Source organism: Lissotriton vulgaris, chromosome 11 (assembly GCF_964263255.1).
Source record: "Lissotriton vulgaris chromosome 11, aLisVul1.2, whole genome shotgun sequence".
NCBI classification, from domain to species: Eukaryota; Metazoa; Chordata; class Amphibia; order Caudata; family Salamandridae; genus Lissotriton; species Lissotriton vulgaris.
The window spans coordinates 639776273-639848361 of record NC_141699.1 but is presented as its reverse complement, the minus strand read 5'-3'; positions in this window follow the sequence as shown (position 1 = coordinate 639848361).

Below are 72089 nucleotides of genomic sequence, written 5' to 3'. Positions count from 1 at the left end.
ATCTGAGGATGCACCTGATTTAGAGGCTAATATAAGGGTTGTTATCTTCTCTTCCATCAATGAAGTGAAGGTGGACATAAAGGTCGGGCATTGACCAGGTTTAGCAGAAATGGTTTCCACCACCTTCTCAATCAGTAGAGGCCAATCGGAACTATCCACTGTTTGAGTGAACTCAGATTTTTTTTAATTTACTTTGGTACAGAAAAAATAGGAATTTTGTGTCACTTAAGGCCATATGTAGGTAAAATTAAATTTGCAAGACCTTAATAGTGAATTTTACCGATTCGCTATTAAGGACTCTCAAAATTGAATGTATGTAGGAATTGCTAAAATATTAGTGATTCCTTAATATTCCTTAATACCAAATCACAAATTGAGATTCGTTAATAAGGAATACCTACCAACTAATTCCTATGGGCTAGGAGGCCCAAAGGAATGAATGGGAAGATATTCAGTATTTGCGATTCGCTACTAAAGAATCGCAAATAGCGGGAGCTATTTCAAGGGTGCCAGGGTGTCAAAAGAACACCCTGTTGCAGCCCTGAAATGTGAACGTGTGCACATGTGGCGCACATGGGCTGAATGTGTCACATGGCACTTTAAAAAAAGCAAAAAAGTTATTTTTTTAAGGAAATCGCTAAATACCACCAACTTGAAGTTGGGGGTAATTAGCAATTCCTTAAGGCTAAAGTTCACTTTCTTTTGTGCTACATACATTGCATTTAAGGAATCACAATTTGTGATTCCTTAAATGCAAGAGCAAAACAAGGAATCGCTATTTTGCGATTCCTTATTTTGCTAGTAGGTTTAAACTCACCTACATTAGGAATTTCAGCGTTAGCGCTTGCTATTTTGCCACCTACATCTGGCCCATAGTTGTTTATCTGGGGTGACCACATATTTGTTAGGTAAAGTGGAAATTACCTTACAGTATTATAAAAGCTCTTTAGTGGAATTGCTGGCCACTTTGATTAAATCAGTAAAAAATTAGCTTTTTGTCACGCATATTTGTGCTTTGTATTCTTTTATAAGGGTTTTATATTTTGTGTTTTCCTCTGGGCAGTTGTTCAACTTCCAGAGTTTTTCTCGGTGCCTACATTTATTCTTGATATCTCTAAGCTCCTGTGAATACCAGGGGGCTGACGTAGTGGCCCTGTAGTTAGGCTTGCTTTTCAGAAGTGTTAGCTGAGAAACAGCTCCCTCAATCCATCCAGTAAACTTGGCAAAAGCCTGCTCAGTGTCATCAATTGTAAGGTGCTGAGACGAGGAGATTAATTAATTCCATGTAATCTATTTTATTGCATTTAACCACTGCCGATATATTAGACATAGGTGAACTACTCGTAAGGAAGGTTAAATTGAACATAATAGCCCTGTGGTCAGTCCAGGCAAGCAGCTTTATTTTTCCAACTACTAGGTGAGTGTGTAGTAATTAAAAGTCCTTGAGCCAGGTATATATAACACGCTGGAGATAATGAAGCTTAGTTCCAAGTCAAGTTTCAAGTAGATAAGTAAAAAGATAACAAAGCCCCCCTCCAGGAGCAGCCTCCCTGCCGCTCAGCCTACCTGCCACCAACTGCCACTCCACACACAAGCCAGGCACCAAAGATTCCATGATGTCATCAGGCATTCCAAGACCCACACCAGCTGAGCAGCAGGGTAGACACACAAGCCAACTATAACATATCCCCCTTCCTTAGAGAAACAAAAATTCACAAGTGAAAGAAGGAAATGTAAACATCCATCAAAATATACAATCAAAATATACAATGCATTATGAAAAGAAATCATTTACATTGCATTCTAAAGACATTGAAATTAACGGCCCCAATATATACATTGCATTCTCAAACTAAACATTAACATTGCCCCATCCCACCCTCGTCATCAAAAATGTAGTAATTAAAAGTCCTTGAGACAGGTATATATAACACGCTTGATTTAATGAAGCTTAGTTCCAAGTCAAGTTTCAAGTAGATAAGTAAAAGATAACAAAGCCCCACCAGGAGCCGCTCAGCCTGCCTGCCACCAACTTCCACTCCACACACAAGCCAGGCACAAAAGATTCCATAATGTCATCAGGCATTCCAAGACCCACACCAGCTGAGCAGCAGGGTAGACACACAAGCCAACTATAACAGAGTGTTGCTTGAAAAAATGCCATCAAGTGGGTGATTACCTTCATGGGTTTGAAGTCTTAAATGTTGTGAGAGGTCAATGTTTTGTAGATTATCAAGTAGATGTTCAGTATCCTTGTCTGTCAGGAAATTAAAATGTCCTAGGATTGTGAAATTGGAGTAAACAGCGCAGGATTCCATGAATCCTAGTAGTGATTGGATGATGTTCTCTCTGGGGTCTAGGGGTGGTAAATCAGCAGGCCATTGAATGAGTATGCCTTGTGAATTTTGAGACTGAACATAATGGCCTCACAGTTTAGATGCGATATAGGTGTGATGGTGTCTTTGAAATGGTCATGATAAATAATCGCAATTCCACCTCCCCGCTTATGTTGCCTATCAACTGGAATTGGGTCGCAGCCTTCAGGGATAGCATAAAGTCTGGGGCAGACACCATGTCTGCTGATATCTCCATTAAGAAGGATATGTTGTGATTTTCTGACTCCATGAAGTCTGCAAATTCATATTTATGCTTTATGAGTGATCTTGTATTATAAAGCAGACAAGATAGCTTAAAGTTAGGGTACTTAGATTTGACTGCAGAAGGGGCCGAGAGCTGATCAGTATTCTTGTTATGCAATGGACATGAGGGGCGGTGGAACAGAAGAATTTTTCTTGTGGAGAAGTGTGGCTCACTGGTTAGAGGAGGCAGACCTGGAAGCAGAGGTCAGCCCGGGACCAGGGTTCAATTCCCGGCTCGGCGGGGTCTTGAGTCCTAAAATGCCCATGGACTCGACAATTCTCGCTCCGGTGCCTACTCCATTCACGGGTTCACACTCTGCGACTCTGGGCAATAGCTTGCTTAATCTCCACAACGGCCCCTCGCGGCGGGATGCCTGGCTTTCACCTTGCGGATACCCTGCCGGGGTTATCTCACAGGGGAATACCAGGACGGGTTCCCTAAGCAAGTGCTTAGAAACCGCTTGGTGATTTGCGCTATATAAATTCCTGTACATTTACATTTACATTTTGGCATATGAACTGGGCTGTTGGCATGTTAAAGTTATGCTGGTAACATGCTTGAGACTTACCTTTCTTGCCTAGCTTTAGGAGTTCTGATCTGGAATGACTATGGGAAGTGAAAGGACCAGGAGTCCTGGCACTAGGAGCTGTCCGGCTGTGGACAGGTGCAGATGGACTTGCCTTTGGTGCTCCCGCTGTGCGTACGAGCTTCTTGTTCACTTAAGAGGGGAATGGTTGAGGGTGAGTGTTTGGAGGCAGGGCCAAGCAGAAGAGATGCACTAGAGCACTGAGATAAAAAAACAATTAGGTAAATGAGCAATAGTAACTGGGGTGCAGCAACTCCCTTCAAGTGGCACAGGCTCCCCTATGGCGCACAAATACTTGTAACCAAGACATAGCTAAAATAACAGTGAGTACACAAAATCATAAACAGAATAAAAACGCAGAGGCACTTTCTGGTTTCATTAGAGGGCCGTGGTTGAGGGGGCGCGTTTGGAGATGGCTCAAGTTGGAGCAACGTGCTAGATCTCGCAAGTAAAAAAACAATTGAGCAATTGAGCAATAAGTACCAATGCCTACAGATCGGAGAAGTTAAAACAATTTGGAGCCAGGCATCTCCCGAAATGGCCACCAGTGACCTACAAGGAACAAAAAGGTGGTTACACTCATATCACACTTTTTGTAATTTTCTTGGATGATAATTATTTTTTGAGGTGACATAGTGCTTGACAAGGTTATACACACCCTTTTGCAGGTATGGAATCATAAATGTAGTTTTTTTTCTTTTCATCGCATTTTAGTGAGATGGCATATTTTCTTATTATGCACCTCAAAATCATCCAGTATGAGGTGGTCACGGGGTACATTCCCTGGGCAGAGCCTTCCATTGTATTATTTAACTTGGCTTCAGGGATTTTATTAAATTGTATGCCTTAAACTGACTCATTTGGCTCGTGTTGGCTGTGTGGATCAAGTTCAAAGTCCCCTGCACTGTGCACAAAGAATCAGGTACAAGTCATAAAACGAAATCTGCAAGTACATGTCAAGAAATGATAATTTCTGATCTGATCAAAGAATATCTCTACAGAGCACCCGGGGCATGAGTGCATTGTGACCAGAGACTTTAATATGAGAGATCTGTGCTGCCATGAGCAAAACCAAGGGGAGAGCAGGCAGGACACCATGGAAGCTTATATCAATGAATTCGAACTGGGGTCTGTAAAAGAAACCGTGCTGATGAATTGTAAACCACAGCCCACTTCTAAAAGCATCTCCACCCTGGATTATATCTTCCTGAACATGGAACTATTAAAGAGGTGCATAAAATATAAAGTACAACACACCTCTGCAACTGACCATCACCCATTATCTATCTTGGTGAATGTAAGTGCTGCAATGCACGAGGAATATCTCCCAGATGATCAAGTGATTCCTACAAATGGTGAGTCGGCAATCAAAAGAATTAAATGGGGGCTTGCTTGCCGGGTTAGATACCAACTGTGGAAGCAGGACATACAAACATCTGTCCTTAAGAAAAGCTGGTCAGAGGAAATATATTTGCTATTTAACCCCTTGCATGCTGCCGCGATTCTGCGCCTGTGCGGCAAAATCGCGAGTGGGCGAATTTATGGTGACCCCCAGCCGTCATCAGCACACGAGCGCCGTAGTGCATGACGGATGGGGACCGTCATCAGCATGCAAGGGGTTAAAACCCTGTGTGAACAAAAGCAATACACCCACAAAGGCAAACCCACAGGAAAAAGGCCCATCTACCTCCTTGATAAAAGGGAATTCATCGAGAGGAAAAAGAGGTGCTGACAGGAAGAATTACAGTACAGGAGAGAGAGGTGCACGCAGACAAAAAACAACCCGAATAAATCTCACAAAAAAATCACTTGGCAGCTGAAACAAACACACATAGAGGACAAATGGAAACCTATATACTCCCTATCAGCGCCCAACAAGACAAGTGAATTCTGGGGCTAAGTCAACGGCCTCAGTGGTGGAACCCATACAGAGAAAGCCGTACTTGCCTGTGAATGGGCAGCCTACGTAACAAAGCTCTATGTTGATTTAGATAAAACCTCAGTTGCTAACATGGGACTGTGGGCAACTACCCTGACAATCAGGAGGTAGAACCACCATCACAACTGAAAGGGAAACCCTAATCATCCTGAAGAGTATTCGGAAGGATGGGGCACCTGGACCCAATGGTCTGTAGGATAGCATCTTCAATGCAGAAAGGGAATTATAGGGTCCTCACATGCACAGTTTGTTCAACCAATGTTACATTACATCTGCAGTACCATAACTCATGGAAAGGATCCATCTTGCACCCTATTTATTGAAAGGGAGACGCCTCCAGCCCAGAGACCTACAGGCTGGTTGCCCTGCTGGACGCTGATGGCAAGGCATTCACGAAAGTGCTCTTGAAAGAGCTAGAGTCTTGGATTAATGAAAGTCACATCATACCACAATATCGGACGGGATTCCGGCCCAATTCATGCACCATGGATAGCACTATCGCCTTGTCATATTTGGCAAACCAGGGCCACAGAGGGCGCTTCACCACCACGTTACGCTTGTTTTGTTGAGTATAGCACTTCCTTTCACAGCATTGATCATAACCTACTTTGGGCAAAAGTCGCAAAGGGTGGCATCCCGAGAAACTCCTGGTGGCCATTATGACGCTTCATACTGGTACATGGGTCTGTACCAAGCTCACGCAGACACACGCAATGGTTAAGATCTATACGAACAAAGGGTTAAAACAGGACTGCATGATTGCTCTCACTCTGTTTAATTTGTACACAGCAGACTTAGGAGAGACACTACTTAAAGCTATAATCTTTCCGCCCAGCTAGGACACCTCTCAGACTCACCATCATACAGTACGCGAATGATCTGATATTATTGGTCCAAACCAGAATTGTCATGAAAATGGCACAGGAAATATTGCATCTATATAAGTCAGAGAACAACCTTCAATCTAACACCCCAAAAACGAAGGTTCTGGTATTTGACCATAAACCAAAAAAGCAACAACTAGAATGGCAACTTGGCCCGTTAAGGATAACCACGGCCAACAAATATAACTATTTGGGTATACAATTCTCTAATACCGACAGACCAAACCTACAGACCAAGGAACTGGAAGTCAAAGTGGCTACAGTCACACATGCACTATGCAAACGACACCACAAGTTACAAAGCCATTCTGCAGTGGACATTCAATGAGTCTTGTGGGTAAAATTAATACCAACAATAAGCTTTGGGTATCTTGTCTTTCCGGTACTGTTAACTGAAAAATTGGAGTGCATATAGAGGCTTTTTGACACTTATTTAGTCTCCTAAATACAACACAGCGCACGCTGAATGTAAAAACAGTCAAATTCCACCACTGTGTGGCCAATACGGGTCTTGGCACAATCAGGGAAGCATTAAAAGCAATATTCCAGGACAGTAACATTCATTGGGCCTGGTACCTGACTAGGGTCAATGAGACACCCTGCCTGTCCTTAGAAATGATAACTGACACACCTTTAATGACAGCCACCCTAAAAAGACCGCTAAATACACAGGGCAAGTGCATTTCAAGAGAGAAGGACCTCAAACGGATCAGAAACATCCCCAGTACATAGGGCCTTGCCCATTCACACAAAGTTACAGCGTGCCAACCATATTTGAAGGCAGGTCTGGGAAGGCAAGCCTTACAGAACATTCTGAGAACCAGGCTCCTAACCCTGCCAATATGGGATTATAGGGACCACTGGAAAAATATATATTCAGTAAAAAACGATTGTTGTTTGTGCCAATAGCACACAGAATCAGCCGAGCACATGGTCTGCTGATGCCCAGCCTTGTCACAACAGAGGCGATTACACGTCAGAACAATGTATTTGCAAAATGGCACGAGAGGCCCTAACGTTTATCTACACAACTGCTGTGCCAACAGACCTCACATGAATTTGCAAGTTTTATGCTGAAGCAGGAAGGATTCTACGAACATCTCATGAATTGAAGACAAAAGACAGCAAAGCACACAGTGCTGATCATCCATTGCTGTAGAAAAACTTTCCTGGGGACACTTCATATGAATTGGCACTGAATGGCTCCACACATGTACCTCGCACTCCAGGACCTGGAATCGCACAGTCGTAAGCATGAAGCTTGCACACCAAGGGACCTGTGCATGGGTCATTCTGTGCCTCGTTCACCTGTTGCATAATTCTTCTGGTGGGGTCTTTTGCACGAATGGGTGTCACACAGATTTATGAATTTCTCCTGCACCTTAGGATTCAGCACCTGATTGTAAATCGTTTTGGGAGGGGCTGTGCATTTGACTTGGCACCATATTCATTTTTGCACTAATCCGACACCTTAGTATCGTGGAAGCCTATGGTTGCATGTATACACTCCACACCTTACCGCGTCTTGGATGTTCCAGCACACTCGGTTCTTCGTCTACGCATGTTAGAGTGCCTTAGAGCCACACGTATGCCTGGACCTGATGCAAAACATTGAGTGCCACACTGCTATACTGGAGTGATCTACCGCAATTAGTTGATGCACGCCCACACACTTTGCAGCACTATGCATGCCTTTCGATGGCTTAAATTGCACTCCCATGCACCTCCACAGCTCTATGCATGCTTGCTTATGCCTTAAAATGCCTGCCCATATAACACAAGTTTTTTAACTATCTGTCGCTCCCATAATACTTAGCCCTTGCACAACCTAAAGCTGCTAACTCGTTTGGGCTTCTATTGTTGTGCTTTTTATATTTTTCGACCTTGATTTTTATAATCTTGATCTTTGCTTTATGTTGCATACACATAGGCTGCCAGTTTCGTTTGGGCCCTAAAATTCATGGGTTTAACATAGTCTTAATAAGATTGTATAAATTATTTTTACGTAGGTTTTAGCTACCTAGTTTTATATTTGATTCCTGCTTTTATGTCTCAATATAGATCGTTCTTTGTAAATTATTTTAGGTTTTCATACAATAAAGATTTACTTACTTACTTACTAGTGGGCATGTGCCATATGTTGAAGGTTCTGCAGGTTCTCCCTGCTTTCAACCCTCATCCTGTGTGTCCTGCCAGGTGGCAGGTTGACCCCATTTCTGTGACGGAATGCATCCCCACAAATTGAACACAGCCAGGCGTTTTATGCTTCAGGTCCATGCTTCCTGAGGCTTTGTGTCACTCAATGAGGGTACACCTTTCTCAGTTCGTCAAAAAATGAGGTGGGATGAGCAAGTATCACTGACCCCACGGCACCCTGTGATAAGTTGCAAAAGCACAAGGTTGGCAGGAGGCTCCCACAATGACAAGAATATAAGGCATAGGACGACAGACAAATCAACTGTGCACACGTGACGATGTATAATAAGTGAGTGATCACATCTGGGAACACTTTTTAGCACGTTTTTGTTTTCGTCGCCATTTGGAATCCCTCCCCTTCTCACTCTGGCACAGCAGCATCATTTGCTAGGAGAGAGTCCGTGGAGGTAGAATGAAGCGTGCAAGAGGCATAGGGTGAAAACCGTGAGGGAAAGTCTGTGTTGATATTACAAAGTCACTTCTCCTGGCCCTCGAAGCTGTGCCTTGGATACAAAGTGAAGGTCAAAGGGTACTATGGTCTGGGACTACCGACCACCCCCTCCCTGTTTTGTGCACCACCATCATAAATCTTTCAAAACATTTAGACAAGAGAGGAGTTTTTCTTTGGAAGGCAAGGCTCTCGCGATCCCCCGGCCGTATTTATTAAAATATGAAATAAAAAACAATATTTAAACTTTAATTATTATGCAAAATTCTGACATTAGATTTACAATTTGTAGACAGGTATCAAAGGGCTAACCTTAACAAATGTCTAATACAGCGTGTTTCCTAACCGAATCTAACATCCTACGTATGAATTTTGCATACCTAACATTATTGGGCCTACGGCAAGGTCGCTAACTGGTGTCAGATCCTTATTACCTAGCTACCCCCTCACGTATGAGTGCGCATGCGCGGAGGTCCGGTTTACTGGGAGGGTACTTCCCTCCCCTCCCGGTTACCCCGTACGCTCCATGAACTCCATTAATCAAATGGGGGGCCCTTTCACTCTGCGCCGTTTAGGGACATCATAGTGAACGTGCGGGGTGGCTAACCAGCCCAAAGAAAGCGTGACTCCCTCCCCCGCACCCATCCAACCAAGCGGATATCCGGCCCCTGGAGTTCTAGGAGAGACCATTGGCCCCTCCCCCTGGCGACCCCATTCAAGAATGGTGACGCCCCTTAAGGACCTTAAATTGACTGCTCACCAATCATGACCTTACCTCCACCGGCCAGCATAGTTGACCAAAAAATCTGCCCCCCCACCAAACCTCCTACTCTAAAAGGTCATGCCTACCTAGAGAAACCTCCCAGCCATGCCAAAATATTCTTTGCCAACAATGTATTGCCCTCCCTAGTCAATTCAATTCAAAAGTGCTTTATTCGGTATGTATGAATACAACCGTATAGCAACAATTCAAAATAAAATGCATGTGCATCATAGAATTACATCAGTCTCTGGTTTAACAAGTACCAACAATACTGTATAAAGTAATCATTTTCCGACACATGTGCAAATTAGCAATATAAAAGTGCATATTGGTGCTTTCATCTAATAATACATGTGCAAACTAGCAGTAATAAAGTGCATATTGTATATACTATTATATAATACTATATAAAATACTCATTTTCAGCACATATACAAATTAGCAATATTGAGGTAAAAATTGGTACATCGTCTGATAATACATGTGCAAGCTAGCAATATTAAAATGCATATGGTGTATACTATTATATAATGCTGTGAAAGTACTCATTTTTCAGCACATGTGCAAATTAGCAATATTTCAGGTATATATCGGTACATCGTCTAATAATGCATGTGCAAACTAGCAATAATAATGTGCATATTGGATTGTTCTTAGGATTTGGTCTATCTGGTTTATAAATAAAGAAAATAAAAGTGGGGCAAGAACACATCCTTGTCGGATGCCTCTATTAATTCTAAATAAGGGTGTACATTCTCCAGCAGATCCAAATCTAACTTTGCTAGACAGGTTTTCGTACAATCTGGCCAGGAAATGAATAATTTCGGTCGGAGCACCCATTTCTAGCAGGACTGGCCATAGGAGCGAGTGTTCCACCAGATCAAATGCTGAACTTAGGTCGGCAAAACACAAAAACAAATTTCCCTCTTTAGCCTTTGTGTATTTGCCGATTATAAGTTCCAGGTTCACGCACTGCTCCATTGTTCCCATCCCCTTTCTAAACCCGTACTGCACTGGGGATAAGATGTTATTTTCCTCTACCAAGGCTTCCAATCTCTCTAGAAGGACTCGACTGAGGATTTTAATTGACAAGTCCAGAAGCGAGATGGGACGGTAGTTACGTGCCTCCGATCTAAGGCCTTTCTTATAAAGAAGTACGATAATAGACTGACCCCATGTTGGTGGGAGCCTATCTTCTATAGCTGTATTAAAATATTGTGTTAATATTGGTGCCCATAAGTTAATTTCATATTTATAAAAATCCATTGGCACCCCATCTGGGCCAGGGGCTTTACCACCTTTACTATTTCTTATTGCCTCGGTAACCTCAGTTAGGGTCACGGATAACTGCATTTTTTGCCATTTTGAACTAAGCACTATATCTGTAACTAAAATTGGCCCATCTAGGTTAAAATCTGAATTGAAAATCCCAGTAAAAGGGGCAATCCAGGCACGACAGCTTACGTGAGAGGTAATATCAGGAATGTTATCGTTCTTTAGGAGTGGGCTGTTTACTGTTTCCCAGAATAATTTGTGATTTTTTGTTTCTGCAGCCATATCCAAGTTAGACCAAGCCTCATTTTGAAGCTCTTTTTTCCTGGTAGCCAGGGAGGTCTTATAATTGTGACACCCCTCTCTGATTTTAACTAAGTCTCTGGGCTTGGTATCAAGGGCTAATTTAAGTTTATTTAATGACTGGGCACAATGCTTATCAAACCACACCACTTGGTTTTTCCTCATCTTTCTACTCCTAGCTGTGAGTGAATCATCAATCGCTTTAGTTATTTTTAAGAAGTTAGCGAGTAATTTACCTGGAGTTACTTTAGAAGCCAGACAGTAGCCTATTTCTACATTTTAAGAGAACATCCTTCATAAATTGGGCGGGGTTAATTCTAATCCAATTTATTCTCATGCCGTTCGGTCTTTCGGCTGTGATCCCTTGGACAGGTCTCCCATAAGCATGAGTTTTTGGCCCCCAGCTAGATAGTACCAGTGATATGCTGTTATGATCGCTCACCGGTTGCTCAACTATCCATACGCTAGAATAGACTGCTCCATTGGACACCAAAATATGATCGATGTTAGTGTGGGCATCCCTCCCTCTAAATGACGGGCACTCTTCATTATCTTTGTTCTTTGTACAATCTAGCAACTCGAGGTCTAATTTGGCAACTAGATTATTTAGGGCACTTCCATAGTTAGTGTGCGGGAAATGGTTGTAAACAGTGCTACCTCCACTATGGTACTCCCCTCGATGGCCGCAGATCCCCTTCTGTGCATGACTACACGCTTGAATATTAAAATCATCCGCCCATATTATTACTGGAGAGTCATTTGAAAGCTCTAATACTCTCTCTACGGCCCGCTCTATATCTAGTACAATAATGCCCCGTTTGGCTCCAATGATATTGTTATAAAAGTTTACTATAATTAGGTCCCTACCTTTGCCATGTACTAGACGCAGAATTAATGCATAAAGGGGCCACCTCCACACAACTACCAAAACTAAACTCAATTAGGGTAGTTGCTACCAAAGTCAATAGTCCACCTTTTGCTCTTCCTGCTAAAGGAGCTGTTGCATCCACACTATATGATGTGTACCCCTCAACTTGTATTTGGGCTCTATGCCACGTCTCCTGGAGACAAATTATATTGTATCCATGTGTAGTAAAACTGTTCCAGAAGGGCATAGTTAGTTTAGCAGCAATTCCCGCTATATTCCAGGTGGTAACCGTGAGGCCATCAAAAATATTATTGTGTATGGTTTCATAAAATGTGGCCATTTCAGGTCTCTGTGAACTCCCACCCAGTGTTATATCTGTAACAGAAGTTACATCGGGCTGGGCTATTTCATCAATTTTGTGCTGGTCATTGCATACGGACCTTACTACGGTGTCCCCTGCTACCCTATTTGTACCCAGCAACCCTTGATTGGTTTCAACCATTCCCCTCAATGCATTTGCTTCAAAATGAGGTGATGTAGATTGTTCCCTCAGTCAGTCAATCTCATCTAGTGAGCCAAACACCTAAAATCTATTGTAAGTCGGGATTGCAAAATTGTCCCATGGATTATAAAGTGGGGCAGGATCATAAGCTGTGTTATATTGATTAAAAAGAGTAGCTCTATGTTGATTAGCAATCCGGACTATTGCGTGTTTCCCTGACTGACCCCTATAAAAATAATCTAAAGGGAGCAGGGTTGTATTGTATTCCCATTTTGAGGGTACGGGTGCATTTAAAATCGAGTCTCTAGCCCAATCGGGGGTTCTAAAATGTATGACTATAAATCTCCATATGTCTCCTTTCTGCTGGGTCCCAACCATCCTATCTCTGTGTTGAGATAATCTGATTTGCCCCACGCATTGGAAACCCACAGTTTTGGGGAAGCCAATGCAGTGTTTTGTTCTTAAGGGTTTGATGATTTTCAAAATGGGTGGGCTTAAGCCTTGGTACATTAGAAAGAATAGCTACGTATGCGCTACTTTCCGGTGGTAGGTTTATCATTGTGGGAATTATATTATTGATGCTCCAGACAGGTGCTGCTCTGTCCATACTATTAGGTACAGTACGTCCTTTCTCCCTTTGCCCCACATCAGGTTTCTGCCCTGTTATTATAGTAGGGGTATTAATAGGTAATTTTACCGGGGCGGTGATTGCTTTTGCCGTAGCCGGAAGACTGGCTACTCTCGATTCACCGCCAGTCAAGATGTTATTAGAATTAACCTTTGGGGCATTGGCTGTGGGTTGCTTGTTCTGCATACTAAGATGTTCTAGCAGATCTAAATTGGCTATTCCCAGCTTTTCTAGGTTCTCTACCTTATCCGTTAGGACCCTCAGTCTTTCCGCCATTGGTGTAATATGGGATTTTACCAGGAGCTCTAGCTGTGTTACAAGGCCCTCCATGTTATTGGGGAATGAATTTTGTTGGAGGGTGCCATGGTTTTTATTTAATTGTAAATTCCTGCTCTGCTGCATTGTGTTTCCCCTCCCCCTTCTTTCACTGTAGTTTGGTTTGGTCTCTTAGTTTTTCTTCTATATATCCTCCCGTGTCTATTTACAGTTACCAGTTTCCTACTGGGTGTTAATTTATATTTGGTCTGACTGGGTCCATGATCACTCACACTATGTGATAGACTTGTGTTGACTGTCTCATCTATTAAGTTGGCATCATTATTATCGCGGTCATCTAACTCGACTCTAACATTAGACACATCAATCACTGTGGGGTAGGAGGGATCTCATTAGGCTGTAAGTTGGGAGTTAATGACAGCCTATTTTCCCGAGCAGCAAATACAGTGGATGGTGACAGTTGTAATACATCATCATGGTTCTGGCTATTTCCTGGTAAGTCCGCATAAGTGTGCAATAAGATTGAGTCCTGTGACATAGCTGTTATTGTAGATGTATTAACAGGTATATTCAGTGGCGTCACTAGGGGGGTGCGGGGGGTGCGGACCGCACCGGGTGTCACCCCATCTGGGGGGTGACACCAATCTAGCTGCCTCCTCCCTCCTGGCCGCGCTACTACTGCTAGTGCATGCAGTGCTCAGACTCAGCGCACCGCCAGCGGCAGCCGCACGACGCACCGCGGCGCGCCACCAGAGATACTGTGATGATGATCCCATTCGGGATCGATCATCATTGCCTGGGCTGGTGGTGCGATGCGGATGCGTGCGGCACGGCGCGGCGTTCACTGGTTCGCCGCGTACTTAGCAGTTAAGTTTACTTTGGGTCCCAGGGCCGTCAATCTAATTTGTGCACCAATGACGGCCCTGGGACAGCCCCCGCGCGCTGTGCACACCTGCTGCTCCCTCTCTGACGCGTCACGGCGGCATTCACGCGCCCGGCATGCGCAGTGGTGCCTGGTCATCGTCGTGAGAATGAACAATTAATACCGACCGACGACGACATCAGAGAGACCACCAAAATCTTTTTGTTGTTGATGATATCGCCGCGATTGCCGTCGTCGTGGTCTCGTAGTCGTCTCTCCAGTCTCCCCTTCAAAATTTGGGACGGTGAGAGAGAGAAATAATATTTATTTATTACAGTAGTACTACTCCGACAGTGCATGAACTTATTACTAAGTAAAAAATGTGGCAGTGCAGTGGCACACAAATGTTTATTTATTACATAGTACTACTCCGGCTGTTACCAGTCTACAGCACCCTTGGCTATGGTGGCATAAACTGGTACCATCATTAACTGCCTATGTGTTACTAAACTCTTAAACTGTTTTGCGACCAAATTCTAGAAAATCCACACAAGTTACAGAGCAAAATAATTGTACAATGTGAGCTGGAACTTCCCTTGGACTCGCCAGAGTGCTGGTCGTTAAGCAATTGGGATCCATTAGGCATACGTAGGTCAGGCTCTAGGTTGGACCCGGGTCACTTTGCATGTCTATTGCGGTATTTCAGGGTGTTACAAATTCAGGTGCTTCATGCTCCGCTAACAGCTCCCCAAGGAAGAACAGGTGGTGCTTGGAGATTCTGCCGGCCTCTCTGATGGTAGTGATTGAACTGGAAACCCAAGGCATATTCTTCCTTAGTCCAAGACTGGCATTTCTTCACCGAAGATGGTACTGCCAAAGACCTTTGAGACCATCTACTTTGATGGACCCTCTACTTTCTTTGCCAGTGAGCCCAAAGCTCTTGCTTTATGTAAATTTGAGTCTTGTTTTCAGTTTGTTATTTTTTTTATGTGTCTTCTTCTTCATATCGCCAGGCTGTGCAACACTCACTCGACAGACAGTGCATGAACTTACTAAGTTAAAAATGTGGCAGTGCAGTGGCACACAAATATCATGCTTTTTTTTTTTTTACTGTAAATTACTGGCACAATGACAAATGAACGTGCGGCCCGTGCACCAGACTAAAGCTTTCAATTCTAACCTTCCTTAGTTGGGCTGCGGGCGGGCAGACAGTCACGAAAGAAAGGCCCTGGCCCCCCACCACACCTCATAATCAATCATTGATGTGCCCCCTAAGTGCGACTTGTGAATGCTGGTGATAATTGAAAACACGGTCAAGTCACAAAACAAGGTCTCATCACCTAGTAATCAGGGCAGGGCTCTGAAAGAGATTATCCTTTTTAATCAACACCCTCGATGTGGTGGACATGAAAAAATCTTAGGCGCCAAGATGCAGCCAGGCTGGCAGTGGCATGGGGAAGAAGTCCGACCTTGTTGAATTAAAATTTTCTCCTATGGCCTTTGTAAATATAGGAACTAAATTTACAAACGTAAGGATTCTATATGGTCCCGTTATTTGCCATCTGTGTCCACTGGCGCAGCGGACTCGGAACGGAGGAGGTCCATGCGGTAAGTCGTGAGGGGGTGACACCATGAGTTACCCGCACCGGGTGACACCAACCCTAGTGACGCCACTGGGTATATTGGCTCCTTGCGTGGAATGGGTTATCAGGCACATGCTCGGTGGTAATGAGAGGTGTCTTTCGGTGTTTTCGATAGCAGTGGCAACAACCCCAACTGTTTGTTGTAACATTCTGTCTATAGCAGTTAAGCTTGGGAGTGGGGTTGGTGCCTGAGCTAATTTCCTTGTCGTGGATTGGGTGGGCATTGGTGTCTTTTTGACCATGATTCCACTTGATGACTTAGTAAGTTCTATAATGTGGCGCAATGTAATCACACAGTTCAGCAGGAATGATTTAATAAGTTACCTTGGACGATGTCTTGATGGTAAAGCAAAGGGACGTGGCCCAGACCAGACTCCTCGGACCTCTGAGGGCCTAGGAGGGCCCGCCCTTTGCCCGGGCTTAGCCCGGCGCAGATCCGCGCGCGGTCCCGCGCTGTGGGAGGTGGAGGCCTTCAAATTGTGGCAGGTGGATGAGTGGGCGGTCCTCCGCTCAGGTGGGCAGGGCACGGACTCCTGGTCAATGGAGTCCCGTGCCGTTAGCAGCGAGCGTGTTCCCTTGGCTGTAAGCCCCTCCTGGGGCGGCTGAGAGCTCAGGTGGCAAGGAGCTCGGGGAAGGGAAGTGGGACCCGCGCCAGCGGGTTCCGCGAGGTCTTGAAGGCTGCCAGTGGCTGAATGGGCGGTCCTCCGCTCAGGTGTGCAGCGCACGGACGCCTGGGCAATGGAGTCCCGTGCCGTTAGCAGCGAGCGTGTTCCCTTAGCTGACAGATTCCCCCCTCCATTGCAACATAGAAATCAACTGGGACGACACTATGGTGCAGCCTGGGCGTACTTTTGCTAGCCAACCCGCTACTGAAATTCTCTCTTCCATCAACACCCTCCTACCCAATTTAACCAAACCATTGCCACCCACATGCACAATAATCACTGAGGGTGGTGGGGTGTGTCTGTCCAGTAATTCTGTAAATAAGTCCCTAAACTGGCCCCCCTACCATGAAAGGAAACCTTAAAACCTCCCTGTTCTGCCTTCTGTCTAAAGTCACCTGAAAAGAAAACTGGTTTAGAGTGCTTAACGTATGAGTGCCCAATGACCCATACTACTTTTGCCTCATTCCTGTGTTCTTGAGTCTGTTGTGATGAGGATGCTTGCTGATGCTGTTCCATTGATAGTTTCCGCCCTGCGTGACAGGCCCGAGAAACTGAAATATAAACAAACAACACGGCAGGTGTCAGCGTAACTTATTCGCTACCTTACAACATGTGCAGCCGCACATAACACTTATAACAGTCAGAAGACCATCTCCCAATCCTCTTTACACTGTTAGCATGCAACCCTCTCACTGTAGCCTCAGTGGCCGCCCGATTCTGAAAGAATGGGTCCCGAAATCCTTCGTATTTAAACCAGCATTGCTGATTGCCATTGCCAAAACTCTCTGGAACTGGAACCTTGTCAATGGGGTACCATCTGCATGCAATAACATGCCCCTACTGCTACGCTTACCCATTGCTCGAGAAAGGACTTCACATGGAACACAGGGCAGCAAGGATTGGTCCACGCCCGGTGAAGCACCAAACTATCTTGCGGGACTCTTGTTCTGTTTTTGATTTATGTATGGTAATCAACAGCATGTCCTCCAATATCTTTGTGTGTTCGTGCCGTAGACCCCCTAGTATGTCCAGCTTGCTGCTAGCCACCAGTTCGCTTACCCATAAAGCCCTATAGAAGGCCAACACAAAGGCGGCTCTGAATAAAAGTACCTCCCATGAGGAGCTACAAGTGTGAGGCAAGATATTAAATAGTGTTGCTAGCCGCTCTAAACCTATTGGTTGTCTGGAGTCAGTGGTAGTTGTTTGCAGGCACCGCCACCCCCTCAGAGCCTTCCGTACTATGAAACTGTCTGTGGGACCCTTTGCCCCTTTTAGCTGCGCAAAGAAGGACACGGCCGCCTTGTGTCTACTAGCTGTGGCTGCTGAGCGTAATTCCTTAAGTAAGGTGTCCATGTACTGGGTAAAGTGCCCCTCCTGATCCCATTTCTCTGCCCAGTCCTGACCCAAAAAGGAGCAATAAGACATAAACGCCCCTCCATAAGCCGTCCTGGTCCTGGGGGCTAGGCTAGCTCCATGAGGTTCTGTAGCTAGGGGCACCAATTTCTCAGAGCGTGGTTGGGAAGTGTGCCGGAGCTGCCTCTGCCGCTGGTAGATGCTCCCTGAATACCTGCATCTTAAAGCGAGAGAGTGCGTCAGCTGCGTTATTCAAAAATCCTGGAACGTGTTTGGCCCTAAATTGTACATTCAATTTCATGCACTTGAGCACAATCTCTTTCAGAAGGCGGAGTATAAACTTACACCGTGCCGCCTCATGACTGATACATTCAACTATGGTCATGTTATCAGACCAGAAGATGACAGATTGAGTACACAAAAATTCCGGGCAGACTGTTAAGGCAACCCATATTGGGAATAGCTAAAAAAAAACGATGTTCGCTGTCAAGCCGCTTTCTTCCCACCAAGCTGGCCGATGTTGTGCCACCCACTTGTTCCCAAGTATTGCGCCAAACCCTACACTCCCCGCAGCGTCGGTCCATAGACCTAACTCGGCTGACGGAGTGGGGGGGCCACACCACACTACCCTGCCATTGAAATCCTCCAGGAATGCCATCCAAATACGCATGTCCTGGCAAACCTCAGACGACAGTCTAGTGTGATGATGCTTCTCTCGCAGGCCCGTCATGGCCTGCGAGATTGAGCGGGAGAAGGGGCATGCCATAGGTATTACTCTTAGTGCAAAGTTCAGCTGACCCACAGTCTGTTGTAGCTGCTGTAGCGTCACCTTCTCTTTTTCTAAACATTGTTGTAGAGCTGCTCTGAATTTGCTGATTTTTTCCTTGGGTAACCTGAAAAAACCTTCCTCTGAGTCCAGCTCTATGCCAATAAATTCTAAGAATGTTCCTGGCCCGACCGTTTTTCCAGGCACTAGCAGGACCCCAAAAGCCCGCATGAGCACGCAAAATTCCTGCAATGCCCACGCACACTCCTGCGAGCCCGCCATGCCCAGAAAAAGAAAGTCATCCAAGTAATGCATGACATGATGATGTCCTGTTGATTGCCTAAAAACCCATTCCAAAAAGGAACTGAATGTTTCAAAGTAGGCACTCGAAACCGAGCAACCCATGAGCATACAAATATCTATATAGAATTTGCCTTGAAAAGAAAAACCTAACAGGTGCTGATCTAGGGGATGCAGTGGCAGCAGCCGAAAAGCAGATTCAATATCTGATTTAGCCATCAGGGCCCCTGACCCCAGAGTCCTCAACATCTCTACTGCCTGGTCAAAGGACGCATACTTAACGCTACAAATCTCCTCGTCAATGGCATCATTTAAAGATGCACCCCTAGGCGCTGAGAGGATATTGATGAATCTGTACTCGCCCTTTTCTTTCTTTGGGACCACCCGAGGGGTGAGCAAACAAAATTAGGTAATGGAATCTTAGTAAAGGGACCCGCTACTCTACCCAGGCGCAGTTCTTTCTCAATTTTATTTGCCACTACTACCGGGTTGTGCTAACTGAGAATTGATTCCTACATTCAGGTGTCCCAGTATATCCTAACGCTGAAATCCTGAAGCCTTGTGAGAAACCTTCCTTTAGCAACCTTGCAGAGGCATGGTCTGGGTACCTGTTTAGCCAAGGAATCATTGCCATAACATCAATGGGTGAGTGAGTGACCCGCCGGTCTCCCCCCCCCTAGTTGTGTTTCCTTCTTCCCCGGTTTCCAGAAGTGTTCCCTTTTGAGCGACATGTTGTTTCTGGGTGGGAAGGGTGGCCACAAATGTAACATGCTTGTCTAAACTTACAAGTACCCGCTGCCCTGGTGCATGTACCTTTGTTGAAGACCCAACACACCCCTTTTCGATCCCCACCACTGCCTCTGGTCTTTCCCGCTGCGTCACCTCCCTGCACTGGCCGAAAGGGCTGCAGGGGTTTAGAGTGGTAGCCCTTGTTTCCGCTTGGGCCCGCACTCACTGTTTGCCCCCCTGTAAATTGGCCATACCATGAAATAGAATCAACCCTGTCCCAGGATAATGATTTGTCAAACTCCTTTGCTTTCCTGAAGCCATGTCATATTCTTTCCACTTATCCCCTCCATACTGATCACTGAAAGTTGTAATTCTAGTCTGGTAACATGCCATTTCAATAAGTACATTTGGGGAACGCTCAGCCGTGATCGCCATAAGCACAGAAAAGGCTCTTATCCAATTAATCAATGTCTCATCTACCCTGAATTTTGCCAATTGGGCCCGCCACTCGCTAGGGAACATCCAATCTTTCTGTGTCCTAGCATACTCAATTTCTCTGTTATCAAATAGCAAAGAAAATATATTAACATATTTGCCAGCCCAAATCAACTCCTTCAATCCTTGTGTAACATGCTGGGCTAAGTATTCTCTCCTGGAGGGTATTGTACCTGCCCCTAATGGCGGCAATGCCACCTCTTTACCACTTTCGGCGACTCGCGTTGGCTCAATACTCTTGTCTGTTCCTGCGTCGCTGCCTGAACCTGTTGTTTGAGGAGAAATAGGGGCGGTCGGCTCCCCGCCACCACCCCTCGCCAACAAGATATTTGCTACCATTTTTTGCGCCTCTGCGGAAGGATCCTCTGCGGAGGGCAACATCCCCCCAATGCCCAGCCATGGGAGTACTGCTGCTATCTGTGCTGCCAGCTCAGGGGGCACCTGCCCAACCCCCGGGGGAGACCTAACTGGAGTGGGTGACCCGTTGTCAGGCACCGGTGTAGGTGCCGGGTTCCCCACTGGTACCATTGGAATTCCTGTTGGGACCACCAAGGGTGCTACGATTGGGGCTGGCAGTGGTGAGGCGGGAGCCGGTGACACAGGTAAACTTATCAGGGTTGATGGAGTAGGTACAGGTGCCACAGGTGGTGTGGGCACTCCGTCTGGGACCATCCTAGGTGACCCCCTACTACGCGTGGCTTTGGGACCCGCCCATTACCCATCTTGGCCCTGCTTAGTCTAGGCAAAGCTTCCAGTTCCCCCCTGGGTTGTGGGGGCACTATAACTCGCTTGGGTCTCCCCAAAGGGCCTGCCTGGTCTTCTAACCTCTGACTAAGCTCTGCCACATTCTTGCCTAACTAGTCCACTTTCCCAGTCTCCTGTCCATGGCTGACATCCTGCGCATCATGCCCTGCAGCATAAGTTCCATGCGAGAATGCTTTGCGCCATGCCCACTAGACATTCCCCTTTCCTTAGCAACAGGGAACGATCTAACTCAATGCCCCACCAATGAGCACAATGTGCCCTTTGTACCTGTAGATTGTTGGAGGCTCTTAGGCTGGCCGTGAGCACTACGCAACTGTGACCGCGACACACCAGCTAGCCTGGGTGTATGGGCGAGCGCACTCTAGCCCGGCGGCCTGACAGTAGCAGTGGAATGCAGGCCTGCCCATGTCCTCGGAATAGCGTCATCCACCGTGCCGCTCTCGGTCAGTTCGGTCCGCACCACCCACGAATGAAGGCCTACGAAGAAAGTAAAGTTAGAAAGCAGTACTGGCTCCTAAAGAAGATTGGACCTCGTTGACAAAAGCCTCACGCCTTTATCTTGCACAATGCATGGGTGGACCAGCACCCACACTACCTATAAGGCCGGTGCACTATTTAGTGTCCTCGGAATAGCGTCGTCCACCGTGCCGCTCTCGGTCAGTTCCGTCCGCACCAACCATGAATGAAGGCCTACCATGAAAGTAAAGTTAGAAAGCAGTACTGGCTCCTAAAGAAGATTGGACCTCGTTGACAAAAGCCCCACGCCTTTATCTTGCACAATGCATGGGTCAGACCAGTACCCCACTACCTATAAGGCCGACGCACTATTAAACTTAGCTTGTCTGCCTAGCTGACCACTGAAGCACTCAGACTATCTTCTCCCAGCGCTTTGTAAAAGGACACAGCAAAGCGGACGCGTTTTAATCTGGTCTCCAATCCACGTACTAACCATGTCCTCCCCTGCTTAGCTTGTCCCAAAAAACCACTCCTGACACTATTACCTGTGGCCGAGTGCCAGAAGTAGGGGCTGCTTGTGATAGCTAGCCCCCAGAAAAAGGCCCCCCTTCAATAATAAATTGTCTAACCCGGGAAAAACACGAGCGTTTACCCTAAATTCTAAATGCCCCTCAGATTATTCACCCGCGTCATCAATTTACAGAGGAAGGCAGTATGAAAACCCTTGCCCCCCGGCTCCACAAATGAAAGAATGGCCCCGATTCTAACGTCAGAGCTGCCGACTTTGGAGCCAATGAGCGCCCGCTACACCAAAGTATTCCTGCCCGCTGCAGTGCCGTGCTCAGCCTCGGCCGTTAACTCTCTCCCCCCTCCCCTGCTGGCTTACCACGATGATCGCGTGTGTGGACGAGGGCACGAACCCGACCAATTTAGACCACACAGAACGGGCCTGGGTAACTCGGTCGCTGGCTAGAGGATTCCGGCGTATTCCGGCCGCTGCGTCTTCTTCGCCACCACTGACTGCTGACCCTGTAGAATTCAAAAAGAAAATTATTCAGCCACTTGTTGGTGGGGCACGGAGCGGGCCTGGAGAATGTGGGGGCAGGAGGGCACCTCCCACTCTCTCCCCGCCTTTTAACCTGTTGTCCAGGCATGGGGACGGACCAGTTTGCACTGGTCGGACACCTGGGCTCCCCTCCTTTGACCCGAAAGCAATCGGGTTGCTTCCGGGTCAAAGCCGGAGCCGGCACCAATCGGTGGTGGGATGCGCCTGCCCCGTCATCAAGACGCAGCGCAGGGGCACGCCCCAACACCGAGGATGCAGGGGAAGGTGCCCCGCCATACGTGCGAGGGGGCCGAGCGGGCCCCCCTTTCCAATCTGGAACCGATTGTCACAGTAGAGTTAGCTGACCGGACTCGACTGGTAGATGAAACTGCTTATTATTAGTCTTCCACTACGGTCATGTTTCTGTTCCTTTATCAAGCACCACTCATACCCCCGCATCCTTGCTGAACCCCCACCCCTCTCTGTTTGGGTACAAGCTCTCCACATAGGTTTGTTCTGACATTGAGATCAGATGCTCCTGGGAAGCTGTATTTTGTGCACACCGTGGTTTCTTGGTGCTCTTTGGGTAAGCTAATGTCAATTTATTTCTATTGCCGCATAGACGCTTCTGGGCGTTTTCGTGTGCTTTATTGTGTGCATTGTTGTATACATTTGGGGGTATGGAGAAATGTCAGGTGTGATTTGTTATATAATCCACATACAATAAGTATGCACCGGGTTGTCATGATAACACTACTTTGAACGCATTGGCAATGTCAATAGCTCGGACTTTGAAGAAATGTTGTGTGGTAATGTTAGGCATTACAAGTAAATATCATGGGATTGTGTATGTATATGTGTGCAAGCACAGCACTGTGCTTGCATAAAATTGATGTAAATTAAAAGGTCAGGTGACAGTTGGACTGTCGAGCCAGACCTAAAAATCCATGTAGGTGTAATGACTGCCGTCCTCTCATCTACGCTGCTGCCAGAGAAAATCTACATAAATGTTCTCTAACGTTAATAGCATTACAATGTCATGTGAGTGCTCTTGAAAGTTTAAGCTCAGGCGACCAGAAATGTACACAAAACAATCACACCTGTGTGGCGGGCAAGCACTTTTTTGGAAGCACAGAAGTTCTGTCCAATCAAAACATGTACTCCTAACATGTAAGTAGAGCCATAGACCATCGCCTTATGATTCTCACACAATTATCTGCTGTTTGTCAAGCCAGACCATAATCAGCATGTGTCAGAAGCCACCAAACCACCAGTACTAAGGCGGTCGTGGAAGGTCACCACCTTTACAGTACCACTGGGCTGATCTCTTTCAAAATTGTCAGCAGATTTTGTGGATGCTAATACCATTTCATTGTGATTCTATTACGCTTCAGAATGTATACCATGCACAATAATTATGTAATGATGGAAAGTATACAAAAACGTCTCACTAAAATACACATTTATTGAAAACAGTTTCCTTGCCTTCAGGACATGATGGAAATTGTGCATTTGTCTTGGAAAATAATAAACCTGCTTGGAACATTAACATATTTACAAAGAAGAGCTGCTACCATTAGTAATTTATGGACTTTGTGTATGAAAAGTCATGTCACAGGTGTCCCTACTATGCATTCCTAACGCCTATGCATGAAAAACACACCCCATAAAATTACAGAAATGCACAATGAGCGATGCTGAACAGCATATGAAAAGGATGAGAGAGGGAGACGCAAGACACTTTAAGGAAGAGAACCCTTTCTCCGGATTTGGTCATATGTCACACCACTTTTAAAATTCAACCAGCTGCCACTGCAATACACCAGTGTACGATTTAGGGGCATATATATTAGGATTTGGTGCAGGGCAGCGCACCAAGTCACCTTGCTGTGCTGCATGCGTCAAAGTGAAAGGGCGGGATTGTGCCATATCTATGACATACGGCGCATTACTGTCCCTTCTCCCAGTGCTGGCACAGTTTCGGCAGCCAAGCGCCAGTGCAGGCACCCTTGTACTGTGGTGCAAGGGTGCCTGTGGTGCTTTTCCTGCACAAAACAATCCTGGGAAGCTTTTTCCCATTTCTATGTGTGTTGTATAATGCAGCACACATATTGAAAGAGGAACAAATGAAGGGACATAATGTTATTTTTCATAGTTGCACCTCCCCTGGTTTTGCAGGGATTCTGCTCAGAAACAGAACTATGCCTTGGATCACAGAATGTCAGCATATAGAGACTCAGTCACGTTATCACATCAGTACCTATGGGCCCAAATCCAGACAAACGCATGGTGCTTTACCTGCCCTCCTAACCTTCCAGAGAGACATGTGACTTAGCACCCAAGAACAAGACAGTCTGAACTCTATCAGGTAACAGGTCATCACCTTCCGTTCTCTCACTCACACATGTTCACAATAAAAGGATGAGACAGAATGAAAGCTTACAATGTTTATTGAACATAATAATGTGCTCCAGCATGCAAAAACGGTACTGCAATTAGGAGACAAATACAAGTCAATAATGTGATTAGCACAATGTTCACAATAAAAAGCCCTGTCATGGCGAATGACAATTCAGCTTAAGCCTACCCTTACTATATAAACAATTATACTAAAGATCTCTAGGATTAGTGCCAGACCTCATATTTGAGAGCCAAAATCAGACTGTCTACATCTCAGGCACATAACTCGTTTGTCTCTGGATCCTTTCTCTGCTAGCCTCGTTTCGCTCTGTTTTTAGAACGGCAAGTGTTGGCTATATGATAAGACTTACTCTGTTTGAAAAACCGCAGTTGGAACTATTTATTATGGCAAGGTGTAAGTTTCCGGCCACAGAGAAAAACAGGGCACAATGGGGCATATTAACAAGATGTGCGTTAAAAAACGCACATCGCACATTTCACTATCGCCGGATTTTTTCGCCGTGTTAGCGCGATATTATCAACGCGCAACACGTAGGCGATAGTAAATCCTGCGATAGCCGGTGATAGTGAACATTAGCGCGTGAAAACAAGCGTTGTGCAAAGCAAACGCCACCTATTATCTGTGTAATTAGGTCCACATAGGAAAAACTACAGTGGGCCCTTTAGGGGACTTGTGACACTGGAAGGTGTAAAGCTTTGACACATGCCCAGGTTTACATGACCTTGCAAACCTAGGGATGCATCAAAATTCATGTGTGTTGCATGAAGACACCCACCGCAGTGCACATGGAACGCCTCCCTAGCGCAGAGTAAGGCAATGCATCAAATTGCGCTGCCTTGTCTTACTCCATATTTCTGAGGCCATTCAAAGACACAAAACGTGGCTTTGAGTGGCGTCATAATATGATTTGGTGGTTTGCGCCACTGTTGCATCACAAAACATTATGCAACAGTAGCCCAAGAGGCGCGTAGATATGCCCCTTATGGTCCTACATTTACCAGCTATGTATGGTGTCCTAACTATGTGAGGGTATTCATGTTCACTGGCATGAAAGTGAGCCTTGAACCATTCAATTGCAGCTGCACTGCTGCAGAAAGATGTGGTGTCGCGAAGAATCAGAGTATTGACTTCTGTAGCAGTATACATGCGGGGGCAATTAAATTAGATAATGCTAGGTAGGACAAGTTTTCCTCACAGAGCAGATGTGCTGGTAAGAAATGTTTTCTTTCAATGTGCTCTGCCACCCACAGCTTCAGTTCTCCTGCTTTACATGAGGATAATTGCAGTTACCGTCTGTGCAAACATCAGAAAGCCGCATGCTCGAAAGAGGGAGTCAGAGACTTTGAAACTGAAAGTCATCACTAGTTTGCTGTGAGGAAAAATAGCACAAGTCCATGTATGGCTGGTGGAATCCACATTTTTATGACAATATGTTATTGATAAGTGGTTAGTGAGCCCATGAGAGTTACCTGGAAATGGAGCGAGGTTCTGGTTTCAAAGTGTAAGAAGGGCTATGAATTGTTGAAAAATGCTAAACCCGAGGCATATGAAGCATAATACTGCAAGCCAAGCACCTGTCTTGCTTTGAGGCTAAGATAGCTTTTGGAATAGAGGCTTTTTCAAATATCATCCACTTTTATGTAACATCACAAGCACTTCACTGTCAAATGGATGATAGTAATCCCCCCTGCCAAAACATTGTTACTTTGTTGCAGGTCTGCAACCTTAACTCGAGTGCAAACACCAAAGGCAGTTTTAAGTAAGTAAAACATAGCTGCAAAGTACAAAATAGTGAAACTGTAAATACTATAAAAGAAACGCAAAGTATCTCAGGGCCCAGACAGTGAAATAAAGTGTCCAGGAAGATTATCTGATTTCCTGGTCGAGGTTAGAGGTGAGCAGTCCCTACAAATGTGAATACCTTGTTAACAGGGGACCTGGTGACTTTTGGTGAAGGCTGGTGACAATTCTGGGTACAGGTTAAATTTGCCTACTTTTTTGATTGCAGAGTAGAATTAGGTTACTCCAAAGGTGATAAAACATCCAAGCCCAAAGTCTAACACAATTGCTTTTAGGAGCATTTCCAGAGGCCTGGAAATTTAGTTGACCTAATTATAAATGTATTAAGATATTCAGATTACCTGTCCACTGACCATGCTCTTGAATGCAACTTCCCGTCCCCAGCAGGAAAACTTTTGTGGAGTGTCTGCCCCTAAGGGACTCCTGGCACTTCAATAGGAAGGAGGCATCTTAACTCTCCCTGCTGTGGTATTTGCTGTCAAGAATCATACTAAGCGGGGAAATGTAACTAATATAATCCAAATACTATTAAGGTAATGGAGCATCAAACTATCTGTAGCACAGACAAACTTCACACATCCCCAACCCGCCTATGAAATCTTGCTGGAGTTAGCTGCGGGCCAAGATCTGGGTATAACTAAATCTTAGTGCCTGTAGTCCAGAATGTACAAACAAATCCAAAAGTGGACCAATTCCCTGCCCAACCGAGTGTATGACCAGTCAGCTGTACCACCAACCTGGGTTATTTTTACATAAATGACATGCACCTTTTAACGTCTTCGGAAACATAGAAGTTGATTGTAAGGCTTCTTTTATTACCTCCTACTTTGAACTACTGAGCAGCCGGGCACACTTTCTCATGCCCATGATCCCCTGGGGTCATTCTTGTCGCTCATTAGCTGCCGGGGCCATGCCCACAATAAAACTTTGTCTAAGGCTTCCAAATTACTCATTTGGAACTTCTTATCCTTGCAAAGCATGGTGGCTCACCCCAAGATGGCGCTCCTCACTACCTTGCATGGAAACTAAGGTAGGACTGGGTCACAAGATGCTTTTCCTTTAAAAGCAAAGAAGGACAACACTGAAGCTCTTTCTTTGAAAGTAAAGAAGGACTCAACTCTTATAATTGATCCCCCACGCAGATAATGATGATGCCATTTTGGAATGGTCGAAACATGATCCCCTTCATAACCTTAACATTTTCCTTTGACCTCTTCTAGGCACGGTCTTCCCAATCACAATTATTGCAAGCTGAAATTACACCATCCGCATCACCTTTGCACCTGACATTTCAGCTTCTGACCATATGAACTTGGTCTTAATCCCAAGTAAAGCATCCGCGGCACATATAGACATTTATATGTCTGCTTGAACTGACCCCCCCCCCAAACACAGTCAGTATTTAATCTGATCGCATAGACATGGTGACTGATCCCCAGAGAGCACCTGACAAAGTATTGGAGCAGATAGGCTAGAGTTATTTTACACACATACAATCCTCCTAATCTATCTAAAAATGCGTCCAAGAGCCTAAAACACATATTTCTCAAATCCAACCCAGAAACATACATTTCTGACCAGTATTTGTGCTAAAAAAAAGCACAAGTGACCTTATTATCCCCACCAGAAGAAGAGCATAATGGAGGTATGCATTGGTTGATCTGCGGATCACTGCATTTAGGAAAATTCCACATGGGCTCAAACTCTCAGTAGCCTCCTCACTTATTGAAGAGCTGAGGTAACCATATCCCTATACAATAACTGGATCATCCTCATCGAACCTTCAGACCTAAACCTAGAAATCTTTGACAGAACCTTCTCTATCATCAAAAATTCTTTAACAAGTAAGCATATGCCCCTCACAAGGCTTTCTTGACTCTGCAGACTTCTCAAGGTACCCTCAGTAATGTCCCCTCATATCGTAGCTGCATTAAACTCTCCCCCCTTCCTGCCCCATTGTGTGCAACACACACAACACCAACTCTACACCTCCTTCTGAAGACCACAGAACCCTGTCCATGAAGCCCTTAAACTTGACTACTATCTTCTCTGGACATTTGGACACAAACCTCCACCTCTTGTCCTCACACCTCCCTAGAATCCAAACTTGATGTAATTACACAGGACTTACAACTAGGTCGGGCCCAGGGGCCAGGACCCCTTGCCCCCTCTTGGTATACTCTAGGCAGACCCTGATGTGTTGTGAATCGGCGGCCTGCCCACTACCCGACAGAGTAATATTGAAACTCAAGCGCGGAAGGACTTCTGAAATCTGATGGTAGCTTCAAGTTGGTAATCAGAACCCCTTCACCAGCTATTCCACCGAAGCAGGTGAGCAGGCAGGGGTGCAGGTTCTCACTGCTTAACACCCGATACCTACAGAGGCATTGTCTAGAGGTTTTTTCCCTTCTGCATGAGGATACCCTGAAAATCCTCTGCGTCACCGAATCCTGGCTTAACAAATCTTTTCTGCTATCTATGTCAATCGCCCAGATAATATGAGGGGGGGTGGTGTCACCTTCCTCTTCAAAGACACTCTGAAAACGGAAACTCTTTGCTCGGAGTGCATTGAAGGTATAGACGTCTTGGGTGTAAAATTCTGTTCCCCCACAGATTGTGTGGTTTTTCTCTTAGTCTACCGCCCACCTAGCACAACAGTCAGGTTCATGGAACCTTTTTTGAAGGTGGTACAGGACCTCCGCACTCGCTATGAAGGACTGGTGGTGCTGGACGACTTCAATTTCCATTGGGAAACTACCCCGAAGGACGGCCAGGCAAAACAACTTGAAGAGGTTTTAGCCTCTTTGGGACTTACACAGCTGGTAGAGGAGACAACAAATGAGAAGGGACATACTTTGGATCTGATTTGGTCATCCCTCCCACTCTTAGCCCCTCCTGTGACCTCCCCATGCCCCTGGTCTGACCACTACTTGATTGAAGGCCACTTTCCACTCCTGTTAGGACAGCGGGTAGTTAAACCAGAGTGGAAACTACTGCATAGTTGGAAGCAGGTCAAAGCTGCTGACTTAACAGCTATTTTATCACAATCTGTCCACCCCTCTTCGTCGGTGGACGATGTGGAAACTGAAAGTGCTGCCTTGGTGTCTGTACTTAAGGAAGCCATCAAGGTAGTTGCTCCGGCTCATAAAATTAGATTGAGAGACAAGGGCAAAGGTGCAGGATGGTTTAAAAAAGATCTTAGGGAACTAAAACAAGTCCTCCTCCAACGCGAAAGAGCCTGGCGTAAGTCCCGTTTGCCTAATGCACAGGAGGCCTATACTTTGCAGCTTGCGTCTTATAAGAAAGCTATTCGTTTGAGGAAGGCCGAATATTATGAAACAGCAATTCAAGAAGCGGCCAACCCCCAGAAAGAAGTTTTTAAAGTCTTAAACGACCTACGGACAGTCAAAGGGCCAAAGCCTACTTTTAATTTAAAGGACTGTCAAGTCTTCCAAGACTTCTTTATGAATAAAATAAAGGATTTGATGACAGAAATCAGTCAGACCCCAAACCTTTCCTGCTCTATCGAACCCCCCCACCCCCCACTAGGCCGATTACGAACGACCTAACGGAGTTGCCATCCCTCACCAAGGAATCTCTATCGATCATATTGAACCGGGTGAAATCTGATTCGCCAGCAGACCCCTGCCCGCCTCAGATTTTGAAGCTGGGATGGCGGACAAAGTGCTCGCCCTGATGAATTGTTCCTTGGAGACGGGACATGTGTCCTCCAATTTCAAAGAGGCAAGGGTGGTTCCCCTGCTTAAGAAACCCGGTGCCAATCCAAAAAACTTAAAGAATTTCAGGCCAATTTCTCAGCTCCCTTTTCTCGCCAAAATTCTCGAGCAGCATGTGTTGCACTCTCTCACTCACTTCCTCAAAGGTAATCATCTCCTCGAGCCCAATCAGGCGGGTTTCAGAGCTCATCACAGCACGGAATTGGTAATGCTTTCTGTGCCGGATGACCGGAGACTCAAGGCTGACAAAAAAAAACTCTGTGCCCTGGTCCTCTTGGACTTGTCCGCTGCATTTAACACCGTCAACCACTGCCAACTTCTATCACGGATTAAGGACCAGGGCACAGTCCTAGCCTGGTTGACGTCTTTCCTTGAAGACCGCTCGCAGCGAGTTCAACTCACGGACCTTGTGTCAAAACCAGCTAAGTTGACATGCGGTGTGCCCCAGGGCTCGGCTCTGTCACCCCTGCTCTTTAATATATACCTGCAGCCTTTGATTGCAGCATTGAACAGGATGGACTGTAGAGTTTATAATTATGCCGACGATGCACAAATCCTGATCCAGATTGACCACTCAGCTAAGGCCCACCTGAGAATGCAAGACATCCTCAAGTTTACGATCAACTGGATGTCGGACAACTCTCTAGAAATAAACCCGGATAAAACGGAAGTCCTGGAAATTACGACAGCTGCCAATCCGTGGAGCGATCAATTCTGACCGGCCGAACTAGGGCCACTTCCAGAACCAGCAGTGGCAGTAAAAAGCCTAGGCATTAGAATTGATGCCCTTCTATCCTTGACACAGCAGGTATCAGCAGTGGTGGGCACTTGTGTTAGTTTGTTGCGCCAGCTGCGGAAACTCTCTCCACTGCTGTCCTTTTCCACGCTTAGGCTGGCGGTCTCTGCCCTGATTCTGGCACGGCTAGATTATTGCAATTCTTTATACTATGGTCTCCCAAAAAACCTTCTGGCCAGACTTCAGGTTGGAATGAATGATGCGGCCAGGTTCATTTTTAACAAACCTAGGCAAACTCGAGCCATGCCTTTACTATGTAGCCTACGCTGGCTGCCAATCACTCAAAGAGCAAAATTTAAGAGCCTCTGCATCGCACATAAGGCCGTCTACTGCTCAGCCCCCAAATACATCAAGGAATGGCTCACTAACTACACGCCAAGTAGGACCCTTTGGTCTGCGGATGCGTGTAACCTGATATGCCCTCGGTTTAACTTCTCATCCAAGGGGGGCAGAGCCTTCTCTAGTACTGTCCCCTTGGCATGGAACCGCCTCCCAGCAGAACTCAGGAAGGAAACCAATCTGCTAGTGTTTAGGAAGAATCTGAAGACTGTGCTATTTTTGGATGCATGGGGGCCCCTGTGATTCGGTGGTCTGGTGCCTTACTGATGTTGCGTGTCCGCTGATAGCGCTTAGATACCTCTGGGTGATATAGCGCTCCAAAAACTCATAATAACATAACATAACTACAAAACACCTGAGAGGGATATCCACATTCAGGTTCCAATCACTAAATATCACTCTAGACCACCTTCATGCCCCACAACAAACAGGACCAGACTTTCTCAGCCTCTCCCCACCTGAGATGGAGAACAAGACGCTACCCCAATGCCTACACTCAGCCCATCAGACTCAAAGATCCTCTCTATGAAGTTGAAATTCACACGCTCCTCTAATATAGTTCTACAGTATCCAGTAACAGAGCAGATTTGGACCAAATGCAAACAATTCTTATAAACTCATATAGAGAACTGAAGCTCCATCACAGAACCACAAACAAGTCACATCTCAAGCAAGTGCCCATCTTCCATATAACTGTCCAGGACACCTTGAAATGCATGTTTCTTAATTACAGATTGGCAGTGAAACAGGCAGCAGACATTGCAGACTTCATCCTGGCACACAATTCGCACATACTACTCCTTACAGAATCATGGCTAAATGACTCCTCCACACCTACCTTTGACTTACTAGTTTTTCCTAACCATGACATTATAAGAATAGATAGGCCCAGCAGGCCAGGCGGGGGTATTGCTTGTATACACCGTAACAACCTCTCATTGAAACAGTGACACAACATTGCCCTATCCTCATGTGAATACTTATGCATTAATATTCTGAATAATAACAGTGTGCAAACTGCACATGATCTACAATCAGGGAATCCCTGGCCTGCTTTTGGGCGATTCACCATTTCAAGTTCTACCTGTGGGGGATAAAAATCACTGTTCACACCGATCACTAGCCTCTCATCTACATGTTCAGTTCTAAAAGTTCAGCTAATAGTACACCCAGAGTAGCTAGATGGGTATTAGGCCTGGAGAGCTTCGTTTTTAATCTTGAATATGTCGCGGGTGACCTCAACACTGCAGCTGACTTCCTTTTGGGGGCACCATTAGACCTATCAGAAAACTTTGAAACGTCTGAATTTCCGATATTGCAGGTCCACTCCTCCACAATAAAGCAAGACGAATGGATCGAGAACATGACCCAAGATGCTTTCCTGTCTTAAAGAGTATACCCTTCAAGGATGGCCAGCTTTGCAGAAAAATGTCAGCCAAGACCTAGGCAAATTCTGGGAAATAAGACATGAGATCAACTTGAACAATGGTTACTTATGGAGGAACAATAAATTCATCCACCCAGAAGGTTTGAAAGACAAAATTATAGGCTTGGTTCAGGAGTGCCACCTAGGGAGAAGCCTTACAAAAAATAGACTCAGAGAGCACTATTGGTTCCCCAACATGGACTCTATGGTTGAGAACAAAGTCAAGAACTGCACCATATGCGCCAATAGTGATACAACTGCCTGAAACTTAATGGCAGTAAGACTGAGGTGCTCGTGGTGGGGGGATGCCCATCTGTATGGTCCTCTGCTTGGTGGCCATCCTGCCTAGGAGAGACACCTGTTCCCTGCCAGGAAGTGAGGAATCTTGGGGTGTGGTTGGACCTTGACCTTGCCCTTGGCCCCCAGATTGGCCGAGTGGTGGGGGCATGCTTCGGAGTTTTAAGAACTCAGAGGAAGGTCTTGGATCTTCTGGCCATTACTGCTCGTCGGACGCTGGTGCATGCCTTAGTCACCTCATGCCGGGACTACGGCAATTTGCTGTATCTGGGGGCCACGGGAAAGGCTCTCAATCGCCTCCAGGTGCTGCAAAATGCTGCCGCTCGCCTTATTCTGAGGCTTCCTAGAAGATCATCCTCAAAGGCAGCACTCCAGGCCTTGCACTGGCTTCCTGTTAGGAGCAGGGTGGAATTCAAAGCTCTTGCCACGTGTCACCGCATTCTGGGTGGCAAAGCCCCTGCCCCGTTACAGAGTCTGGTCACCAGGTATGAGCCCACAAGGACTCTGCGCTCCTCCTGCACAGGTCTCCTGAAGATTCCAAAAATCAAGAAGGTGCATATGGGGGGAAGGTCTTTCAGATATCTGGCAGCGAAGCAGTGGAATGACCAACCGTCAGAGTTATGCTTGGAGTCCTCAGAATCCGTGTTCAAAAGGAAACTTAAGACTCACTTATTTACACGGTAGACGGTTGTGATGGCTGCTCAGACTGCTCACCCCACTTATCATAGCGCGGGGACACACCTGTGGGCGTAAACCAGGCGCTTTATAAATCTCCCTAATAATAATAATAAATAAATACAAACTAAACACACCCAGATAGCACCTCTTTCCCCAGTTTCCATCCCAGACAAACCATGGGAAAGACTAGCTCTAGACATCATCTGTCCAATCAATAAGAGAGGTGTTACTAAAAGATTTGTGTTTGCCCTGATGGATATTCACTCTCACTGGGTGGTGCACCAAATTACCACTGAATCCCTGATCAACTTTCTACGGGATACTTTTGCTACCGAAAGCATTCCGGCCACCCTGGTCACGGACAATGGAACCTTGTCAGCCATGTCCAACTTCCTTACCAGTTTAGCCATAACTCACCTAAAAACGGCTTAGTTGAAAGGGTTAACGGAATGGCAAAAGAGAACATACAGCTAGCTTGCATCAACAACCTATCTGTTGAACGCTCTATTCAAGATATGCTCTGGGCATATCACACCACCCCCTACCTGGTCACTAGCATATCCCCATTCTCATCGCTCAGCAGAAAAAAACCCAGTACAAGTTCTACCCCAACTGGATTGGGGGTGGAGAGGTAACAGCTCACTCTTATGACAAGGCCAAACCCAAAATAGCTTCCCATCAAGCGAACTACAAAGGCTGATATGATCAAAAGCATGGAACAAAAAACAGAGAATGGTCTGTAGGCGATTGGGTTGCTGAGAAAAAAGCCACACTCACAGGGGCTCCTGACTCTAAGTTCTATGAACCCAGAAGAATAGTGGACATCAAATACAACACTGTGGTCCTTGAGAATGGGGAAAAATTGGAGCATGGTCCGGTTGGCTAAATGCCTGAACCCAGAGGACACCACTCATGAAAGCTCCCTGTCACCTGGGGGCCCTGAAGACCCTGTCACGCTTCCCAGGAGCTGTCCCAGAAAACGTATTGTTTCACTCAAATGGCATAAAGACTTTATTATGCAATAGCGTTTTACCTCTCCCTTACATTGTTTTATGGGGGAAGATGTGTTATAATTCCCTTTATTTACTGGGTTTACTTAATAGCATTTCACGTACCTCCTGTGGTCTCTCTTTCTCTCTCGCTCCCTTCCCCCCTTCCTTTTGCACCTATTGGAATGTTCCTACAGCTGAGCCAGAGACTGCCGTAGAATGTTGACAAGGCAGCCTGACTGGCAGGGTTGTTAATCGCTGGGCTTGTAGCGCAACGTGTCAGAGGTTCCTGAGTGGAGGCCATAATAAGAGTTACTTGAACTTCACCTACCTGTTCTAGGTGTCTTTATAACAATTACATTCATAGAACAAATAATGGAAACCATCTTTACCAATGTAGGATAACCCTGTACCCAGATCTTCCCCAGATATTTCAACCTCCACTGGCTTGAGCCTAATGACTCAGCAGTTAACAGTCCTAAATCCTTCCTAACTGACCTTAACTTGGCACAATTCTGTGACAGACCGACCCACAATTATGGGGCAACTTTGGACCTACAAATTGTCAAGAGTAATAGCATTCAACTAGAATCCATCATCCATTGTGACTGGACAGATCACCAGTGAATCACTTTTCTCATCACAGAATCCGTGAGGACAAAAAAGGCCCAACTGAAAAAAAAAACACTGGAATAGAAGTCTCCTAAGTACCAGCCTGAATAATCTGACCTCCCTCAGCAACGTCTTTCCACTTTCCAAAGATGTGATAGATGTCCATGACCTCACAGCCCACTACAATAATTCAATGCTGTACATTCTAGACACAATAGGCCATTACATTTAAAAAAATGTCCACCAAAGAATCCAAACCATGGTTCAATGACACCCTAAATACAAAAACACATAAACTAAGACTAGCTGAATGATCATGGAGATTTGCACCCTCCCTCGAACATCATTATTACCTGAGATCATTGAGGAGCACTTACAACAAATGGATCGGAATGTCAAAAGCAAATTTCTTTTGAAACCAATTATAATGCTAGAAATCATCCAAGAAAATGGTTAGAATGTATCAAGTTACAATCCAATGGATAACCCAACCCTGCCCCTACATGCTCTAATCCACAGCTAAAATGTGAGGACTTTGCCTCCTTCTTTAGGGGATAAAGCGACCTGGAAACAGTTAGGGAGCACCTACCTCTCATACCTCACATTATCACATCCCTGCTTGAGATCAGTGAACCACCATTTCTCTCAGCTCACACTCCCAAAAACAATGCCTCTTGGAGCACATTCAAAACCTTTGATGACAGGACCATTCTCAAAATAGTAACAGCACTTAAACCTGCAAACCACTTTTGCAACCCAACACCAGCAAATGTCTTCAAGGAGTTCAAAATGTCCCTACTCCCTCTCGGGATCAAGATAGTCAATGCCTCACTGCTTCAAGGATCGATCCCTGATTGCCTTAAAGTTGGGCAGGTTACCCCTATTTTGAAAAAAAACACAGCGGATCACGCAGATCCCAAAACTTTCTGGCTAATCTCTAACATGACGACACTGGCAAAGCTCCATGAGAAATGTGTCCCTGTACAACGATGCAACCACATTGAACAATTCCGCCTCCTAGATCAATCACAATCCAGCTTCCACTGTGAAGCAGTGAATCAGCACTCCCTCATATAGTTGATGATGCCCTAACAATGTTGGATCAGAACAAATCCTGCGTTCTCATCCTCGTTGACCTCTCATCAGCCTTTGATACGGTCAAACACAACAGACTCTTAGACCTACTTGAACGTAAAATGAGATCATCAGGGTCCCTTCTTAAGTGGTTCACTTCTTTCTCCACAACAGAACCCAAAGAGTAAAGGTAAATGTATCCTTTTCCAACCCCACACAGGTCACACTAGGGGTCCTACAGGTGTCCTCGCTCAAGCCCACTCTCTTTAACGTATTCATGAAACCTTGAACTGAACTGCTGAATTCATCCACGATCCACTATCACATACATGCTGGCAACATCTAACTGTACCTTAAAAATCTCTTCACACGATGATACAAGGTCTCTCAACACAACCCTATAAAAACCTCAAAACTGGCTGACCTGTAACCACCTCAAACTGAATGCTCTCATAACTTAATTTCTTCTGATTGCCCCACCCAAACACCCACCAGACAATGACATCACAGTTTGGATGAAACAACTTACAGCTTTTAACTGGTTATCACACATTATAGACTGAATGAGCTGTCTGGGAATAATGTTCGACAAGAACCTGAGCATGTAGGAGCACATCAGCTCTATTACCAAAGGAGCTAACTTTCAAATGAACATCTTAAGAAAAATAAAACATTTCCTTCCCCATGATAACCAAGTCAGCTGTTAAAGCCCTAGTGATTCCCTGGTTGGCTTGCGCCACTATGGGCTACTCTTAGAAAGTCTGCTGCTAGACTCATCATAGGCTACAAAACAAAAACTCACATCACCCCTGATCTGAGAATCTTTAAACTCGCTCCCATATGAGGCAAGGATTCACTTAAAAATCCCCTGCAAGACTCACAAAGCCTTACACTTCAACACTATCGAGTTACCTTGCAAAAAGATTTTAAGCTATTGGGTGACTGTAGAGCTTCTCGATATAATAGCACACTACTGCAAGCACCAGAATTTACAAAAAGAAAACATATAATCGAACATTGTCAGGTATTGCACCAAGAATCTGGAATGCCCAACTCCCTGAAATCAACTGCTTCATTCACAAAAAGAGTTAAAGTGATACTGATTATACATTTCTGCCAAAAGATCCCCACTCCTGAACACTATATATTCCCTTAGCTTTGCATGCATGCTTATCAGTCGTATGTTTTGGTGGTGGTCGCTCTTTAGGCTTCTATCATAACGTGTTCTGCCTTTCATAATAAAGTTGTTCTGTATATTCTCTATCTCATTTACCACTGTAAAGCACTCTGATACCCACAAGGGTCATGTTGATGCTATCTAAAACTTTATAAATAAAATTAAAAAAAATACAAATATTTATGGAGCCATTCGCCAGTCTCTGGTGAAGGTAAGATAGGGCTTCTTAGTGTTGTGTTTGCTTCTCTGGTGTCTATGGGGAAGCAGGGAACTTTCTTGCAGGCACATCATCAGCAGGGCAAGCCAGTAGAAGTTCTCAGAGGCGTCTGGCTTCTTCCTAGAGTTAACGGAATGCACAGCTCTCAGTTCTATTTTCTGAAGCTGCAAAGCAGGATCCACGGATGTCTCTTTTCAGGATTGTGTTCGTGGCACTAGATTGGAATTATAGTTTCAATCTTCTCAGTCCAGGCAGTTGAGCAACAGCCCACTGCAAACAAGGTTAGACTGTGCATTTTGCCACAGTGTCATTTCCCCAGTGGACTGCACGTTAGAGGTTTGTGCTTAACGGAGTATGAGCTGCCATGACCCATTCCTGGCCCATATATTTGCAGTCTCGTTCAATGGGACTGTTTTGTGCAAGGGCTGATTTTGATTTCTGGTCTGGCCCTAACAGCTATTCTGAGCAAATGCATTTTTTAAGTCGCAAATTCAACAAGCTAGGCTTCTCGCAAGGGAACATCTTGCTCTCTTCCCATAATGCAGCTTTGTGCAACTTGCCATGCACCCTCCAATAACCAGCTCTGTAAGGAGACCTGTGCATTCCAACCAGGCAGCAGTTAATTGAGGCAAAAGGAGCAGGAAAGGAATTAGTAACGGATGCAAACTCCATTTGTAGACATATAACGATGTCCGCTTGGTTTACAAAAATTCCCATAGGTGCATTCGCCAGGTGAGGTATCCACCTTTTGTGTGGTATAGAATTTTCCCAATGAGAATTATACACATAATTTATATGGAGTTACACGCTTTTTCTGCAAGGGAAAAACATGTTTCCCATTGGATAAACCCTTTTTCTACAGCTCCAAGAAGTTTGTGGGTGTTCTGTTTCCTTCGATCCAGGAAATGGCTATACTTCAGCACTTAGCTCGGGTCTGCATTTGTCACTGTCCAGGATGGGAAACAGTCGGAGATCAGGTTGTGAATGCTCAAAAACAGAATTGTTTAAGGGACACAAACTCCCAAGGATGGATACGCCATGAACACCCATGATTGCACGATATTACGCAAAAATACTTTACTTTACCATAGCTAAGAATTGTATTAATGACTACTAGAAGATGTACATGCAACCATTTTTTTTAACGTAAACATACATTGATGAACACCGAGGGCCACGTGTATAGGGCCTGTCATATTCTCATATGTTTATCACACGGTAATCTGGTGTGTATTTGGGGTAATTCTGACTGCTAACTTAGTATATTTATAATCGTTTCCATAGAGTATTAGGACAGTCCCTAAATTGTTTATGTAATGAAGTCAGAGGAAAAACTTATCACATTCCCTCTTGTGTGGTTCCGGTTTAAAGTGCTCCTTTCATCAACTGAAGATCAATGCTGACTTTCAAAATCGCGTTTTTCTATTTTTATTTGACTTTTATAGGACCTAACAGGCCAATGTACATGGCACCTTAAATAGCATATAATTTTTCCGTTTTATTCCCAGTATTTCACGCTAGAAACATTATTTGAACTATATCTACTGACAGTGTGTTAGTAGCACATTCCTAGCTCCCTTGACGAGTCCCTTACCTGCTTTTCTCTTTCCAGGAAGCTCAATTATGGAGACAGACCATTAATGAATGTGTTGTCTTCTCTGACAGTATGAATGCCTCGTGATTCAGAAGAAAAACATGTCTCTAAGAAAAGGAAACGCGGCAGCTGAAGAAAATCTGACTGCAGAGTGGAGTAATTGTTTTGGTTATAATGAAAACAGTTTCTTTAATCTGTTAAATTGCATAAGCATAATTCTAAATTCTTGCGTTGAATTTGTGTTGTCTGACCTGAAAGTAAACAAAGATATCGGAGTATAAATCAGAATGTGATGCCGAATTGCACTCTTTTTAGATTTAAAATTTCAAATCAGAATGTGATGCCGAATTGCAATCTTTTGAGATTTTAACTCTATGGAAACTGTACAAATTTTCTGGTGAGAAAGACAAGGCCTCATAGGAGTCGGGTGCACAATTTAATTAACAGACATAATTCTCGCCGCTTTAGCGGCCGTTCTCAGCCGCTATGCGGCGATAATTGTATCGCCCTATTAGCAAGCTGTCGCTAACAGCAGTTAGCGACAGCTTGTAGGCGATAGCGAGCGGTTTGGGGCCCGCTTTGCATGTCAGCGATATTTATCGCTAATGACATGCAAAGTGGGCGTACCCAACCTGTTAGCGACTGAAAGCAGTCGCTAACATTGCTATCGCCTATTACCAACACAGGCGGATCAATGGAAATATTCGCGCTAAGCGCGAATATCTCCAAAAACTAACGCCTGCTCAGACCAGTTCTTAGCCATTATATCCAATGGGAGGTGGATATAATGGCTAAGACCCTGTTAGCGATAATGAGTGAATATCGCAGTATTCTCAGCAATATTCACAGATTTTACCGCGATCGCCAGGAATTTTATCGCTTTTGAGATAAAGGTTGCTAATAGCACGTTATCTCAGCAATAAAAATTGCCGCTAAGCCTACTTAGCGATAAATATCGCTATTTGTTGATAATATGCCCCTTTCTTCTTTAAATGTACTCTTGGAGCAAGGGCTCAATGATTATAGTTTTGGAATATGTATTATTTCTACTGCAGGCTGATGGCAGAAATATGGTCAACTGTGCTTATTTAGAAAGCGAGAAAAACAAACCTTGTTACAGATTCATATTTCGTTTACACCTATTCACTTAGGAATGTGGCATTTATGGCACTGTACGCTTTAAGTAGAAATTACAGTCCTCTATATGCATTGGTATTCTCTGCACATTCGTGAACTGAATACTTCTCTCTCAGAGGATCTTAGTCATTAATCCCTGCTCCTTCACTGATTGTGTTTTAACTGAAAGGGGTTGCAGAGGACCCCAGGACTTCATATATATATATTTTTTTTGAAGGGGGGGTGGGGGGGTCTACTTAGAATGTGTGTAATTATTAGATTTTTGCTTATAATTCATAAAACGTGAGGTTATATATCTCTCCGATCAGCACTTACCACTACTCTGCTCTTCAATACTTTTTCATGAACGGCATACTTAACAAACCTGGGAAAAGCTGACAGGTCTGTGTTATTGGTAGGTAAAGTTCCTGGTAGTTGTTCAGCAACTTTGTGTGTAACAAGTGCAAATTAGATGTTTTAGAAAACGAGGATTTACACTTATAAAGAGTAATACCATTGCAGTCTGGTGCAATATAATGCAGGACTACACCATATCCTGGGGGAGCAGGCATTCTAGAGAGGGGATATCCTGGAAAGTTTCTAAACAGCCAAAAATGCATGTTCTCGTGGGTATTCAAGCATTTTTACAGCCCTATTCCAAGCTCTGGAAGTAGTCGAAGAATAATCTTTATGGGCAAAAAATATTTCCAGAGGGAGAAAAAACTGCAACTGTACTAAAACAAAGGAACTGTACTAAAACAAAGGCATTTTCACTTTCACAATTGTATAATAAGTAAATTTATACACGTGGAACTGTCTTTGATTTGACATAATTTGAAACCTTTGAAAATTCTAAATAAAAAATCATAAATCTATACTCAAACAAGGGAATTAGGTTCTTCCTAATGTAGATTCACAACTTATTTATGAAAATTGTGTGGGATGTCAACAAAATCGTCAGCAGGAGTATCAAAGATAAGAATATTGGAAAGGGGCGACCACTCGGTCCCCCCAAACGTATGGTGGAGTACCCCGATCCTCCCGGGAGGCCATCTTGGGCGGGAGGCGAGTCTCGGCTGGTATGCCCAAAGCGGCGTAGCCGGGGCGCGCCTTTTCCCGCCCTGGAGTGGGTCGTCCTAGACGCTGACGCCGCCGGCCACGCCCCCGGGGGCAGGCGGAGGCGGGTTTACGCCCGCCCGAAGACGGATAAAAGGAGCAACAAGCCAAGAAAGCATCCTCTTGTTCCTGTGCTCTGAAGCTGCACCTCCCCGCTGCACGTGAGCTCGAGACGGAACGAAGAGCCAATTTTGAGCGTTGTAATTTTGTTCTTCTATTTTTCAGATATCTTCGTTGGAGAATGCCGGGCAAGAAGGTCGGAAAGCGGGTCGGTACCGATCAGATGCTCCGCATGCTCGTAAAGGAGGTAGCCGAGTTGAAGAAACAGATGGCGGTAAAGAACGGGGAGGGAGGCCCGAAGAAAATCGTCGGACCAGCATTGCCGGGAGTAGTCCCTAGCGGGAGAGGCAGGAGGTCCAAGAGGGTGGCACCTGGGGGGGAGGCCCCGGTTCCCGATACACCGATAGAGGAGCCAATCCCGGTTCCGAAGGAGGGGCATCCGATCCCCGTGGTAGTTACCCCCGTGAACGGAGAAGATATGCCTCCCGAGTTGGCTGCACAACTGGCAGCGTGGTTGGGAAGGGATAGTGAGGGCACCACGGCGGACGACGCCAGGGCAATGATGAGGCAATTGCGGGAAGCTAGACAAGCTGCGAGGGCGCCATCTTCTGTTCCCCCGCAGGTTCCGGTGGCGGAGATCGCAGCAGGCGCAAGTTCAGCAGCAAGTACAGCACCTTGTTCAAGTAAGCGGCTACTGCCGATTGCGGGGGAGGGGTCTGTACCCTCGCGAAGGGAGAAAGTGGCCCAGCATGTTCCACTCGAAATTAAGGAAAAGATTTGGGCGAATAAGTATGTGAACATGTTTTCTTTGCTTACTGACCATTACGAGATCGAGCATGTGAAGGCCCAAAAAGAGCTTATGCATCCGAGTGTTTGGCGCGCAAAAATGGCCGCCTTTAAGGTCGACGAGACCATAGGTACTTGGGGCAGAGCGTTTGGCATTTTCACCTCCATTATGGGTGAGCGAAGGCCTGAGTTGTTGACGGAATTGCCCATTTATCAGACACGTATTATGGAATATTCTCTAGCGTACGAGGGCAATCAGTGGTTTTGTTATGACAATATTTTCAGGAAGGCTAAGGAGCACGACCCAGCTCTAACTTGGGATTGTTATGACTCCATTTCTTGGCAGAAAATGGAGAATTCAGGCATGTTGAAGGTACCATTGTTGGGGGGTGGCGGGGGTGAGTCTTCCCGCCAAACCTCTGGGACACCCTTTCGGACGGGTACAGGTAACGAGCATCACTCGAAGTCGAGTGGCAACGCAGGTAAAAAGGGGATTTGTTGGAATTTTAACAGGGGAAAATGTACAAGGCCTCAGGGGTCATGCAAGTTTAGACACGAATGTGGGGGGTGTGGACAGTCCTCTCATCCCGAGACCATGTGCAGAGCCAAGACGGGTGATAACGGTGGTAGGGGAAGCGCCAAACAGGTCTGAAATAGTCCGAGGGGCGCCTTTACCTACCCCGGTTGATACCATGGCAATGATTCCTTGGCTCAATGTATACCCAGATCATGTCTCTGCTGGGATGTTGCGGGACGGGTTTTCTTATGGTTTCCGCATTCCAGTGGGAAATTTTCAGGGTCAAACAAGTTGTAAGAACCAACTGTCGGTCCGGCAGCATACGGCGGTGGTACAGGTAAAGATTGGGAAAGAGGTGACTCGAGGGCAGGTTGCCAGTCCATTCGATTTACCACCGGTTGCTAACTTTGTTTGTTCCCCTTTAGGGGTGGTCCCCAAGAAGGACCCGGGTGAGTTTAGGCTAATACATAATTTGTCATCCTCACGAGGTCTTTCCGTGAATGATGCGATAGACCCGGAAGTGTGTTCGGTGCGGTACGCATCTTTCGATGAGGCCGTCGCCATGTTGAATCGCCTGGGGCCCGGAGCGCTGATGGCCAAATTGGACATCGAGTCAGCGTTCCGGTTGCTCCCGGTACACCCAGACGATCAGCGTCTCCTTGGTTTCACGTTTCAGGGTCGCTATTACATGGATAAATGTATGCCAATGGGATGCTCTATATCTTGTGCTTATTTCGAAAAGTTCAGTTGTTTTTTGCAATGGGTATTCACAAGAAAGACGGGTTTTCAGCATGTTATGCATTATCTCGATTACTTTCTGTTTCTGGGGGCAGCCGGGGATCCAGAATGTGGACAGGCTTTAAAAGAATTTTGTGGCTTAATGAATCATTTTGGTGTGCCATTGGCATCAGGTAAGACTGTGGGTCCCTCGACTTCACTCGAATTTCTTGGGATAGAGCTCGACTCGGAGGAGGGTTGTTTTCGGTTACCCAAAGAAAAGGTGGTAAAATTCAGGGCCTCCCTTGAAACATGTATTCGAGAGACTAAGGTGAACTTACATCAATTGCAGCAAACGGTGGGCCAGTTGAATTTTGCCCTTAGAGTAATGCCGATGGCCCGCCCCTTTTCCCGCTCGATTGCACAAGCCATGGTCGGTCTTAAAGAGGGACACCACCGCACGAGGCTCTCGGCAGAGATTCGCCAGGACATGCGTATTTGGTTGGCATTCCTGGCGGAGTTCAATGGTCGAATTGTCTGGAACAAGCCGGCGGTGTCCTCCGAGGAGCTGGGGCTGTGGACAGATTCGGCGGGGAGTATAGGTTTTGGCGCCATTTTCGGTACGCAATGGTCAGCTCAAAGATGGCCGTCATGGTAGCACGAGTGCGGCCTGACGAGTAACATTGCTTTTCTCGAACTCTTCCCCATTTTGGTGGCCCTGAAAACATGGCCTGAGGGGTTCCGGGAGCACTCTGTGGTGTTCTGGTCTGATAACATGACCGTGGTTGAGTGTATCAACAGTCAGGCAGCACGTTGCAAATGGATTCTGAGACTGCTCAAAGAAATTGTGTTATTGTGCATGCAGTTGAATGTGCTCTTTAGGGCAAGACATGTCCCAGGGGTGCTGAACCAAGCGGCTGATGCGCTTTCTCGTTTCCGTATGCAGGCCTTCTGGGGTTTTCTGCCCACAGCGGACCCGGTGGCGGCACCCTTTCCCGAAGCTCTCTGGTCTCTCGGTGCCCCGAACTACAAAACCTCGTGGGAGAGAGTTTAGCACCCAGGACAAGGAAGGCATATCAAGGGGCGTTCCGTTCCTATTGGTCCTTTTTGGGTTCTGCCAGGGGGGAGCTTTGGGGCCAGGAAGAGCTTGTCGTAAACTTTTTGCTGTCTTTACATCAGGCAGGCAAGTCAGTAGCTACGGCCCAGAGGCATCGGGCCGCCATTTCCTTTATGGCAAGGGCTCATGGGATCCAGGACCCGACAGCGTCTTTCGTGGTCCAGAAAGCGCTACGTGGGTGGCAACGCCTTGAGGGATGCAGGGTAGATGAGAGGCACCCGATAGGTCTGGATAGATTGGCCCTGTTATTTTCCGTACTCCCTGCGACATGTTTATCCCGGTATGAAACCGTGTTATTCCGGGCCGCCTTTGCGTTAGCATTCCATGGGGCAATGCGGGTAAGCGAACTAGTGGCGAAGAACAAGCAGGATACGGCGGGGGGCCTGTGCCGAGAACACATTCAGGTTAAGGGGGAGGCAATGAATGTCTCGTTTGTCAGGTCCAAGGCCGATGAGGGTGCGGTTGGGGACTGCGTAGTAATACAGAGGATGCCCGGATCTCCCATGTGCCCTGTGGTTTGCGTAGAGGAATATTTAGCGCAGAGGGTGGCATCATGGGAAGGGACCTTGTTGAGACACGCTGACGCCACCCCACTGACGAGGTTTCAGTTCCGGCGGGTGCTTACAATGGCAATTTCGGCCGCGGGCTTGAACCCCGGCGAGTTTGGGACCCATTCCTTTCGGATAGGGGCTGCTACTGAGGCTACAGCCAGGGGTCTGAGTGTAGAAAAAGTGAAACGTTTGGGGCGTTGGTCCTCGAATTGTTACAAAAGGTATGTGCGATTGCACATGTTGTGAAGCGGCTATCATGTACTCACGCTTCTTGTTTTTGTTTGGTTTACAGTTTCGCAAGCTTACGAGGCGGGGCGGACTGTGCAGTCGACCCGACACCTGGGAACCAGCGGTCAAACATCACCGGCTGCGGAAAAAGTGGTGTGGGTCGTGGGCCACTCATACGTGAGGCGTGCCGCGGACGTATTTGAAGCAGGTGACATGGTTCACATAGCTGGGGAATACGGGTACAGGGTGACCTTCTACGGAAGGGGCGGGCTCTGTATTGACCAGTTTCAATCTTTTTTCGAGGGTTTGTTAGGGCGGACAAGGTCACCGCCGTCTATAATCATAGTCCATCTTGGGGGTAATGATTTGGTGACCACTGGTAGACGACTGCTTCTCGAGGCAATGCTTTCCACTGTAAGTTGGTTGGCGAGAAGAGTTCCAGGGTGCACAATTGCATGGTCCCATATGATTCCACGAAAAGTGTGGCGGGGGGCAATTTCGGTTTCTGCTCTGAATCACTCAGTGAAGAAGGTAAATAACAAGTTGGGTAGATTGTTTCATTCAAGTACACTGCATTCTATTCCACATGGTTGTATCAAGGGGGACAGTATGTATTTGGGAGATGGGGTCCATTTGTCCCGGGTGGGGAATGAGTTACTCATAGGAGACCTCATAGCTTGGCTAAAGACTTTAAAACATGACCTTTAGGCAGGAGTTGTTGTGGGGGGTCCGGATAGCCGGTCAACTATCCGGCCTGTGGCGGTAAGGTCATGATCGGTGAGCAGTAATTGGAAGATCCCTATGGGGGGGCGTCACCCATTACGGATGGGAGCGCCCGGGGGAGGTGGCCATTGGCCCCTCAACGGGGAGGCGGTCCCTTCTAAGGATGGGCCACCGAAAGTAAAGGAAAGGCGGTCAAGGCCCCTTCCTTGATAGGAGGGGCTACGTGCCCCTCCTGGGGAATTTCCCGGGGCCAGGACACCTGCGACGGCAGATGTGGTAAGTTGTGTGGGGTGGGGAGGGGGTTTACGCTACCTTCTAGACACCTCACACGAGTCCTCGGACGACCTTTAAATGGCGTCGAGTTCATTGGGGCCCCCGTCAAGTCAAGGGAAATTGGTAGATGCATGTGAGGTACAGCCTCTGTGCGATCGCCCCTCCCAAGTGGGGGGGGTAATTCTGGTTTAGGGATCTGACACCGGTTACGACCTTGCCGTTGGCCCTTAACGTTAGGATGTACAATTTCAAGTTAAATGTTTTGTAGGATGTTAGTTCGGCTAGGAGAACCTTTGTATTAGAAGTATGTTAAGGTTAGCCAAACATCGTAATGTGGAAATGAAATTGTACATAATATGAAACTGTTATTTTAATGTTTTGATTTTGTTTCATATTTTAATAAATACGGCCGGGAGGGTCACTCCCTCCCGCCTTCCAAAAGTTCAGAACCGTTTCCGTTTTCCCATCCTTGGGGATTGCGTCGAGAGGGGGTGGCGGGTATCTCAGCCATATGGAAAGGGGCGACCACTCGGTCCCCCCGAACGTATGGTGGAGTACCCCGATCCTCCCGGGAGGCCATCTTGGGCGGGAGGCGAGTCTCGGCTGGTATGCCCAAAGCGGCGTAGCCGGGGCGCGCCTTTTCCCGCCCTGGAGTGGGTCGTCCTAGACGCTGACGCCGCCGGCCACGCCCCCGGGGGGCAGGCGGAGGCGGGTTTACGCCCGCCCGAAGACGGATAAAAGGAGCAACAAGCCAAGAAAGCATCCTCTTGTTCCTGTGCTCTGAAGCTGCACCTCCCCGCTGCACGTGAGCTCGAGACGGAACGAAGAGCCAATTTTGACCCACCCACCAGCCCCTGAAGACAGCAAGTGGTTTTGAATAAAGTTTTGATGTGGTAACTCTATTTCTTGCAGGTTGTGATGATGGACGTGTTATCTGTGTATGCAATAAAGAGAATGATCATCTAGAGTATGTTTTTTCGAATAAAGTTTTGCACTAGTGTTGATCAGTAATCATACGTGAAGTAGTTATGGTTGTCTTTTAAATTAGTAATTTAGTTAATTGTCGTATTTATTTTGGTCGGGCGGTAAGGTCATGATCGGTGAGCAGTAATTGGAAGATCCCTATGGGGGGGGCGTCACCCATTACAGATGGGAGTGCCCGGGGGAGGTGGCCATTGGCCCCTCAACGGGGAGGCGGTCCCTTCTAAGGATGGGCTGCCGAAAGTAAAGGAAAGGCGGTCAAGGCCCCTTCCTTGATAGGAGGGGCTACATGCCCCTCCTGGGGAATTTCCCGGGGCCAGGACACCTGCGACGGCAGATGTGGTAAGTTGTGTGGGGTGGGGAGGGGGTTTACGCTACCTTCTAGACACCTCACACGAGTCCTCGGACGACCTTTAAATGGCGTCTAGTTCATTGGGGCCCCCGTCAAGTCAAGGGAAATTGGTAGATGCATGTGAGGTACAGCCTCTGTGCGGTCGCCCCTCCCAAGTGGGGGGGGTAATTCTGGTTTAGGGATCTGACACCGGTTACGACCTTGCCGTTGGCCCTTAACGTTAGGATGTACAATTTCAAGTTAAATGTTTTGTAGGATGTTAGTTCGGCTAGGAGAACCTTTGTATTAGAAGTATGTTAAGGTTAGCCAAACATCGTAATGTGGAAATGAAATTGTACATAATATGAAACTGTTATTTTAATGTTTTGATTTTGTTTCATATTTTAATAAATACGGCCGGGAGGGTCACTCCCTCCCGCCTTCCAAAAGTTCGGAACCGTTTCCGTTTTCCCATCCTTGGGGATTGCGTCGAGAGGGGGTGGCGGGTATCTCAGCCATATGTTTTAAGTGCTGTTTTTCATCTCTGTAAATAAATATAGATTTAAAAATATTTTTGATTAGAATACAGTTTGTGTTATTTTGTATGTATATATGATGTTATAATCATTTTCTTTATTGGTGTGTTTAGTAAGAAAATGTATTAATTATGACAGTTTTTAAATTTGTATTTTTAGTTGTATTAATGTGTAGAAATAATGTACATATACATTTTTGAGGTAGTGGAATGTTAAATTTTTAGAAGGAAGCATGGGGAGATTTTAAGAAAACGAATATTTAAAATTTAATTCAATTCAAATGATTTTACTGGCATGCATATTCATTTTGTAAACCGTATATATCTATTTGGTAATGATCGTTTTTCTAAATTTTAGTTTACAATTATTTGGAATGTATATAAACATTAAATAGCATGTAAAACAATATATGTTTTATTGTAAATAAAATAGTTATTTAACTTATAAGAAAATTAAGTACAATTTAAAATATGTCAAAAATAAAATTGATATTGTAAAAGTTAGTTATATAACATTTTTATATTTAATATTTGCTTAATTCTTTTTTTAATTCAAAATCTTTGTAAGTATGTTTTGTTGGAAAATGCTTCAATTTATATATTTACATTTATTTTAAAAGTTTTTGAAACATTGTCTAATTAAATTATGCAAAGCGAAGAAATACTTAATATTTATGATGTATACATTTATAATTTTTGTACATTTATATGTTATAGGTTTAGCTATAAAAATATACGACTGGTGAGAACAAACCAGTAAGCTCCTTTGGTGTAGCTCATGTGAGGTGCTATCTCGCGTCTCACAATTTCTCCTTGAATTGTTCCTTGAATTTATACCTGTTTAAATGGAGGGTATCCTTGGAACACAGAGACGGACAACCTTAAAGATGTTTTGGCCAAATTACGATAATGTTGGGCTATAAGGATATGGGACAATACCTATGAAAGAAAATAAGGGTTCTTGGCGGGGTAGATATATAGAATTCCCACTCTCATTCCTATACATGAAAAAAAGTTTAAACTCACACTGATCAGGTTTTGTTGCTGTTGATTTATGAGTGGAGGGCGATCTGATCATATTTTTTCTCCCTCTATAGCTCCTTATTTTGAGAGATATAAATATATTAAACACATTTCATCAATTAAATATTTTTAATGTATTGTATGTTTGAACGTATTGTTGGGAATATATTTTCTAAATTATCAATTTTAATGTCAACAAAAATATTTGTAATATTAAATTAGAACATTTGTCTACGTTTTTTACCTTTAATTATGTTCATTTTTGGAGTATGAATTTTTTAATGTTATGTTGCAAAGTTTAGGACTATTAGTAAAAATAATAAAATTTATATTAATTATTAATAGTGATAACATAATATTGTATATGGTAAAGTTCATTATAATATATAGTTTTTTAGTATGGGTTAGTTTGCTTTTTAAGTAAGTTTTAGTTCATTTTATAGATCAAAAATATGTGTGATTATGGAATATTGATTGTTTATATAAAATGTTTTGAGTCCACCACCTTCCTCAAATTGGTTTAGATTGGAGTGGAAATAGTAAATTGCACCCCTTTAGTATCCAACACTTCCCAAATTAGTGTGGATTGGAGTGGGAATAGTACATTTCACCCCTTCAGTATCCAACATCTCCCTCAAATTCATTTAGATTGGAGTTGGAATAGTGAATGTCACCCCTTTAGAGTCCAACACTTTCCCCAAATTGGTTTAGATTGCAGTGGAAATGAATGATACATTTCTAAAATTGCATGCTGAGCAAGATGCCGGCTCTCTGCTGATGTCGGTCGGAGGTCTGGCCCCTCAGGGATGAACAGAATGATATAATTATTCTCTAGTGTCCCCTCGGCTCTGGTCTCAATCAAGACTCTGGCTTGGACCCCCAGGGGGCCACTGGCAGTCAGGTCAACTGCCTTAAATTGGCTGACATTAAGAAGGAGTCGTCACTGCAGTTGAGGCATTGGAGCGGGATGACAGGGCCAACAGTAATAATGGTTCCTGGCTTTGGGCTGACGGCATTCTCTGACCTTTTTTTCGCTCCATTGCACATCAAGGGAAGGCCCCAATGCATACAGAAGACTTACGACTGTAAAGGAGGAGTCCTCCCTGAGAAGTCCAGGAGCAGGTTTCCACAGCTGGCATCCATTTCAGGTTCTTTGGCTTAAGACTGCTGGCGTTTGTCGAAGGTAAGGAAGCCACGAGTACTGGCAGCTGATGGTTGAGCAACACAACTGGCCTTATTTTCTCAATGTAAGCAGGAAAACCTTTTCTTTCTGTTCTCAATACATTCTGAATATTCTGCTCGATACTCTGTTGAGTGCCATCCCACCGCCCATGGGAGGATTTCCTCAGCATCCGTTGTTAAGGACTGAGGCTGTAGAGACTATTAAAGAGGTTCTGCTTATATTGCAGTGTATTTTGCGAATTATATATTGAATGCAAGTCAAGATGCAGGTCATGGGGGACCAAGGAGTGGAGAATGGCCAGATACAACTAGTACTCTCCCCTCTCCAAAGCTGTAAAGGAAGCAACTTCTTCTTGGCAAACAGGCTGATGGCACAAATGGTAGCTGCAGTGGACATAGGGCGGCCAAAAGAACTGCGCAATCATCATCAGCTTCTGTTCATTGTCTGGATCAAGTTGGTGCAGTCCGTTCAAGTCCAGTCTGAATTTGGAGCCCACTGAGAAGCTGCCTGGCGCTACTACCCTTTCTGTGGCTGTCCCTATTTTGATGGGGTGGGGGGTGTTGCCTTGTACACAGCTAACATTGGATTACGTTATTTCTCTGCTCCCTTTCCCCACTTCTGCAGCTTTTAGCAATGCTCTTGGTCTTGGGAGCAAGGTTATTGATGTAGATCAGGAGCCAGCATCCCAGGTCCCCTATCTTTCCTACCCATTATAACTCTCAGCAGGCATCAAGGAGTCTTTTGTCTTTACTGGGACACCACCAGCCCAGCTGGGGCCAACTCAGGTGATAAAAATGGATGGGGTTATTTGTCAATCTGAAGTTGGGAATGGGAAGCCCAGGCAGTACAGTACCCTCAGTATTTCCAGCTGGTATGCACAGTCAGTTCAGATTCTGTTGGCATGGTTGGGGATGAACAGGAGGCTTCTTTTCCCTCTTTACCGGGTCTCATAGTGCTGAGAATGAGGAAGTGGATCAAACAGCTCAATCAATTTTAGATGGTAAACATGTCAAAGATCGCACCAATTGCTTAGAGCTCCCAAGGCAGTCCTCTATGTGCTCTGACCCCTCTGCCTTTATATTGCTTTCCTCAAGGAGATTGAGTGGGTTGGGGGGGCTGACAATTGTGTGAGTTGAGGACTTTGTCACAGTGGCTTTTGACCAAGTGATTATCGATACTGCTCCTTCGCTGAACCCGGCAGAGGAATTATCATGGGATCCATATAGGACAGAGTTGACACCTACTAATCACTGTCCACATGTGTCGGTGCCCCCTACTATTCCATCAACTGCAGATCCGTCTTTATCTAATGATCATGCGCCAGGGATGGACCCTTTCTTCTTGTTAGGATCATTGCGAGCAGTATTGACACAGGATGTACAGGATGCCCCCACTCTGAGCGCGATCTACTGTTTCTTCTTGAACCATAGGGAGGACTACCAGAAATATTTGCTTGCATTGAAGACAGCCCACCTGAAAACTCAAGTTATTCTGCGTAAGATGTAAAAAAATATGGATATCACACAATTCCGCTTGGGACAGTGAAGTAATCTCAGACGGCCCTCCAAATGGTAGCGGAGGAAAATAGTTAATTGGTTGACCAACATGAGACACAATTCACTCCTCTCTCATCCAGGGTGGAAGATTTGGAGAACAGATCACACAGAATTAACTTCTGGGGGTCTAGGGGTCATTGAAGGCATGGAAGGTGGCGACCCAGAGAGCTTTGTTGTCCTCTTATTACGAGGAACTTTCCCTGCGTTCAGTGCCTGGGACATGGGTTTTATGATAAATAGGGCACATTGTTTCCCATTCAGACCTCCCAATAAGCCCTTGAACTATTCTTGGGCTATTCTGATCTGTATTGGGAACTTTATCCCGCAGCAAGAGACCTATTGAGCCACTACCCCCAAGATGCGTATTAAAGCCTGCTGGGTTGATTTTTGTCCGCTCTGATTTCTGTCACCAAACTGTGGTGTGGTGCTGACAGCTCTGGTAGTATATCCCAGCACTCCAGAAGCTGGGGGCAACTGTCTCTTTTATGGAACCTGCAACTTTGTGGATCTGATGGCAGGGGGTCATGAGTGATGTTGATTTGGGTTGACTCTTGAATGCACTGGTTACAGAGGTAACAAACATTTTATTTTGAGAAACCTGACTTGTGGGGTATCAATAGTATTTATTAGTATTTAGCAATTTACTTATAGGGCGCGTCTTCAGCAAACTGTATGTTTGAGGGGTAGCTCTTAGAGTATGAGTTACAATATTAATTCTCTTGATAGTAGCTGTCTGGCCAGCAACTGCATTTTTGACCAGGAAATTCAATGGAGTCAAGTTGGCACATAAGCAGGAAATGGCATGTGAGAAGTTGAACGCCCTCAAGCCACAAATTATTTGTATTCAGAAGACACACCTGGCATATGAAGAATGCTCTCTGCTAAAGGATTTAGGCAACAGAGTATAGTTCACTTCGTGTTTTACTTTGGCTCAGAGGGGTGTTTTATAACTGGCTCAGGACAGTAAATAGGGAGTGCAATGTCGGAGGGTAGATTTGGAGGGTTAATGGCTTTTGGTGACTATTCGGAAGAATAGCATCTGTTTTACTATCTGTGTCATTTATGATCCAAGTATTGATGATCTGAGGACTTTGGATTTTCTGTTGACTGAGCTCCATTTTTGGCCACCACTCTTTATTGTTTGTGGTGATTTCAACGTGATGCTATGCCCCAATAGAGACTCTATGTCTCAGACTATAGCCCTTGGCCTTGTTCATTCTAGCTCAGTTCTTGGAGGTAAGCATTGACTTAGGTGTGTTCTGCAACAACTTATCTCATCTTATGCATTGGTTGATCTTTGGTGTTTCAAGTGACCCAGTGAACCGAGTTTCACCTCTTATTCGGCTCCTCATATGTCACGTTAGATATGTTTTTTGTTAATAGCACATTGGTTTTATCTTCAAAGCTGGCTCTCAATCCAAAGGTCATATCCGACCACAATACTCTATCTCTGTTCATCCAACCAAGTGGAACTATTCAGGCATTAGGGCTTTTGTTGCTGGACATTTGAGTGTAAACTTCTACACAATGAAGTCTATATCAGTTACATGAACTCTCATTTATGAGAATTTCTGAATTGTAAGATCAGCTCAGCACCACTTTCTGTTGTCTGGGATGCATTTAAGGCTTCACGCTGTGGACAAATGCTCCAGATTGCTGCTCGCCAATGGAGGGTGGCTATGGTGGAGGAGACTGAGGCTCATCCGACCACTAGCACCCTTGAGTTCAATCTGGGATACAGTATCAACGCTAGAGATGGACCCTGGTCTAAGGCTTTCCTGGAGCAATCTATCACTCTTCTGGCATCTTTCAGGAAGCGAATCTGGGATCGGCGATCAAAAATTGTCACGCCAGGCAGATGTATAGCTTTCAAAACATAGACGAAATGGGGCGGATTTTCTCTTTCAGAATAAAGGATAGTTCTAGTGCTAACACCATTAATCAAATTAGGGGCAAGAATGTTGAGCTGGTGGTTGATCCAGCTGCAATTAGAGACACTTTCTGGTGGTTCTATCAAGAACTCTATTGAGAAGACTGTTTCTACTCCGCTGATGACATTTTCCAATTTATTGGGCGGTATTTCCATCAAAAACTCAACCATACCCAACAAGCTAGGAGCACCTAAAACTCTCACATAGTTATAAAACTGCTATTGGTTCCCTGTCTAAAGACAAGGCCTCCTGCCCTGATCAGATTCCACCGGAGGTTTATGCTACTTTCTCGCATATTTTGGCTCTGGTTCTTAGGGATCTGTTTAACTTCTTCAAAGTGTCTGTTTGGGTTCCTATGTCTTGGGGTGAGACGAACATCATTATTTTTGCAGAAAAAATGAAAGATCCCACACTCTGTGGGTCATATTGCCCCATCTCTTTAATCAATGCAGACTCGAAGATTTACACACAATTTCTCGTTAACCGACTGTCTGTAGTTATCTTGGGTTTGCATAATCTAAGCCAGCACGGCTTCATTTCAGGACATGATACAACATCTCTTGTCAATACGGGACATGATACAACACCTCTTGTCAATCCAGCAATTATGGCCCTAGAGACGACCTCCTTCGGTGAGGGAACTGTTATTCCCACCAGGAATAGGTGCTCTCTCCTCTGTTATTTGCATCCTAGATGGAGCCCTTTATCCAACTCCTTAGATCGCCTGAGGAGATTCAGTCCTTGAAGAAGCACCAGTTCGAGGTCAATGTTTTAAGGTAACTTTATCTGTTTATATAGGGGATATTGGCGAGAATATTTATGGGAAGCCCTCTACACACTGTTAATCTTTTTACAAAATTGAACCATCTTTACTTGGGTTTGATTGGTCCCTGTAATCTTATCAAAATGATCATCCTCCCGTGGTACTTTACCTGTTTTGTTGTATTCCTCTCTTTCTTCCGGTTGCCTTTTTTAATAGGTTGAGGCATCATGCCAAAGGTTTATATGGTGCTACAGGAAGCCTCGCTGTAAGATTTATGTTTTTCAACAGCCTAAGGAGAATAGTGGGGCTTTGCCCCAGGTCTTGCAGTTTTATTATCTTGCCTAATTTATTTCTTGATTTTGCCTGGTTTTGGGGTAGGGGTATGTTCACCGACTTTTAGCCTTTTGGGGAATCAATAGTTCCAGGTGTTGGGATTGGGAACACAATGTATTTCAAGATAACCCGATTCAAGATTCTAAACGTCTTCAATCTTATTTGGTCCTCTCTTAAGCAAATTTTCTCTGACCTTACCCCACCTTATCAGTTAACATCTCTGGGATATAACCCAAATTCACCCTCCTGTATTCATTACTGCTTTCATGAGAAATGGGAGAGGGTTAAACTCTTCATCCTTGGTCAAATGTTTGTGGGTGATGATTTCTCACTTTTGAGAATTTACTGAAGCAGTTCTCTTTTTCACATACTTGATTTTATAGGTATCTGCAAGTAAAACACTTTATTTCTAGTCCTAAGACAGATGAGATTTGGTGTTCGGAAAATCTTTTATTAGAGCCGGTAACAAAAGCACCAGCAAAGAGAAATATTGTTCTAGTCCATAAGCTAATTTATCTTTTCTCTCGGGACCACTCAGAGGATCAATTCCAGTGTAGGACTAATAAATAGAGACTTCTTCTCAATACAGAGGTAACAGCTGGTAATTTGAGGTGTAGTAATATTCTGGCGCAGGCAGCTCTCAGCGTGTCATGCATCAAGGTCAATCATTTCAAATGCATTATTGACTTTTACTATACTCCTTACTGCATTTATGTTATGAAGCTTCAGGAGTATGATTGCTTTTTCCGCTGTTGGCTTGAGAGGGCTAATGAAGCTCATCTTTTTGCTTCTTGTCCTGCTCTCCATCTACTTTAGGATTTTGTTTGTGGCAAGACGTATAGTATATCAAACTTCCTGGTGGTGATGGATCCAAAGTTGATAATGCTGGGACACTCGCCAGTTATACTTCCTCATTTAGTGGCTTTATATTTCTTTTCAATTTCTCTGGCCAGACTTCTGCTGGCATGCTCCTGGCTTTCTAGGGAGACCCTAGATCCTTGGTACTGTTTGCGGGAATTTCTGAACATCAGTATGCTGGAGATGATACTGGTAGAGAATTATCCACAGAGGTGAAGGACAAGCTGCATATGGGACCCAATTTGGCTTTGAATGATGGATGCTTTTGCTGGTCAGGACTCTCAGGTTTAGCCCTTATTTTTCTTTTTTACCATGCTTCTCTATTATGCACAATGAGTTTCCGATTTAGCTGTTGATTTTTTTTGTTGCTGCCCATAGAATGCATTTTGCTTAAGTATTGTTCTTATTTTGTGTCATGATTTTTCATTTGTATTTTCCCCCAATTCTGGTTAATTTTTCTCATAACTTTAACCAAATAAACAATGAAAAATAGATTGTACTGGAAATAGTAAATGCCACCCCTTTAGTGTCCAACACTTTCCTTAAAATGGTTTACAATGGAGTATGATTATTTAATTTAATGTCTAAAGCATTTGAGACTGATTCCTCATCCCCTGCTGCTGTGGTAGTGCACACCCACAGCATGTCCCGCCTGGATGTCAGACGCCAAGTGATGAGCATGTTGAGAGTTCATGGAGGAAGTTGATAGGGAATTGTTTCCAGATGTCCCGGACCTTGATTGTCTCTCTACTCCTGATTTCCATCAGCACCCACCAATGTCCATGACGGGCACTTGGCCATGTTAGGCTCCCTGAAAATTTCTCGTGCTGGAGCACTAGTCCCGATCTTTAAAGGTAAAATGAATACTGCCCTAAACAAACACACCACTAAAATCTACAGAAAGGCACTTCACTTGCCGAGTACCGCTTCCCCGGCCCAGATTAGATTAGAGCTAGGACTAACTAACTATGAAGCCTGTCGGCACCTATCTTAAGCTGTGTCACAAACTAAGACAGGCCGAACCAGGTACACTAGAATCTCTAACCTGGAAAGAAATCAACGAGACCAACCCAGGGGGAACATTCGGCCGCCTCTTGATGACTATATTCACCAAATGTCAGCTGTCGAACTCTGGGCCCTTAACCCCAGTCAGATTGTTTTTAAAAATATAATCAAAAAATGTGTAAGAATGAAATCTCTGGCTGCAGACAAACTCTAGTCACAAAGCGTAGTCACTCCTGGGCAGTAGTCAATTCCTACAAACGACTAACCCCTGCTGCCTACCTCTCCACGACATTTTCACTTCATCTAAAGCGCTGTCTGATTGCTCTAAGAATGGGAGACTGGCGCTTTTTTCAAAATCTACCCACTTGGCGCCGCAAGAAGGAGGCAACAACATGCAGAGGATGCGGGTTAGCAACTGAAACAATTTTGCACGTGGTCTGCCTCCGCCCTACATTTAATTCTCAACGCAGGCGTCTGCTTAAGCCAGAATGGAACAAGCTGGGGGTTCGGTCCTGTAGGCATGCCATTACTGCTGCTTTGTCTTTAGATAATATTATTTTAAACATAAATTTGGCCAAATTTATTCAGCAAGTATACCGTAACCTAGACAAAATGGACAATGCTGAAGTCTCTCTCATCGCTAAATCTGAATATGCACTCTAATAGAACTTGCAAAGACCGGAAGGGCTAATCTTCAAATTGTAATGTTTTAACTGGCATGCTTTAAGCCACATTTTATTGTTTGCTTCTCTTTTAATCATTCTTTTACTTCATAAAATTGTATACAATGTGATTTGTGCGACCTTTTAAAGATATGTTTTATATCTAAATAAAGGAATTATTATTATTATTAGTCCCGTTTAGCGGCTTGTAATTTCTGCTTCTCACCACGCTGTTTATACCATTTTTATCACCACCACCACTGTGCTTGGCTCTCCTGGGGAGCTGTGTGAATATGATAGCATTGCAGGGTGGCAGGTGACTTCTCGCAGCATTCTAGGGTGGCTGAGGAGAGCCACAGCTGTTGAACTTGGAGTTTGTGGAGGTTACAGTGTTTGCTATAAAAGGAGTTTCAAAGCACCCTGCAAGAAAGGGGAGTCACCCAGTGTTATTTAGGTAAAGCATGCCTTTACCCTAGGCTATTCTGTGGGCTTGAGACTGCACCATCTTCAAAATGTGAGAAGCCTGAGATAAGTGGAGTAAGTTCTATACTTTGACCTATACTGCTGATTAGCTGTGAGTGGAGGTTGCAGCAGCAATACCTAAGGCAAACAGCCCAGGGGAGCTGGTAAGTGTGTGTCGCAGATGCCACTGATGCTGCCTGAGCACCTTCTTTATAACTTAAACTGTAGACTACTACTATATACTGTATCTGCACCCTATGTACCATATGATGAGATATGCTGAGACTTTGGTGGTTTGAGGATACAGCACTTAATGAAGACTTAAGTGGAGTAGGTCTTGTCTCTAAAAACGAGGTATTGAACTTGCCCCCAGCAGCTTGTCCATATGTTATGGTGGTGGCAGGAGTCCCCCCTTAGACGTGAGGAGATGGAGACATGGGAGAAGTTATGCTCTAGGGCGGTAGACTGGCTTATCTAACAAACATTTTAACCCAAGCGGCATAAACCAGATTGTAATAATGCAGAGTGTTTGATGGGTGGTGTGTTTAATTAAGGACAAATGGGGTCATTATGATGGCGGGCGGGTCGCCACCGCCGTCCATCATATCACAATGTACCCCAGCCATATTACTATGGCAGGGGCACCGCATCAAATAGAAAAGTCCATCCGCTGCTTTTCCACCGGTCAGCAATCCGCACGATTGCCGGCCGGGTGGAAAAAGCCCATACATATTATGATGACTGCGGAGAGCATGGCTTTCCATTGAGAAAACTACGCCATGGAAATGCATGCAGAGAATGCCTTTGGGGGTCCCGTTGGGGGCCCCGGGGGGTGAGGGGGTGGCTAAACTGGGGGGTACCTATGGTACCCCCCTTCATTGTGATGTATAATGTGGCAGGCACCCCATGGTGCCCGTCACATTGGGCACGCTCCTTGGTCTGAGTGGCCTCAAGGGGATAGATTGACTAGATACTAGACCTGTTGCTTTGAGTAAGGAATCAACAATCTGCCCTGTAGTGAGGACCCCGGCCAAGTTGCAACCCTACCTCCTCCAGGTGAAGGTATAGACCCTGGTGATAGCCTTGATCCACAACTTATTCCTGGATTTGTTTTTCCACTGGTAAAGATAGAAAAAATAAGGCTGCACACAGCCCATATTGGAGCTTAGTATCATGGAACGTCGCTGGTTTAAAAATAAAACTAGCTGACCCCGCTTGGGGCTCTTTTATTGATGATTTTGAGATCTGTATATTTCAAGAGACATGGGGTGAAGATCCTTATTTTAAATGTGGCTAGTCAACTTTTTATTCACCTGCTCTTTCCCGGGAAAGAGACCACCCTGTTGGGGGCCTCGTTATGTGGATAAAGAATTCCCTAAACTTGAATATCACAAGGTTATCTGGCCCTTTTTCATTATATACTTGGCCTCTCCCTAAGTAAAGGAAATACCTGTGTATTTATGGTTAACATATATAATACACCCATTGGAGTGCATAAGGAATCACCAACACTGGTATTACTTGATAAAATGTTGACTGGTCTACCACACAATGCACATATAATAATAGTAATGGGTGATCCAAATGTGTTATTTGAACCTCTTATTAATTGAGATGTGAACATAGAAAAGGAGGATGCCATAGGGCACATACCAAAAGAAGGTATCTCTAAAGCAACGAGAGACTCGCTTCTAGCAAACCAATTACTAGAAATAACACTATAACTAGGGTTACATGCTTGGAATGGCAGGTTTCCATCAGAAATCAGGAAGGGGCCTTTACTTTTAAACGGCTGAATTATGCCAGCAGAATAGACTATTTCCTATTATGTCTTAATATGTGGCAATTTATGGAGGATATGCTAATCCTAGAAAGGCATGATAGTGACCATAATGCCCTTGGAGCTGGTAGGCCTCTGGCTCTGAAGCAGGGATTCTTAAAACATCACTCATGGGTGATCTGTCTCTATCCAACAACAAAAAGACTCTAAAGTGGAAGTATGTGGAAGCCAACTCTGATATATTGAGGCAGAGTAGCTGAATCAATGGTTAAAATGGAGTATCTGTTAAACTAAGAGGGTGCTCCAGAACTTATTGTTTCCCAAAACAAGGACTTGCTTAGGGTTTTGTTCAAAAGGGAATCCAAGAAAGTGCTGAAAACGTTGAAAGCAATACATCATTGGTACAGCATTAAGTGCAGAGAAGCAAAACATTCCCTCCTCAATGTAAAACAATCACAAGTTTATGGTGCTATCTCAGGAGCAAGTACCTATTATAAGAAGGTGCTCAAACAGCCATTTGGAGTTGGAAAACTGAAACTTGGGAAGACTTGGCCTTGGCTGTACAAATAGGGCACGTAAAGGCATTCTGGGGTATCATCATGCATGGTGGCCAGTACTTGGTCTCTACAGTAGACTTTAATGTACAACCACAATGTTGGGTTGAGCATTTTGGGAAACTGTACGCAGACTCTGGAAGTGCTGAAGAGGAAGGAGGAGGACAGGCTCCAAACATTTTCTGCTGACAGATTCTCGAGAAGCTGACAGACTGGGCCTCAAAAATAAGTATCTTTTCAGAGCTACAGGCAGGGTTTTGACCAAAGACAAGCAACTTAGATCAGTTATTGAGGTTTTGTGCAATTCATTGGAAAACGGTACTGCTAGAGAAAGGTAATATCTATGTAGTATTTGTAGATCTTAGAGCAGCCTTCGACCTGATTCCCTGGAAAAGGTTGTGGGAGATTTTAGCCAATATGGAAGTATTGATGGCATCTTAGATATTCTGATTAGACTCCACACTGGTAATCTAGCACGTGAAAGTACGGGAAGAGTGGGGAACAAACTGACTAGTTTGAAATTAAAAGGGGAGTGAGGCAGGACTGCGTTTTGGTCCTTGAACTCTTCTCTTCATACATCAACGATCTGGTGCAGGCACTCGACTTCCAAGTAATGATGCTCCCAAGATCGGCTTGGATAAGATATCCATTCTCCTGTTCACCGACGACACGTTACTTATATCTAAAACTCCTGCAGGCCTCCAGGGTATTTTAAATAATTTCTTGACCTTCTGTTCAGATTGCGGTCTGAAATTTAACATAGGAAAAACTAACTTTATGGCCCTAAATCCGTACAAGTCGAGTTGGAGAACAATGTTTGGGCAGCATTTGTCTCGATCAAGTTCACAACTTTACCTGCTTGGGGGTTAACCTTTCACGTAATTTCAGCTGGAAGCATGAGGGGGGCAAAAACACACTTAGACTATCTCAAGAGACAACAGCAATTCTTAAAATGGCAAAAAATGAAATCTAAAAGCGGTCTTCCAGCTCTTGAGATTTACAAGATCACAGACAAAAAATGGGCCTATTAGGATGACGAAATTCCGCCCATCATCCTAATAGACCCCTTAATACAGATTGTTCAAGGTGTCTCCATATGATTTGATTACAATGGTAGTAAAAACCTAGTATGGTTGTGTGTGGGTAATATTTTATTATGGTGTAAATCATTGCTTGTTCAAAGTCTATGCATATACCTTTTGTAGGTGGCAGTTACATGTTTTATATTTAATGTGGTTTAGGAGTTCATAGTAAGTGGCTCATTTTATATTTGGTAGCAGGGCATTTATAAAGGGATATTTGTGTTTGGATATTCAACATGTCTGGTGTATATCTGAGTGGTTTAGCACACATTGTGAAGGTGCCATCCATCATTCAAGTTTGACAATGATTTTGTTTTAGTATGCTATCTGCTGTAGAAAAACTTAGGATTTATCTATCATTGTTTAGGTTGTCAAATAACAGGAAGGGATCCCCATGATTTTTAATTGTATGTGTTCAGGTATTTCTTTATCTTGATAACATCTAGGTGCAGGAGGAGTATCACTGATGGCTTTTTTTGTTTATATAATTAAAAATGTTGAAGTAGACATAGGTGGCAGTTGGCCTGTGATGTGTTTGGGGACTTTGGGGAGTATATTTCTTATTTTGGTAGTGGGCTCCTGGGAGCTAGTGCTTGCTTCTCTAGTATCCGGCAATACTTCCATTTCTGTCACATTTGGGGGATGGTTGTGTTCCCTTACATGAAGTACAACATTATCTTTTGTAGTGTCTCTCCTGTAGCATGAATTACAATAATATTTGATACATTTCCCATTTATATTTTCCATTGATGTAATGTACATTCTGGGTTGTAAGTGTAGCCCATGTGACTTCGCAGTTGCTTTCCTGTCTGGGATGTTATGCATCTTACTCTTTCTGTCACTTTGTCTGAAAGTAGTGTAATAATATAAATATTTACAATTTTAAAATGTTTGTATTTAAATATAAAATTATACAACTACTTTTACTATTTATACTTACAATTATGTTCTTCTTAGAGGTTTACACTTTTTTGCAGCTTTTCCGCTGGGGGTGCTGTAATGTAGAGCAGGTGCTTTCTTTTCTGTTGGAAGAAAAAAAAGAGTGTCAGTTTTATTTAAATTTTTGTTTGTTGGCAGTTTGTAGAGGTTGAGGTTGTAAGTTTTATTTTAATTAGTTTTGGGGTAAGTTTTTGTTTTATAATAGTTTATACATACTTACTTTTTTATGGCACTTTTCTGGTTTGCAATTGGTGGTATTCTTCAGCATGCTAGCACTTTTTGAATTTGTAGTATTTTATTTTAGTAAATACATGTAAAAAGCAATAGAATTTTGAGAGTGTTTTGTTAATTATTTGATATTTTACAATTTTATTTGCAAGAACATTGGAGTTTAAATATTCAATATACTTACTTTGCAAGGTAGTTATCGAGATGTATATATTTCCTTTTAAGGGTCTGGATAGAGAATCCAGCAGAGTTCCTTGTCTTGCAGCTTTTGTTGACTTTGCAGTATTAAGTTGATAGCATAGGTGTGCCTTTTATGTTGACTTAATTGTTTGTGTGATTTCATTGGTTACGTGTGTTTATATTTTGATTTTATTGGTTAGTTTCTTTTTAGTTTGATTATGTCCTTCTATGGTAAACAGTAATTTTATTTATGTTTAATATGTAACTGGTTAGTTTTGAATATATTATATATATAAAAATATATATATTTAGACTGTTGTATAAATGTAGTTTTTATAAATAATCGTTTAACTTATATTGTTATGTATTACGTTACATGTTTGATTGGGGTGAACTAAAATTATTTTGATGCGATATATTTTATTTTTATTCAAACATGTGTATATATTGCCTAATGTTAATTGTAATTAATTGCTTAACGTAAAAAGTAGTTTTCTATATTCATTAATGATAATGTAAATATCTTGGTAATATTACTGTTGTTGATATTATGTGAGGTGATATTTTTGACATATCAGATGTAAGTAGAGTTGGGCGGAACTCATGGAGTTTTACTCCATGGAATTCCAAAAGAGTTACTTAACAACTTTTCAAGATTCAGCAAAATTCGACCCATCCCTAGTTATTCGTTATGCACCATCTTGCGGCTGCATGATTGTTCTTTCAGGGGTCCTGGGACTCCTTCATCAGATAGGTGATTTCTGTATATATCATAGTAGTTAACCGACCATAGTAGTGCATAGGAATGAAGAGAACCCCACCTGGTGTGCAGTTCAAGAAGAAACTTTGCCTTAGCGTTAGGATGATCACCTCCGGTGGCTGGGCAGTATCTGTAGCTAGCTTTACTCAGTGTCTCTGCACTGCCTCTGTGAGGAGGAAGCAAAAGCTAGCAATCACAAGGTAGCAGAAGGCAGGATGCTGTGTTCAATCACCATAGCAATGGTGCCCAAGAGTAGCATGCGTGCACCACTCTTCTGACATTCTACTATTGTGTGGGGGTTTCTCCTTTGGAAGGTCATTGGCTGTTAGACAGGACTAGTTCCTTCCATCAGTCATCTAGGATCAGTATATGTACGTGCAGAAAGCAGCATACATAGAAAAAGGCAAAAAAGAGAAAATATTAGACAGAAAGCCTATTGTAAATAAAAGTAAAATAGAAGAAACCAGTATTCATGTAAGGGCATTCATTCATTCATGACGACCAGTCTTGATGATACAGTGGTTCATCCAACATATGTAATCTCTCTTGACCAATACATCACTTACCTAGGACCTTCTTCCAGGTAAAAATGACAATTTAGAGTTATTCCCAAATGGGCTATGAGAGTATCATCATGTAACAATAAAAACCCCAACAAACTGATGTCATGGGCAAATGGGCTGTAAAAGTCACAGACACATTTGTCTCAAGGTCACTCATTTGTTTCAATGTTGAAACAAATGAGTGACATTGAAATGAACGTGTCTGTGAATTTAACAGCACACTTTAATCTCTGCATATCTCCGCTCTCCTGGCCCATGATTTTTTTGCCCACTTGGGCGTTATATTCTCATATATTCTAATAAATATTGAGCCCATTTGCACAACACAGCAGGAATGCTGAGAGCTCATGGGAGGCCCTGCCCTCTTTCCCCATCACTCTGTAAACACTCCCCTTAGTTCACTGCTGGTTGGGGGATGAAGTCCCCTTGGCTGCTGAGGGTCCTTGGTGGCAAAGAAGCCCTTCTCCTACCAGCAGTAAATCCCATGCAATTGAATTGCTGAGAGCCGGTAGGAGGGCCCATCTCCTTTCTCCACCACTCTGCAAACGTGCCTAGTAGTTAAACAACCATAGAAGTTCTCTTAAAAAAAAACAAAGGTTGGAGGGACCTTATTGTTAAAATAGTTTTTTTAATGTAGAAATTCACTGAAAAAAGCAGTTAACAAGGATGTAACAGTTCGGAAATAGAATTATAAAAAAAACATAGAAATTCACTGAAAAAAACAGAGGTTACAGGGATGGTATGGTTAGGCTCACGTTTTACTTCTACAAAACCATTAGAATTCAGCAGTTCTTGTTAACGGAGCTAACTATAACTTATGCCCTAATGCTCTGCTTCTTTCCTCACATATTACATCACTGACGATATCTCAAATTTCATCACTGATGACATAATTTACATAATGACACACATACTCACTCATACCCCCATGCAACCTCTGGTACACCCACTCACGAATCACTGACATATTATCGAAAGACACAATATCAGCCTGCCATATTATTGACACAAAAATATCTATTACACTAATATCGACATCCTATACTTATTTTAAAAAATACACTAATATCAACACCACAATATCGTCAAACACTTCCATCGATATCAGCATTATTGAACACAAAAAGATAGTTATAAAAAATATCGACCGTGTTTAAAAACAATACAAGATGTCAATAATATCGATAACAACAATATAGACAGCAATAATATTGTTTAAAAAATATATCAGCACATTAAAAACATTTAAAACATAAAAAACTTAACCCAAATAATATCTATTTATCAATAAACATACGCTGCATACAAAATAACTCAAATACAACCTGTTTTAAAATATATCATAAAATATATTAAAACACACTTTCAATAATTATATAAATATTATACTTAAATAAAATGCACATGCTATTTAACATACAAAACAATGTAATACCCATTTAGTAGACTAAAGCGTAAAATAAAATAAAAATGCATTAACTGAATCTTACTTAGCTTTTCTATGGGCATCATTAGGATGGCGGGTGGACTTTGTCTGCCCGCCATCCTCACGGTGAAAGGGACCACCTGCCGCAATGGTAAAAATACATATTGTGCTTTTCAAAGCACAACGTGACAGGCACCGTGCTGTGCCTGCCACGTTGTTCTTTGAAAGGCAGGTGGTACCAAGGGACCCCCCATGTGCAACCCCCATCCCCCGGAGTCCATGGGGGCCCGCAACCGGCCCCCCAAGCAGACTCTGCATGCCTTTTCGTGGCGGCAATGCAGCCACGGAAAGGCATTCACAAAGGCACATTGTAATATGGCTGGAGGTGTACAAAAGACACCGCCACCATATTGAACCCTTTGCCGAACATGTCAACCGGGTGGAAAAGCATTGGACGGTCTTTCCATCCACCGCGGACCCCCAGCCATAAAATTATGACGGGGGGTCTCTTTTACAGGGATGGCGGGCAGATTGCCACAGCCGGGCCGCCGGTGACTACCGCCGGCCCGGCGAGAGCAATCCGCCTGCCATCCTAATGGGGCCCTATATATGGAAAACAACGATCAAAACAATTAAAACAATAAATGACAACCAATGAAATACACACACACTATTAAAAAAAACCAATGAAATTAAACAAACTATTAATTAAACTCCATATGAAAACACGAAAATTAATCAGTATTTTACACCTCAAACCAAATAGAAACCAGAAGGCAAAACCCTGCCGGTTGCTGCCAGAACACAGGACTTCATTAAAGAAAATTCTATTTCCTACTCCAGAAAGTAAGTAAAATACTATTTATAATCTGATACTTCTGTTAATCTTCAAAATCAAATCTTTATACTGATAAAATATTTAATATACATATTTTAATTTATGTCTCCTCTACAGATCATTCTGAAAACATCCAAACAGTTACAGCACACTGTGAACAATCGACTTGGAAATAAAGTTAATATCAAACTAATTTAAACTAAGCCAATTATCTAAAATACCCAACCAAATTCCAACTTTATTCCAACTTCCCCCCCACTTGGTACACAATTAAACAAAATTATTTAAATTACTTTGTTTTCTACCAACAGAAATATCATCAACTAAACTGAAAGCAAACAGCAAAGAAAGTGCATCAGCATTGAAAAACACTTCAAATTAAACATTTTAAATACATAAATGACAATGTATATATATATAAATAAATAAAACAGTACAGTAATATTTTTAGTTATTTTTTATACATTTTTCTTAGCATTTGAAAATTCACAATGACTGAAGGTGCCCAATTCATAACTTCACAAAAGGGAAAGTTTTTACTATGTTACATGGGGTATGTGTATACCCAAGAAAAGCAAACTGGAATGAAAGTAAACTGGAAATGTAGTAAATATTAATCTAATAAATGTTATGGGAGGGCTACAACTAAGGAACTGTATGGTTAGGGAGCAAAACCACCCCTTAACATTACTGAACTTGAGGTTAGAAATGCTTTAGATGTTATAAAAGAAGCTAGCACTAGATCAGAACAATCTACCACTGAAATACTTAAGAAAATGCTCTCCAAAATACCACAACATGCTACTGGCCAAATGCCTCAATATCTTCCCTAAAAAGAAATATAGCTAGAATGAAAAAAGCTATTACCACCACCACACCTGCCCCAAAAACATTTAAAGAAGTAGAAATTCCCCCAGAACTGTCAATTACACATAATGAAGAACAATTTCTTCTTTATGATAACAAATCTAAAGATAAAAGAATAATTATGTTTGCAATTGCTAATAATTTAATAAAACTCCAACAGTCTGAAACTTAGATAATGGACTGGACTTTTAAAATATGTCCCAAACCATTCTTTCAATTATGTACTGTCCATGCACTATACCAAAATACAAACAACCCTTTTCTCTACACTTTTTTACAAATAAGCAAAACTCCACCTATATTGAACTACTGTCTAAAATTAAACAAGAAACCAATAATTATTTTCCCCAAAGAATAGTTATTGATTTTTAGCAGGCAAATATAAATCCAATACTAAAAATCTACCGGCACACAGCAATTCAGAGTTGCTACTATCATTTTAATCAACGTATTTGGAGACACCTCCAAAAATCCACACTGAGGGCTCGATTCCGATGCAGTTAGAAAAGCATTCCCACCTATGGCCCGATTCCGATGTAGTTAGGAAGCCCTCTTAACAGCATTTGCTCCTTCCAAATCAGATCAGGAACGTGTCTTTCCCACCGAGGGCCAGATTACGATGTCGTTAGAAACATAGGCTCCCATAGAAGTCAATGGGAGTCCAACCAAATCGTATCCGGAAGCATCGGATGCATCATACTCAGTCGGTCGGAAACCATTTCCAAACCGATTTGATCGGGAAGATTTCCTAACCGCATCAGAATGGGGCCCTAAGTCTTGAATATGCAACAAATAGCTACTTTGCATAAAATATAAAAAAACTTATAGCACTGGCATGCGTCCCAGTTACTGACGTTGCCGAACATTACAACTTATTGATAGAATGTCCATACTATCAACAAAATGAACAAAAACTAAGTCCCCTTCTGGACTATTTTGAGGATACCTGGGTGGGAAGACTCCACAGATCTGGATACAGAAGGCAACTTAAATGCCATATTCAATGGTGGAATGTATATCAAAGCACACTAAATAAAGAAGCTAAAACAAACACTGCTGTTGAAGGATGGCATTATGCCTTATATGCAACCACAGGCAGAGCTCCACCTACTCTACATAAACTACTACTATCTATCCAAAAAGAACAGAGCTACCAACAACTAAGAATGGAGCAATCTGTAACACAAATAGGCCCAAAACTTATCAAACAAACTAGACAAACAAATGTTTGAATACTTGCAATATAAAGTGAGACTATATCCAACAACAAGAGGTCTAGAATACCTAGAAACAATAGCCAAAAACCTACTTTAACTTAAAAATCTTCAAAGTATCCAAATCCGCATCACCAAAATCCAAGCAAACAAATAAATATAATTTTGATATTTTCAGAAATATAATTAATTTGTCAAATATATTTATTTAGAAAACAAACAGATAAATTGACATATTAATTATATGTATGAAAATATAAAACTCAATAACACTACTTTTTTTTAACATTTCCCTCCCAAAACATATAATTAAAAAAACTTACCATTTCCATAGCTGAAGAAAGGAAATCCAAACTCTTGTAAATCAATCCAGGTACATCATAATACCAATAGGACCAAAAACGTCCCCCAAAAAATGGAAAAAACCAATTGTTTCAAAATGATTCCACTGTCCGTAACTTCACAAACAATAAACCATAAAAATCTTGAAAAATGTTTAAAAAAAAAGAAACTCCATGAAAACTCAAAAAATTTAAGAATTGTAAAATAATTATTAGTTGACTAAAACTAATGCACACTTCCTTAACAAAAAAGAAATGCAATCTTCTCGAAACCAGCACTTCAAACGACCAAAACCTGTAAAAAAACGAACAATCCCACCCACACTAACATACACATAAACTATAACAATGCTATTACAAATATTATTTACACCATATTCAAAAATATGTTCACATATTTACACATTTCTAACATAGGCCTCTAAGCTATCGGACAACATATAGATAAAACCGAACTTACACATAAAAATCACCAAAATTTCAAAAACCTAACACTACACACACAACCTAACACTACACACACTACCTAGCACCTAACTACCTTCAAATTAACCTCCAAGTAAAGGTTAAATAAAGAAAATTAAACTTACCTTACCCGATGTGATGCAGCTACCAATAGCGAGCTTCTCCCCTCAGAACTGAGCCAAAACAAACGTGAGCGGTTACAAAATACAAGTTATAAACAAATATGGCTGCTTTAAACAATAAAGATAATTTTTTTTTTAAATCTCTGTTATAACATGATAAATACATTGCTAAAACATTTTGTAAAAATACTTAAAATTTTAACTTGTGTTACAATTTTTTAAATATTTTTTCTTCAATGTAAAATTATAATAATACATATTATAAAACATTATTATTATAATTCCATATGTAAACAGGTTATATACAATATTTAATAAAAAATAGGCACTAGATGAAATAAATGTTAAAATAATGTATACATATTATTTAAAAAAATTCTATTAAATAAATTCATGTAATAGTTATTATTTATATCTTATATATACATAATATTAATTAAAAAGTATATGTAAAAAAAATCAATTTTAAAAGCTGTTTGTAATAAAAACATGTTAAAACAGATATGTTAATGAAAATGTACAGTATATGTAACAATGTAATTAATGTTTACAATACAAAATAAAAATGTACAACTTATTAAAAACATTTTAAAAAATGTTTAAAAAGCAATGTAAAACTACATTTTTTCATGTCACAAAATGTACATAACTAATAAAAGTGTAATAATGTTTAAAACATTTGTTTGCAAAATAATTATATATAAAAGTATACATATGTACCAAATATATAGGGGCCCTTTAGGATGTCTGGCGGTTTGCCACCGTCATGCGGGCGGTGGCGATCAGCAAGACATCCTCACCCGCCTGCCAACCATTTCCCCCCGCCATAGTAATATGCGGCGGACGGAAAGACCATCCGCCGCTTTTTGGCCCCGGTCGCCTTGAGACTGGTTCGGAAAAGGTTTAATATGGTGGTGGTGTCTATCCGACACCGCCAGCCATATTAGCATGGGCCAAAACAGATGTCTTTCACAGGTGGTCTTCACTTAGGGGGCCCCCTGCGGGCCCCCATGGTGAAGGCGAGGTGGGGGGTGCACATGGGGGTACCTGTGGTAAACCTCTGTATTTGCATACGCAATGCGGAAGGCATCGCACGGTGCCTGCCGCTTTGTGTATGCAAATGCATACATGCATTTTTAGCATTGTGGTGGGCGGTGCTCTAGCACCGCCCGCTACAATATTAAACATGCAGGATGTGCCCGCCACTGTGGCGGGCGCATCCAAATGCCCCTAACGGGACTCCCGCCCTTATGGCGGGCGGTCCCATTATCCAATAGGATGGTGGGCGGACTTTATCCTAATGACCCCCTTAATGTCTGAAAAATAAAAATTATATTTATTTTCTCCATGTCTAACAATATATAATAAATGTACTTAATAAAATAAACATTTGACAATAAAGAAACCTATCAATTCAAAAATTACATCTCATCATTTATTTATTAATTTAATGTTTGATTTTGTATTAAAAATGTATTTTAAATCAATGTACTTTATAAAATAATGTCTTTATTAATTATATATATTACTTTTGTATTTATTATTTTAACATACGTTATTTACCCAACCCAACTGAACAACTGCACCGCCCCCAGAGATGAGGACCTGGCCCCCCCCTGCCTGTTCACATAAGCCATGGTTGTGACGCTGTCCGTACTGATCAGAACAACCGAACCCCCCAGGAACTGGGAGAAGCCCTCAGAGGGGACACACCGGAATCAGAGAAGAGAGGGGGAGACAATGGGGAGACCAAATGCACCAGAACATGAGCCATCAGTGCGTGCAAATAAAACCGGGCCCATGGAACCAGAAAAACTGTGGCAGCCAAATCCCCTTGCACCAGGAGCCAATGAGCTGCCACCTGGACCGGGCCGGCCACAAGAGACAGGATGTGAATGAATGAATGAAAATTGCACTTGTATAGCGCTAACTACCCGGAGGCCTCGCAGCGCTTGTGACTGATTGCTTCGTGCGAGCTCAAGGTAGTTAGCAGGTACTGACGTACAGGTGTGTTTTCAGGGCTTTCCTGAAGGACATGTGGTTGCTGTTACCTCGAAGAGATAGAGGGAGGGAGTTCCAGAGTTTAGTCGCAGTGTGGGAGAAAGAGCGTCCTCCCCAGCGGGCTTTCCTGACTCTGATGGAAGTGGCCAGCTGGAGGGTACAGGAACGGAGGGAGCGGGACGGGACATAGGGAGTAGCCAGGGGATGTAGGATTGCAGGACCTGTGCAATGGAAGGCTTTGTGTAAAATACACATGGCCTTGAATTGAACTCTTGCCACTACGGGGAGCCAATGAAGCTCCTTTAGGATGTGAGATTGGATTGGACACCCTGAAAGTCAGGCAGAGTAACTGAAGTAGTG